Source organism: Pinus tabuliformis, chromosome 2_1 (assembly GCF_031772625.1).
Source record: "Pinus tabuliformis cultivar Carrire ecotype Pingquan chromosome 2_1, CPIR1, whole genome shotgun sequence".
NCBI classification, from domain to species: domain Eukaryota; kingdom Viridiplantae; phylum Streptophyta; class Pinopsida; order Pinales; family Pinaceae; genus Pinus; species Pinus tabuliformis.
This window is the reverse complement of record NC_142299.1, coordinates 963,737,463-963,809,551: the sequence shown is the minus strand read 5'-3', so window position 1 is coordinate 963,809,551 and position 72,089 is coordinate 963,737,463.

Sequence of the window (72,089 nt, the reverse complement as noted above, 5' to 3'; positions counted from 1 at the left end):
TCTTGAGGATACCAACCAAGGTCCCCTCAAAAAAGGGAACTTTGTGCTTCTCCTTTCTTTGAAATGGTTAGTACCCACTTAATGGCAACCTTGAATATTCTTGATTGAATGTTGGAATTTTAGTTGGGTTGTACTCCACTCCAAATAGTTTGAGTGTTCTTGAAGCTTCTTAGATAAACACTTTATTTAAATGGAATCATATGGATGTTCACTCTTCATATTATTTTCTAGACAAATATGGGATTCCTCTTTCTCCCTCATATTGTGAAAGCCTAGATAGTAGTAATGAGAAGTCTAAAAGGAGTAGAAAGAGGAGAAATGAGAAGAAGAAGAAGAAGAAGAAAGGTCTTCAAGAAAAATCAACAATCTCTACAAGTCAAGTTGGAAATGAGTCACCATTTTCTGCAAGTCATGTTGGGGGAAAAATGTTAGTCACTATTAGTCATATTGGCAATGAATCACCAACCTCTACAAATCATGTGGGTAGCATGTCACTAGCCTTTGCAAGTCATGTTGAGGGCATGAGTCCTATCTCTATTGGATAAAAGTGACAACCTCTATGATTTATGTTGGAGACTAGTCACCAACCACTGTAAATCATGTTGGAGACTTCCCACCAACCATTAAGAATCATTTTGGGGGCATTGATACTAATAAGTGACCAAAGCATAAAAGATTTAAACCTAAGTTCATTTGTATGATTTGCAAGGGAGATCACCTTACTTATTTGTTCCCTAAGATTTCAATGGTACAAAGTTTGTGGTTCGAGTGTAAAGTTTCTTCTACACCTAAACCTCTCATGGCTTCCCATAAATTTATTCAACCATTAGTTGATGAAGTGGTTGGGACAATGCAATATTTGGTTTATCCCACTCCCCTTTGTGGCGTGAAGTGTACAGTGACAAAGTATTCTTCATTTCCACTTTAGAGAATTTTGGAAAAATGGAGATTCCTTTTTTTCCAAGTGTACCCCCGCCCAAGTTCTATGATTGTTTCCTTTGAATGGGATGGTCTTGTTGAGCCTCCGGTAACTTGTTCTACACCTTTTCAATAAAGGTTAGAGTTTATTCCACAAATGTCTATCAATGTATAATGGATGAAGGACATTTTTCAAGTATTTTATCCTCCTTAGCGTGGAAAGGTTTGGGTTCCCCCATGCTACTAGCAACTGCGACTAAGTTTTTTTTCCTATGATAGAAGACCTGGTGACTCTTTGGGTATTATTCCTGAATTGAATATCGTATTAGGTTGGAAGGCTATCTTAGTTGATGTTGTGATGGTCAATGGTCCTTTGGACTTCAATACGGTCCTTAGGCATGATTATGTTTACGCTATGACTGTTGTGGTGTATACTCACTTCTAGATGATGTATTTTCCTCACAATGAAAGCATTGTCACTATTTATCAACTTGCATATGGAAATCACCATCCTAATTTGACTTTAGCATAGAATAGACCTTGGTATGTTCCTAGTGTTCATGTAGATTTTACCCTACCAGAGGTGAATTACGTTGCATCATATATTCAATGTTCAATTGCTTCTAAGAAGGGTCCTTTGAACCCATGTTTTCCTTCTGGAGACATGGTCCCAATAGTTGATCGAATTATCTCTTCAATGGGGGAATGAGTTCATTTCCTCCCTTCTAATTCTCATGATTTCTTGGACATTGAATTTCCTTCATGGGAGGATTTCCTTGAAGCCATGACTATGGTTGATCAACCATATTTTCTTCTAGAACTAGAGGCTATGAGTTTTAGCCACCAAAGGAGTCTTTTCCTTGAGCCTCACAAGGGGCTTATGTTAAAGAACTATTATGCATAAGCCACAATACTGCATGGTTACTTGTACCATATTGTACATAAAAGGTATGTTTTTTCAACTTTTGTATTATATAACAAAAGCTTGTATATAAAGTTTATATATTGGATGTATTAACCTATGACCTAGCATTGCTAATTATGTCTAGAAGACTTTGAAGACATATTTATTGGGTATTTTCATGATTGATTCTCTCTAACGGGTATTGGATTTTGAAACTAGCATATACGTTAGATCCAACACCTTGCATTACGCATTATCATTTTCCTACTCCATTTTGGCCTTAGGGTCAATCTAACCAAATTGTGATGTAGAACCTTCACTTTGTTTACAAGTGTCATATTTTGTGTGGTAGGGTCTACCTTATCATGGGTTCTCTAGATAGTACCTTGTTGTCACTTGGTGAGTGTCTTTTGTCATCGTTCAACAAGAAGAATACCTACATTTCTCTTTCTACTATTGAAACATAAGATATTGCAACAACTTCTTGTTGTATTGAGATCTCATGGATGAAGAAGAATTTGCAAGATATGCAGGTGATATATGTAGACCCCATTACAACCATATGTGATAACACAAGTGCAATCAACATCTCCAAAACCCTACCTTACATTCCAAGATAAAACATATTTCAATCAAATACCATTTTCTCCAAGAGCAAGCTCTAAATCAGGTTTCCAAATTGGAGTATGTGCCTACAAAAGAACATGTAGTTGATATCTTTACCAAACCTTTCCCACGTGAACCATTTGAGTATTAAGGGAAGAGATTGAGAGTGATTTCACTCTCCTCTCTCAACTAGATCTTATCCATAGGGATGAAATGCATTTGTCTAGGTCAGTCCAACATTTAAAAAATCCAAAGGGAGCTTCCAGGTTGAAAGTAATGTAGAAATACATGCGTGGATTATTTTCGAGGGGAGCTAATATTCCATTGATGTAAAAAGGGGATAGAAAACTGCAAAATTGCAAAAATTTCAAAGAAATCGACAAAAAGGTGCAAGTGCTTCTTAGAACCATATGGGAGAATAATCATAGGGGAGGTTGAAATAGGTAATCAAAGGTTTTTCCATGCTCTAATTAGAGGTGTTATCATGATCATGCTTATGTTTTCATTGTTTTCCATTTTCAATATGATTGGTGGTAATTTTGTTTGTGTTGTCATCAATGCCAAAGGGTGAGAATGTTAGAACTATGTGTTTTCATTGATGTATTATCATTGATGATAAATATGGATCATGAGTCTAATGTTTGTAGCCATTTTAAGTATAAAATATATGGTCATTTTCTCTTATAAAGTGATCAGTTGGATAGTACTCAGAAAGAGCTTTCCAATGGTGGATGGTACTTTGAAAAATATTTCCAAGATCAAAAGTTATCAACAAGCAAATTTCACAGTTACAAGGGTCAAAGTTCAAGGTTCCCAGTTAATGGTTCCACATACATCCAAATAGTGGACCCCCAACTTGTTACCATAGAGAAACCAGGGGGGGTCCATGTTTTAATCCAAGCTACCCATTTATTTAATGTGTAGCTCGTCCATGATGATCATCAGTGCATTTGGAGGAAGGGACACAAGGTTTTTCCTATGCTAAACCAACAAATAGTGGACCCCCAAATTCAAGAACAGGCAAACAAAGGAAAATTGAACAAGAAAATTGGCATCATGACCTCAAAAAATTAACAAATAATTTCAGCGGAAAACCAAGGCACAAATAATTTCAACAGAAAACTAAGGCCTGGGACCACTCCTTTGTACAAGTGATAGTGTGTCACAATGATGTCAGCACAAGGTGACATGTACCAATCGGTAAAGGACACATGGCATGAATTTTTGGAATTTCAGTTAGCCAATATAGCCAAATATGAATGACACTTGGAACAACCACTGATTAACATGTGGCATATGGTGACGTAAGCTTCACAAATGTCTCACCTTAGAGGAGTTGATGATCATGGAGTATTTTTTGACATGCCAACAAACACATCAGATATCAAGTGTCATGTCAATGAGCACATCGGGTGACAACTCTTCACACTTCACTATATGACATTATGAGGGGCCCTAATCCCTATCACAGTTTAGTGAAGGGGGGCTCTCTCATTTGGATGTGCATGCAAATGCTGCTTCCAGATCCATGGTGATGGTGCATTAAGGGACCCTCCTCTTGATTTCCAAAACTAGAGGAGGGGGGGTCTCCCAAAACCACAAGTGGTTTCTACCATGTGTAAAACTGCATACAACGTGGGACCATCGCTATGATTGGCTATGGGTGTGTGGTAGAAATTTGACCTTCAGCCTTATTTTAAAGTGCTATGGGCATAGTGTAACACATAGAAAAGGCCCCGAACCTCAAACTATTTTAAGCCCCAAACCCTAAATGTGTTGGTCATAACCTTTGTTTCTATGACAAAGGCACTACCAGTTAGACGCTTGGCCATTAGGTGGAGAATTTTGTGGAATTATACATAATTGACATCTCACTAAATTTTGTAAAGGATTTAACCCAAATTAAGTGGTGATATCAGATTTAGTAGAGAATTTGGCGGTTTCAGTTATATTTGGTTGTTTGATAAAATTGGAGAACCTCTCCTAACCCTGTAATGGGATAGAATATATTATAAAATATTAGAAGGCTCGGAGATTGAGATTGAAATAGCATGCAAGGAAGAAAATCATATTTTTCACATACAATACTCAGATAAACATAGGTTAAACAACAAGATAAAAACAAGATAAAGAAAAAGTTAAATAATTAGTTGAGTTGAAGGTAACGAAAATTGAACACTAAAATTATTAGCTCAAGTTTCTTTATAAGAAACATTGGTATGAAAAGAATAGGTTTATCAGAGGAATCAAATATTGAGAAACAAATATTATACAAGCATATTGTATTAGTGTTGAAGGTGTTTTATGGTGATTTTATGAGAAGAGATTGATTTATTTTGATGAAAGTGAGGCCATCATGGTTTGAGTTTGAAAATGGTATGATAGATGAAACAGGAAGAACATGTAATTTGGAGGTTTATATTAGGGAGAGCTTCCTTTCAATAGTAGTTTATTAATTGGGGAGTAGGAGCTTCCTTCATGTTGGAGCTTGAGAAACCAATAAGATGGAGCTTGCAGCAATTTGACGGCTGGATCCTTCATGTAGGTTAGAGCATAAAAAATTGATGCAATACAAGTTGTAGCTTATAAATTTTATCGTAATACAAACACTTTGGTGGTTTTCCCAGTTGGGTTTCCATGTTATATTATTGTGTCCTGACTTACAGATTGGTGTGATTATGCTTATTATTTAAAGTATTATTTACTTTGAGTAAACTCATTTTAAGTTGCCACAATACTGATTCACCCCACCTCTTAGTATTGTCATGGTTTCTACCAACATTTTGTGACTTAGGCAGCATGGACCAAGATGAACTTTGTATAAGTTTGAGATACATAATGTGTCTACAAACTTTCCATATGATTGGAAGAGTACCTAACCAAGTGATTATTGACTCTAGAAAACAGTTTGGCTTTATAAGCCCATACTAAATCCCAACACAATGAGGAAAACACTCATAAAATGGTACTTTCTTTAAGGGAAACACAATTGACATGTTTCTAAGTTAACAAAATAAAATTTTCCCATCGCATATTTTTTTAATATTTATTTTTTTCTTTTTGATATTATAAAAACCCTCAAAAATAATAACGCAATGCTAATAGTATATTAAAGGGAATGACTCTTGTAGGCAAGCAAACTAGTTCCCATGCTTGGAACATTGCTATGCTTAATGCAGGGGAAAGCATGCAAGATATGGACACTTGGGGGATGTTCCATCTAGGGATAAGGGTATTGAGTTAGAAAGGAAATAGATGCATGGATTGAACTTTCAGAAAGGGTGCTAGAAAAAAGGGCTTTTACAAGATCAAGATGGAGTTGGCATAAGGAAAAAAGCACAAGTGGTCGAATGCAATGCAAGAGTACAACTCAACATTTTGGGAGTCTCTGAGATAACATCAAAATAAGAGTGAAGAAGAAGTGTAGCAGGGAATTTAGAGAAATGGTCTCCCAAATTCCTTCTTTCTTTGTAGTTTCATTTCCACCTATAAAAAAGAAAAGAAATGAAATGTAATCAATGGGAAAATAAAGCATAGATTATATACTAGTGCAATGAAGAAAATAAGAAAACAATATAAGCATAAGAGAATAGAAAAATATCCTCTTTATTAGTTATTGGTAGAGATACAGTAGATAAGTTTGAAGACACTTGAAAAGATATATGGTGAGAAATGGTTCTCTCTAACTCTCAATAATGAGTTTCCTTTCTCCAGACCTATTTTCAAATCACCTCTCTCTCTCAAAGAAGCTATAGACAAATCTCAAATGGTGAATTCCCTTAGCAAGGTGATGCTAATTTCTTAAGTAATTTTTGGCACCATAACATTTCTCTCATTTCTTATTATTTTTGCCTCTCCTTCTCCTTGTATTTATAAATTCAAAATTATCTGATGGCTCCTCCTATCCCATTAATGAAATGGGATATTCGTACGAGACAAGTTACCTCCCAATAAAGGATTAAGAGGCTAAAAAATGGGCAATCGATCTTTACCTATTAGATGATTGTAGCCCATTAATGAGATAAGATCTAGAAACTAATCAATTTCAATTGATTGGATCTACACAGCAATCAAAGAAACAACCAAGTGGACCATGCAAAAACTATTTATGTGCTCATGCAAATTATTTTTTGAAATGGACCTTTAGAGAACCTTCAATTTTTGAGCTCCATGATGCTTCCATTAGAAATTAATACGCTTACACACATTATTTTTTGCATTGGGCATAACCTGACTTTTACAATTATGTGTATGATTTTTCCATAATAACAGGAAGCATGTGGCTTCAAAGCCATGATGGGACTAAAGAGGACTATTGAGCCAATGAATAAAACTTTAACATTGGTGCCAAGTGACAACAAGGTAATATCTAGAGAACCCATGATAAGGTAGACTCCACCACACAAATTATGACACTTGTAAACAAAGTGAAGGTTCTACATCACAATTTGGTTAGATTGACCCTAAGGCCAAAATGGAGTAGGAAAATGATAATGCGTAATGCAAGATGTTGGATCTAACCTATATGCTAGTTTCAAAATCCAATACCTGTCAGAGAGAATCAATCATGAAAATACCCAATAAATATGTCTTCAAAGTCTTGTAGACATAATTAGCAATGCTAGTTCATAGGTTAACACATCCAATATATAAACTTTATATACAAGCTTTTGTTATACAATAAAAAAATTGAAAAAACATACCTTTTATGTATAATATGGTACAAGGAACCATGCAGGATTGTGGCTTATGCATAATAGTTCTTTAACATAAGCCCCTTGTGAGGCTCACGCAAAAGACTCCTTTGGTGGCTAAAACTCATAGCCTCTAGTTCTAGAAGAAAATATGATTGATCAACTATAGTCATGGCTTCAAGGAAATCCTCCCATGAAGGAAATTCAATGTCCAAGAAATCATGAGAATTAGAAGGGAAGAAACAAACTCATTCGCCTATTGAAGAGATAATTCGATCAACTAATGGGACCATGTCTCCAGAAGGAAAACATGGGTTCAAAGGACCCTTCTTAGAAGCAATTGAACATTAAAGATATGATGCAACATAATTCACCTCTGGTAGGGTAAAATCTACATGAACACTAGGAACATACCAAGGGCTATTCTATGCTAAAGTCAAATTAGGATGGTGATTGCCAGATGCAAGTTGATAAATAGTGACAATGCTTTCGTTGTGAGGAAAATACATCATCTAGAAGTGAGTATACACCACAACATTCATAGCGTAAACATAATCATGCCTAAGGACCGTATTGAATTCCAAAGGACCACTTAGCATAACAACATCAACTAAGATAACCTTCCAACCTAATACGATACTCAATTCAGGAATAATACCTAAAGAGTCACCAGGTCTTCTATCATGGGAAGAAAAACTTACTCGTAGTTGCTAGTAGCATGGGGGAACCCAAATCTTTCCAAGCTAAGGAGGATAAAATACTTGAAAAATGTCCTTCATCCATTATACATTGATAGACATTTGTGGAATAAACTATAACCTTTATTGAAAAGGTGTAAAACAAGGAACCTGAGGCTCAACAACATCATCCCAATCAAAGGAAACAATCATAGAACTTGGGCGGGGGTACACTTGGAAGAAAAGGAATCTCCATTTTTCCGAAATACTCTAAACTAGAAATGAAGAATACTTTGTCACTGTACACTTCATGCTTCAAAGGGGGGTGGGATAAACCAAATATTGCATTGTCCCAGCCACTTCCGCAACCAATGGTTAAATAAATTTATGAGAAGCCATGAGAGGTTTAGGTGTAGAAGAAACTTTACACTCGAACCACAAACTTTGTACCACTGAAATCTTAGGGAACAAATAAGTAAGGTGATCTCCCTTGCAAATCCTACAAATGAACTTTGGTTTAAATCTTTTATGCTTGGGTCACTTATTAGTATCAATGCCCCTAAAATGACTCTCAATGGTTGGTGGGAAGTCTCCAACACGATTTACAATGGTTGGTGACTAGTCTCCAACATAAATCATAGATGTTGGTCACTTTTATCCAATAGAGACATGACTCATGCCCTCAACATGAATTGCAGAGGCTGGTGACACGCTACCCACATGATTTGTAGAGGTTGGTGATTCATTGCCAATATAACTAATAGTGACTAACATTTTCCCCCAACATGACTTGCAGACAATGATGACTCATTTCCAACTTGGCTTGTAGAGATTGTTGATTTTTCTTGAAGACCTTTCTTCTTATTCTTCTTCTTCTCATTCCTCCTCTTTCTACTCCATTTGGACTTCTCATTACTATATCTAGACATTCACAAGATGAGGGAGAAAGAGGAATCCCATATTTCTCCAAAAAATAATATGAATAGTGAACATCCATATGATTCCATTTAAATAAAGTATTTATCTAAGAAGCTTCAAGAACACTCAAACTATTTGGAGTGGAGTACAACCAAACTAAAAGTCCAACATTCAATCAAGAATATTCAAGGTTTCCATTAAGTGGGTACTAACCATTTCCAAGAAAGGAAAAGCACAAAGATCCCCTTTTTTAGGGGACCTTGGTTGGTATCCTCAAGAACCTTGGACATACCCAACTTATGCACAATTTCTCCCCTTGCGGAATTTTTCAATGTAAATTGAGTATTTATAATTAACTTTCAAGGAAGAGAGTCAACACAATCAAAAAAAATTTCTTATGAGGAGACTCCACACTTTCAAGCGAAATACTAACAACCTTTTGAGACCAGTGAGGTGGTTGGTCAGCCACACAAGATCAGAGATTTAAGAGTCATAAGACAAAAGAAACCAACGGCTAGCTAAATACAAATGACATAGTGCACACCATTAATAAAATCCTAGAGAAAGAACGAAGAAACAACCCTCCAACATTCTTGCTTCGGGTGATTACAACTGGATCCCAAAATATCAAATAATAGATAAAAGGCCTTCTGAAGGTAACCCTCAGATGATTATAGCCAAAGTATTGCCAAAAAAGGTAACAAAAATAGTTACGATGACCTCCTAACAATAGCCTTGACTGGTGTAAGTACACTAGCTTCACGGGGCACCCTCTAGGAGCATTGTGATAGTGACACATTGTATATCTCAGGTGCCATAGTTATTCCCACCTATAGTTAACTTGGTGGTCCCTAGGAAAGGTAATTGAGGCCTCCAATTTTCAATCAGAAACTAAGGCTAACAGTCATGGGTAGGAGCTTCAACAAGTAGGAGAGGGGGTATCTCTCTTTCCCTATCGTTACATGGCCTAATGCTTGAATGTTGTGTAAGAGGAGCTCCCTATAATCTTAGGTGAGACTGTATTTCCACTCTTTAAACATATTTTGGTTTCCATTTAAGTGGCCTTGGATATTTTATTAACCATTTTTTAAATTTGTTTTTGGTTACTAAAGGTAATGGATGTTCAACTTATGATATTATGACACAAAATAAACAAAATAAGAACACCTATCCCGTTAGATGCAACTCCCTTTCTTCAAAGAAAAGGTGGTTTCTACTAGGATTCTACAAAATCCTATTTAATTAAAAAAAAAACATTTGAAAATGCACACTCAAAACTTCAAATCCAACAAAGACACTCAATGATTAAAAGGAAACTAATCTTAACACTGCTAATATATCATCAAAGATGTAAACATGAAACAATAATTCCTAATGCAAGAAAAAGTGAAGGCACAATCAAAATCTATTAGAAAAATGAACAAGCAATTAGTGCAACAATGCACCAATGCAACCCACAAACTTAAAGAAACAAGAAAACCTCAAAAAACAAAAAAACACGCCAAAGATTCAAGCATGAAGGACTCTTATTCAAACTCTCAAAACAAGTGTAAAGAGAAAGAACAAAATGGAAAAATAAAAACAACATGTTTTATTTTTCTCTTTTCTTCTAAAAGTAGAAACTACACTTCAACCAAATGAAATCCAAGAACTTCCAGTAAATTAAATCTAATCACTCAAGCAAATGAACTCCAAGAACTTCAAACAAATGAAATCCAAGGAGTTCAAACAAATGAAAGAAAAATAAATTCAAAATTCAACTACTAGGAATACAACAAGAAATAAGTAATGAGAAGGATTATAACACTGCCAAGAAAACCATGACAAAACAATGTCATAAAGTCTTAAAACAATTTACATTATAGGACCAAAGCCTAAGAACATAACTAAGGACATAAAATACTTAAAGGTAAAGAGTCCCTAAGTTGAAACAAAGGTGCTTTCACATAAAATATTGAAGTTTAAATAATTAAGCCTCAAACATAGAAAAGTTAGCCTCAAACAAATGTCAAGGACCAAGAGCATGGTTTTCCAAACCAAATGAGAAATTAGCAAAGTGAAAAAAAAAATTACTTTCAAAAATATATGAAATTATTTAGGGAATATACTGCATACATATGTGTGTTTTACAAAATTAACTCACAAATATGCGACATGTAAACAAACAAGTCATGGGTGTACATGACTATTGTCAAAACAAACAATGTATAAACAACAAATTGAGGAAAAATAAAAAAGAATCTTAGATCAAAAAGATCAAGTTGGAAGAGTTTATCAAATAGGAGATTAGAAGATTGAAAACCAATAAAACCAACTTCCCGATCACCCATATCAAGAAAAACAACCCTTAAGGAAAACATTCAGAAGTTATTTCTCTGGTGGAGTTGATAATTCTCTTACGGGAAAACTTCCCTAGGGTGAGGGTTGGAAGCCTCAATAGAGTAGAATACAAAACTCAACAAAGAAACTCAAATAAGCATGCAAACAACTTCAATTTCACAAAGTAGGTAAGTAGTACTCAGCTGTAGGTCCTACCTTTGGTGTAAATACTGCATGGTCCAAACTCTAACCTCTTTCTCTAAAGTTCCAAACCTACAAGTTAATCATGAAACTAAGAGTATATATCAAATAATTCAAAGCATATAAGCACGTAAATCATGTTAATCCATAATAATATTCATTGTACATTCACAATCATGAAATAAAAACAAATACGAACAAAATATTATTAATAAACAACAACAAAGAAGTAGTTACCATACAACCTAATCCTAGTTGTCAACTAACAAAACCTTCCTTCAGATCCTTCCTACCTGGGCCATTGAAGATTCATTTTCAATAGTAGAAAAATGATGTGAGATAAGATTGCTTAGCATCATAACAAGGAAACTAGGGTTTCTTGGAGAGAGGGGAATGCTTAAAATCATGGGATAGCCAGACTTATTTCCACCTACACTATACATGAGGTAGATGCCACTTGTAACAACAGTTATTTGGGATCCATTTAAATCTGACTCATACCCATCCTAATATTTCTTGTATTGTTGGTCTTGTTGCATGGAATATGAAAACACCCCATGAGATCCATTAGGAAGCAATAAAGAGGATACTTTAGTGTATTTAGGGATTTAGTTTGAAATACATTACAATTCAAGGGGGGTATTTGTTATTCAGTTCTAGTGATTTTGAATACTAATACTTATGACTATTGATTCACCGTTAAATCAAGATCATTGTGGCCTTTTCATATCATTTAAGATTTGGTATTCTAGTAATAGGATCTAAGTACACTATGGTATCATAATTAGAGTATCTTCAAGATTGCATAGTATTAAGATTAACACAGACATAGAAAACACATTAAGCTAACATGCACTACATTAAAAAACTTATTCAAGATAAGTGTGATAACCCTTTTTGATAAATCCCTCTTGTAAACTAATTAAAAGTGTATTACTTGTAATTAAAATAAAAGGAATTGGTGAGATCAAGGAGAAAGGCTTTGGGCTTTTGGGAGGAGGTTTCTTCCTGGTTCATCTATCATACCATTTTCAAACTCAAAGCATGATGGCCTCACTTTCATCAAAATAAGTCAATCTCTTCTCATAAAATCACCATAAAACACCTTCAACATTAATACAATATGCTTGTATAATATTTTTTTCTCAATATTTGATTCCTCTGATAAACCTATTCTTTTAATACCAATGTTGCTTATAAAGAAATTTGAGCTAATAATTTTAGTGTTCAATTTTCGTTAACTTCAACTCAACTAATTATTTAACTTTTTCTTTATCTTGTTGTTATCTTGTTGTTTAACATATGTTTATCTGAGTATTGTATGTGAAAAATATGATTTTATTCCTTGCATGCTATTTCAATCTCAATATCCGAGTCTTCTATTTGTAATATATTCTATCCCATTACAGGGTTAGGAGAGGTTCTCCAATTTTATCAAACAACCAAATATAACTGAAACCGCCAATTTCTCTGCTAAATTTGATATCACCACTTAATTTGGGTTAAATCCTTTACAAACTTTAATGAGATGTCAATTATGTATAACTCCACGAAATTCTCCACCTAATGGCCAAGCGTCTAACTGGTAGTGCCTTTGTCATAGAAAAAAAGGTTGTGACCAACACATTTAGGGTTTGGGGCTTAAAATAGTTTAAGGTTCAGGGCCTTTTCTATGTGTTACACTATGCCCATAACACTTTACAATAAGACTGAAGGTCAAATTTCTACCACACACCCATAGCCAATCATAATGATGGTCCCATGTTGCATGTAGTTTTACACATGGTAGAAACCACTTGTGGTTTTGGGAGACTGCCCCCCCCTCTAGTTTTGGAAACCAAGAGGAGGGTCCCTCAATGCACCATCACCATTGATCTAGAAGCAGGGTTTGCGTGCACATCCAAATGAGAGAGCCCCCCTTCACTAAATTGTGATAGGGCTTAGGGCCCCTCATGACATCATATAGTGAAGTGTGAAGAGTTGTCACCCAATGTGCTCATTGACATGACACTTGACATCCAATGTGCTTGTTGGCATGTCACAAAAATCCTCCATGATCGTCAACTATTCTAAGGTGAGACATTTGTCATTCTTATGTCACCATATGCCACATGTTAATCAGTGGTTGTTCCAAGTGTCATTCATATTTGGCCAGATTGGCTAACTGAAATTCCAAAAATGCATGCCATGTGTCCTTTGCCGATTGGTACACGTCACCTTGTGCTGACGTCATTTTCCACACTATCACCTGTACAAAGGAGGGGTCCCAGGCCTTAGTTTTCTGTTGAAATTATTTGTGCCTTGGTTTTCCGCTGAAATTATTTGTTAATTTTGTGTGGTCATGATTGAAATTTTCTTGTTCAATGTTTCCTTTGTTTGCCTATTCTTGAATTTGGGGGTCCACTATTTGTTGGTTTAGCATAAGAAAAACCTTGTGTCACTTCCTCCAAACGCACTGATGATCATCATGGATGAGCTACACATTAAATAAATGGGTAGCTTGGATTAAAACATGGACCCCCCCTGGTTTCTCGATGGTTAACAAGTGGGGGGTCCACTATTTGGATGTATGTGGAACCATTAACTTGGAATCTTGAACTTTGACCCTTGTAACTGTGAAATTTGATTGTTGATAACTTTTGACCTTGGAATTATTTTTCAAAGTACCATACACCATTGGAAAGCTCTTTCTGAGTACTATGCAACTGATCACTTTATAAGAGAAAATGACCATATATTTTATACTTAAAATGGCTCCAAACATTATACTCCTGATCCATATTTATCATCAATGATAATGCTCCCTTCACAACTTTGACATCAATGAAAACACATAGTTCTAACATTCTCACCCTTTGGCATTGATGACAACACAAACAAACTTACCACCAATCATAGTCAAAATGGAAAACAATGAAAACATAAGCATGATCATGATAACGCCTCTAATTAGAGCATGGAAAAACCTCTGATTACCTATTTCAACCTCCCCTATGATTATTCCCCCATATGGTTCTAAGAAGCACTTGCACCTTTTTGCCTATTTCTTTGAAATTTTTGCAATTTTGCAATTTTCTATCCCCTTTTGACATCAATGGAATATTAGCTCCCCTTGAAAATAATCCACCCATGTATTTCTACGTTACTGTGGACCTAGAAGCTCCCTTTGGATTTTTTAAATGTTGGACTGACCTAGACAAATGCATTTCATCCCTATGGAGAAGATCTAGTTGAGAGAGGAGATTGAAATCACTCTCAATGTCCTCCCTTAATACTCAAATGGTTAACATGGGAAAGTTTTGGTGAAGATATCAACTACATGTTCTTTTGTAGGTACATACTCCAATTTGGAAACCTGATTTAGAGATTGCTCTTGGAGAAAATGGTATTTGATTGAAATATGTTTTATCTTGGAATGTAAGATAGGGTTTTGGGGATGTTTATTGCACTTGTGTTATCACGTATGGTTCTAATGGGGTCTACATATATCACCTACATATCTTGCAAATTCTTCTTCATCCATGAGATCTATCAATACAACAAGAAGTTGTTGCAATATCTTATGTTTCAATAGTAAAAAGAGAAATGTAGGTATTCTTCTTGTTGAACCATGACAAAGGACACTCACCAAGAAAGAAAGCACCACCACTTGTTCCCTTTCTATCATCCACACCACATGCCCAATCTGCATCATTAAAATTTGTTAGTGAAAAATATTTACATCTTAGATACCATAATCAACCAAAATCCTCCATGATACTTAGCGCCTCCACGGTGAGATGTCTGTCATTCCTATGTCACCTTTTGCCATGTGTAGATCACTAGTTGATCTATGTGTCATCCATATTCCACCCTTGGCCCCCTGAAAATGCCAAAAAAACATGCCACGTGTCCTCTATTGATTGCTCTACATCGCCCTATGCTGACATCATTGTGCCATGTTCTCACCTATATGGACGAGGGTTCTTGGGCCTTGGTTTTCTGTTCAAATTCTTTGTTATTTTATTTTGTGTATGGGATGCCAATTTTTGAATTAAATTCCTAGTCTATCTATTGATTCCCAACTTTTCAGTCCTGCTACCTATCTAGATTATGAGTTCTTTCATGTTATGTTGGGCACGATATCTCAGTCGTTGACCCATTATTAATCATTGTTTGATTCAGTGAGAAGGATTAAAACACGAGCCCCCCTAGTTGCTCGAATGTTAATAGAAAGGGAAGTGGTCCACTATTTGGCATTTAGTGGGGAATAAACAGAATGTCCCTTCCTTGAAATGCATTGATGGCTTCCTTGGATGAGATGTTTAATAAATAAATGGGTAGCTTAGATTAAAACGTGGACCCCCTTGGTTTCTCAATGGTTAATAAAGGGGGGAGTCCGTTATTTGGTTTTATGCAAAAAAATTACCTTAGAGCCCTGAATGGACCCTTGTAATTGTGAACTTTGACTATTGATAAATTTTATCCTAGAGGTCTTTCTTAAATTTCCATACAACATTGAAAATATATTTTCGAGAACCATCCATCTAATCACTTTGTAAGAGAAATTGAGTAGATATTATGTACTTAAAACGGCTCCAAACATTAGACTCTTGATCCATCTTTATCGTCAATGACAATGCTCCCTTAGCACCATTGACATCAATGAAAACACATTGTTCTAGAAAATGCATCATGATTTTGTTCAAGGGAAGTAAAAGTCTATGTTCATCATTTTACAGTGTCTCTTGGCTCATTGTGTTCGGCATACCGAGTTTGTCTAGTCATTCATTGTACCAGATCAACATCTTAGTCATATATTTTTGTCAATGAAAGATACCATTAAATTCTTGTTGATGGGTCTATTCTTATTGACTCCAATAAATTTCTCTGAGAGTAGAGCTAGAGTTGCACCTTGGCCCTATTACATCATTGATCGGTGACCTTGTTCCCAACATTAATTTACACATTGGTCTTTATCTGGGTGGTTTCCCTTGTGTTCGATGTCAACATACATTATCAAACATTGGGATTCATGCAAAATCTTCATTTCCATTTGACCCTATTCGTGGATTCCTTTCCTTTGTTGTCACCTTTCATTATTGGTTGGTTCATAGGGTCTCTTCCATGTGCTACTCCATATGGTGTGTACAAGATATTTACTTTGTGGTGGTTTCTTTAGTAAATTTTGTCAAATATATTCCAAATTATCGGCCTTCTGGTTACGTTCATGCTAGTTGATTCAGGATTACCTAATGCCTTCCTTCCAGTGGATCTTTTACCATAGTCTCTAACTCATTTCTCTGGGAATAAGATCTAGAGTTTCCTTTAGTACCTTTTGGTTTGTATTAATCAATGGTATATTAGCTCGCTATTGGAAGTGGGAATAGATTAAGGTCCCTTGTTTGATATATTATTTTTAGTGTTTTACTTCAAATCATTTATTCACACTTGCTATATCATACTTGGTACCTTAACACCCATTATCATCATTGATGGGTTGTCTCACATTTGTTAACAACATACATCAATGACCAATAATTAATTTATTTCTCACACGGTCGACTTAAGGTCATCTACTCACATAGTGTAGAATTGTACCATTGGCATTCAATTTGAAGACTTTGGGTGGTGTAAGCATTTATTATTACTTGATAGTTCCTTCCCTTTCTACCAATGGAATTCACTCTTATATACTACCTTAAGTTTCAACGACATCTTATATGTTCGCACCCAATTTTTTGCAATACTAATACTTTATACATGACTTTGATAATTTAGTAGGGGATCAATTATACATTATTCCTTATACAAATATCCTCCTATATGTTATTGAGACACAAATCCAATATGTCCTATTTGTGACGATGATATATTGTAGGATTCACTATGTACTCTTATGATCATTACCATGCTTTATATGCATCATAAAGGATCTACATTATACTTTATTAGAGTCTATGATTTCTTTCCTTTGAGTATGGGAATGTTTGCCTCAGATATGAGTTTTCTTTGTAATTCCTTCTGTAGGTATTGATTGGGCTTGAATTTAATGAGATTCTCCTGTGTCCTCATGATGGTTCTCTTATGTATAGTTAATGTATTTCAACCATCATACCATATTCTAACCTCATACATTTTGGGGCATATATTATGGCATATTTTTCCACAATTTATCATTAGGTGCTTGATATAGCTTGGGAAGAACCCTTTCCCCATGAAAACCAAAAATTATGATAGAAAACTCATTTTTCAAAATCCATACGTGACCTACACACAGTAAAAACATGTATGTGCATGGTTCTCCTTAAAGCTTCCTATGTACAACTTTTTTAAAAATTGAAAAAATATATAATTCAGCTATTTTTCGAGTGGGTTTTAAGGGTTCGACCAGAAACTCACCTATAAGGGCCCATAACATAAAAAAAATCAATCAATTTATGATGGTATAAATAAACACCTTGGGTTTCCCTCCTAAGCATCCTTGTACTTGGCAGCCATATTCTTCAAAATTTTCCTAGTTTAGGTATGCTTATCAAATGTTTTAAGAACTCCCATGTCTCTGCGAAACACTGGCTTCCTTGTTGTGATGTTGAGAACTCTTATCTCACATCAATTTGCTACTATTAGAAAGGATACCTTTACTAACCTGAGTAGGAAGGATCCCAAGGAAGGTTCCATCTGTGTTGATAGTCAGGATCAGGTTGTATCATAACTACTTCATTGATGTTTTTTTTCAATAAAGAGCTTATGTAACACCCTCCTCCCACATCTACCCAAGTAATTGGCCAATAGAGGTAAACATGTGACAAGAAGTTACTTTGATCTGATTTGACTCCCTATGCATTAGTTAAGGAAGTGGAACTAGCGGAACACATCACACAGACCTTCCACATAAGCAACAAAACTCCTAAGATCCATCCCAACCACTCAAGTAACCAGCCCCTGAGACCAATTGAAATTTTAGTGCATCAAACCCCTAGATTCTCCCTTGATATGGGCAAGGGTGCATCTGGGAGGATCCGGACTCTCCCAGAGCAAGGGAAAGGGAGCTTCCATGGAATTTTTTCCCCAGTGTTGTGCTTATGTCTCTATGATTTGTGTCACATTTTTAGGCCCAAATCCCAGGGAACTTCCCATAACTCAATGACACCTTTAGGCTTGAAATTTCATAGCGAAACAAAGATACATTTACAAAAACATCAACAAGGAATAGAATGGACCCCTACTAGCCATGACAGGCATTTCGTCAAACATATCACAAATATGAAATCTACATGTCTTAAAGAAGAACTGAGCATAGGGGTCTCATACTTATTTGAGAATCACTAAGAAGCATTGGTGCCTGAACACATTAGTTGCAATTTAATCTATTAGGCCATAGATACATTGTTCATTCATTTACAAATCAAAACATGATGAGAGCCATACATCAACACTATCATAAAACATGCTCATAACCAGCATATAACCAACATCATAACAATGATAAAACAACCATCAAGATCAGATAATAACAAGTACACTTACCCATCAATTACAAGAGGAAAATAACTCTTATTAACTTATGCAAAATTCAACCAGGTCTAGGACTTCCACGTACCACTCGACCATAGACATGGCTAAGACAAATCTCTCTTCATCCAATCACCCCTATGCCATATTCTAAGTATGAATGTGGGATGTCATAAAACAAATCAATCAAAACCATCTAGGGCTTTTAGAGGCAAAAACACCTCAACCCTCATCTAGTGATTCCACCTCATGATCAGACATCACTAACCATCACCTGATTGGTCTCTACCAAAGTTGTCTCGGGCTCCAAAGAATTTGTTCCAACCAAGGCTCAGGGACTAGTAACTCAACCCATGGCTATTGTAGGGATCTAGAGCATTTTCCCAACGAAGGCTCTAGGACTAGTAACTCAACCCACAACTGTTGTCGAGCTCCAGAGCATTTGTCCAACCATGACTCTAGGACTAGTAACTCAACCTACCAAGGCCTCTAAAGTTTTTTTCTAACCAAGGCTCCAGGACTAATAAATTAACCCAAGCTATTGTAGGGCTCCAGAGTGTGTTTCCATCCAGGGATCCAGGACTAATAACTAAACCCAAGCCGTTATAGGGCTTCTAGAGCATCTATCCAACCAAGGCTCTAGGTACTAATAACTCAACCCACATCCAAAGGAATATGAGAACCAACAAAAACAAAATTAAAATGCACAACACCATGGCTATCTAGGAAATGGAAAGGCTAGGCAAAACCACTACCAATCCAGGCAATCCTCCATGCCAATGATAGATCATAACTAAGAATCCACATGCATGTTTCATGCATGCAAAAACTAGCAATGAAATCATACATGAAACTTGGTAATTGCAAGAAAAACCCATTGTATTTGATGTTCCCGATGTCTTCTTGTGCTTTCCTTCTTTTCATTTTCCTTCTTTCTCCAAATTCCAAGTATGCCAAACTCCTCCAAGAGTGCTCGAATAAAAATCTAAGTGTCCAAGAGTATGATAGAGAGAGAATAGAAGATAACTCCACCAAAACCTGTTAGGAAAAGCTTCCAATTGATCCTTAGAAGCCTTTTTATCAATGAGACCTCTATTTTCTTCATTTTCCATTTTTTTCCTTCATTTTCCTCCTCACATGCAACCTTTGATAATTCACCTTCCTTTTCTCCTAATTTCCATTATTTTCACAAATAAATGCTCCAAAAATTCCAATTTTCCCTTCCAAAGCCTTTTCCATTGCCTTTGCCAATTTCCTTTAGCCATAATAACTGAAATGAACACCCACTAGGATGTTTCGCCCACCATTAAACTTAGAATATGTTTCCCATGTCCGTGGTCTTATATTTTTATATTTACATGGACTTTTAACCAGGGTTGTTATAGAAACCTCCCCCTTGGGGGAATACCATCCTCGATGTTCAATGACACCTATAACCAGCAAGACCGCTAAAAACAAAACATACTGCCCATGGAACTTTATAACATAGCTCATTGCAGTATTTACAATGACCATATTCTAAAACATGAAAAACATACCATTTACTGGAGCTTTATAACACAACTCACTACAATATTTACAATAATAACCACATATACACACATACACATTTTCTTCACCCAACAAATAATCATACTGTCTATGGAGCTTTATAAATCTAGCTCGATACAACTTTTACAATAATACACACATATACACATTTTCTCAACCAAAAAATAAAATGATATGATGCCTGCATCCACAAGGGAACCCATAGGCTCACACCTCCACCCTCAAAGTAATACCAAGATTCACCTCCTTCCTAAGAAGTCTAGAATCCACTGCAAGGTCAAATTTGTATCCAATGTCCAGCGCTATAATCCTATGCCACTTGTCCTCTCAGTGAATAGTTACCAACTCAATTTTCAAGGGCACACTCCTAATGTGCATTCTAATGACCAAAAAAAAAATATCCCTTACCTTCCCTTCTCTACTACACAGTCCCTCGGGCAGTCCAGTCACCCCCTTCGATCCAGTCACACACCTTCCAAGTTCCATTGACACCCCCATCTAAGGAATTCCATCCCTCGGCAAGGTTTCCTTGCATCGGAAGGTCTGAAAAACAAGGCATATCCCTACCTTAAAAACAACATACCGGCCATAACATGCTCATGGAAATAATTAGACACTATTGGGTACCAGTTTCCTACAATGACCCTGTTCCTGAATGCTTTACCAACATAATGTTGCATGTTCCAATTAGTTTTGTTGTTGTTGCTAATGCTTGCCGTCAGTTTCGACCATCCAATCCAACATTTCATGCTTTCCTGTACCAATCACATGATTTCCATTAGATTCAGAATAAATTGAAATAAATCCAAATCATACCTTATTGGCGGTCTGTCAACAAGGTACACTTGCAATTTTGTTCACTTCCTCTCATAACAAGTCAAACTAGTATCTTTGACCAAATCATCATGTATAAACATATCACATCGAGTTAGCTCAAAACATGACCATCATAGATCAAAATCATAAATCACATGTAACCATCATAAACCAAATTCATAGATCACATATAACCATCATAGACTAGAATCATAAATCACATACGTAATAAAACTGAAATAAAATACTGATACTTATCCTTTAATCAATCCTTAGCTTCTATCTTTGTCCTTATTCCATACACACACTAGATCAGTTTCCACACTCGAAAAACACCCAAAACCCTCTCCTCAACCATGTGCACATACACATAGTGTGCATCACAGACATACAACCATGTACAACATATAACACTGTGCAATACATGCACCTACACTTGATATACCGGACACACATGTACACCCAGTGTACAACACAATGCAATACATACTCCTACATTTGATGTACACCAAAGCACAATGCATACATGTACACCTGATGTACAACACAATACATATACATACACAATGTACAACACAACGAATACACATGTCATGATACCACAACTACATAATGTAGATACATAGTATTGCATGCCCGGAACACAGCATGTATGTCATGTACACAATACCAAATGTGCACCAATAACATATGTACAACATGTACACATTACAACCTATACAAAGTACCACCTACACAACGTGTGCACATCATCACATGTACACAACACCATCTGCACAACATGCACACAATGCCACATGTACATCATACCACCTGTAAAATGTGTACACATCACCACATGCACATGTACACGACACCACATGTACACAACACCATATGCATGACATGTACATAGCACCACCTACACACCACACCACATGTACAACATTTACACGATACCACATGCTCATAGGGCTACTTGTGCAATCATGCACACAAAACCATATGTACATAACATCACATGTACAACATGCACAAAACACCATATGTACTTAGCGCTACATATAAAACATGTATATAGCGCTACATATACAACATGTTCATAGCACCCTATGTACACAACATTGCATATCCAACATTTGCTAGGTGTGGAGCCTGATTATATTCTTTATCCAAATGTATCAGAGCATTGGACCCTAGTTCGTAATGTGGCGGCAACGTCGCCTGTAATATTTGTGTTTCAATGGGGGTCCAAGGGGGATGCAACAACAATCTTTAGGAGCCCCCTTGGCTAGGGATCAGGGGCAATGCCCCTAAAGCTAAAAACTAGATGTAAAATTTCCTTGTAAAATTTTGTAATTTCGTAGTCAATCTGGGTCGTTCATTAGGTGAATATATGACAATAGAAGTTATGTTTAATTTAGGGTTTCTTTCCCTAGAAGGAAACCCCTTGCTATATATGAGGGAATTGTATTGCATCTATGCATATCTGTATTCTGAGTGAGAAAGAGAGTGGAGATTGATCGAGAGAGAAGAGGGAATTATAGTCGATCTGTTGTAGGTTGTTAGGTCCCTATAATACTAGTGATTACTCCATTACTATTGTAGTTGTATCCCTTATTAATATTGTTGTGTCCCTATTTTCCCCATATTGTTATTACTATGCCCCATAGAATCCCTCTATTGTTATTTTTGTGGCTTTATATTATTATTGTTAGGTTGGCTGACTTATATTGTGACTCCTTAGACTCCTATATAGAGAAAGGAGGTTTTTTCATTTGAATTATCCAAGAATTGTTCATTTGTGTAATGTAAAGGAGGTTTACCCCTCGAAGCGGCTGAATTCTAAGGCGTTCAACTATATTTTCTATCTTTTTGTGAGCTGGTTTCATAAAATTTGGTATCAGAGCTTTGGATTCTAGGGTTTCGCTACTCAAAATAGGTCATGATGGCATTTTATCTATAACATTTTTTCTGCGATGTTTCAGAAGCTAAAACAAAAACTCATTTGAGAATAAATCGCACTAAATCTTGGGTCCGAATTTCAGAGCTTTTAGCTCTATATTTGCAGAGATATGATCTGAGGAAGTTAGTCTTTTTGTAGAGTCCTAAATTACATTCCAAACAAGTGACCTGGGGAAAATCATCCTAACTTTCTCTCTGAGCATTGGATTACAATTTTGTAAGAAGGCACAGAAAGAGGACGGACTATAGTTTCTTGTATATATTTTTTAGAACCAAAGGTCGAAACAATGACTCGTGGTACATCGTACAATTTCACTCTACTAAATTAGTCTATAATCAGGTCATTGTGGGAGATTTGGCATAAATCTTCCCTAAAGAATCAAATTTGGATCAGACTGGTGGCATTGGAAAGAGGGCACAGAGGGCTATCGTAGATCACAATTTTATAACTAGATGATATGAAATTACAGAGATACATCAGATTCAATATCAAGCTCCTACAAAGTGAAAAACGGTGTGTACATTTTTTTGATTTTTGCATAAGCTTGGTTTGAAAAATTAGTTTGAAGGAATTCAAAGGGCGTAGTAAAGCATTATTATCGGTAATTGATGCCCTGAGGAAAGAAAATGCAAACACCCAGTAAGCAACCTGAAAGCTCTAGTATGACTCATGAAGAAGAGGAAGAAATGCAACATCATATATCAAAAATTACGAGACCAAGTGCAACAAGTGTCACTTGCACAAAAAGGAACAGAATCTAAGATGGATGGTTTAAAGAAAGATGTAGAAGCTAATATGGATGGTTTAAAGAAAGGCATAGAAGCTAAGATGTATTTTTCAAAGAAAGGTGTAGAAGCTAAGATGAATGATGTGGAAGCTAAGATGGACGATTTGAAGATAGATTTGAAGACAGGCATGGAAGATTTGAAGAGAGATTTAACAAATTTTATACAAGAAATGCTTACTAATGGTGAAAGGGTAGTAAAGGAAACTCATGATGAGAACAAAAGAAATGTTAACCATGATTTCATAGACTCTGCTTTTCTCTCATAAAAAAATTATCACTTGGGCAATTTTTACGGAAGAATTGACAACACATTATGAGGATACAAAAAGAAACACTTTTTTTAGCCAATTGATAAGTCTCAAACAAAAGGGTTCAATAATGGAGCACATTCAAGAGTTCCAAAAATTGAACATAAGGGTAAAAAATATTCCAGAGGAGCATAGGATTGATGTGTTCATAGGTACTTTAAAGGATAATATCCAACATGATGTTCACCTTTGGGAACCTAATTCATTAGAGAAGGCATTCAGGCTAGCAAGAAAAATGGAAAGCAAAATTATGGCAACCAAGAAGCATACCACTCACAACTATAAAGATGGAAGTGTCATTGCCCCTAGTCTTCCATGACCTATAAGGTTGACACCACAACAATTGGAAGAAAAGAGAGCAAAAGGGCTTTGTTACAGTTGTGATAGCAAATACACTAAAGGTCATAAGTGTGCTGAGAAGAATTTATTCTACATAGATTGTGAAGAGGAAGAAGAAAAGGAGTAAGAATGGGTAAAATAAGAGGATATACTCCAGGAACAGAGCCTAGATAAAGAAGAAATGAATCTGAGCATATCTTGTAATGCATTGGATGGAATTATCACTCCTCAAACCATCAAGATAGAAGGACAAATCAAGAAGAAAAAGGTAATAGTATTGATTGATTTACGAAGTACCCACAATTTTATTCATTGTAAGATAGCAAAAGAATTGAATTGCTTCCTATATCTAGCACCAGAGTATCAAGTGATGATTGCAAATGGAGGAACGATAAATTGCTCTAGAAAGTTCCATAATATCAAGCTATCCATGGGAGAATATGTATTGACTAGCCCAATTCTTTCCATTCCAATGGGAGGTGTTGATGTTGTACTAGGAGTCCAATGGCTACAATCCTTGGGTACAATTTCTTTTAATTTTCAAGAACTTTTCATGAAATTTTCTATGGAAGGAAAGGAAGTTGAATTAAGGGGTATTTCAGGGAAACTCGGAAAGATAATCAGCTCTAACGGTATGACAAAGCTTCTAGAAAAGCAACAAAGAGGTGTAATTTCACAATTATGTTTGTTAGATGTTTCTACATCGGAATCATCTATTTCTCCAGATCTTCAAAATGCTTGGACAATCATTCCAAGGTATTTGAGACTCCCAAAGGTCTCCCACCTATTCATGATCATGATCATGCTATTCATCTGATTCCAGGAAGTGTTCCTCCAAACATCAGGCCATACAGATATCCCTATGCCCAAAAGAGTGAAATTGAACATATGGTTACAGAAATGCTAGAGGCTGGTACAATTCAACCTAGTCAAAGTTATTTCTCTGCTCCAGTAGTATTGGTGCAAAAAAGGGATGGATCATGGTGCATGTGTCCAGATTATAGGGAGCTCAACAAGCACACTATTAAAGATAAGTTTCACATTCCTGTCATTGATGAATTACTGGATGAATTGCATGGATCAATTTACTTCACCAAGGTGGATCTTCGTTCAAGATATCATCAAATCAGAATGAAGACTAAAGACATTCGAAAAAATAGTATTTAGAACTCATGAGGGTCATTATGAATTTTTGGTCATGCCTTTTGGCCTTATCAATGCACCTTCTACATTTCAAGGTTTGGTGAATTCCATTTTCAAACCCTTCCTTATAAAATTTGTGTTAGTATTTTTTGATGATATACTAATCTACAGCAAGTCTTGGAAGGATCATGTTGAACATGTTGACAGGGTGCTACAAATATTGGAGGAGAAACAATTATATGTAAAAAGATCCAAATGTTTCTTTGGAGTACAAGAGGTGGAATATCTGGGTCATATTGTATCTCATGAAGGAGTTAAGGTAGACCCTACCAAAATTAAATCCATTAAGGAATGGAAAATCCCCACATCCATAAAGAATCTGTGAGGATTTCTCAGGTTGACAGGGTATTATCGCAAGTTTGTTAAGAATTATGGGAGAATAGCAACACCTCTAACAGCATTATTGAAGAAAGATGCATTTTCATGGACTCCAGAAGCAACAAAGGCCTTCAAACATCTTAAAGAGGCAATGTGCCAAGCACCAGTCTTAGCTACACCGGACTTCACAAAAACCTTTATTGTGGAATGTGATGCTTCAAGAAATGGAATTGGTGTTATTTTAATGCAAGATGAAAGACCCATTGCTTTTGAAAGTTGTCCAATCAAGGGAGTTTTTACACAAAGCGCTTTATGAGAATGAAATGTTGGCAATACTACATGCTCTTAAGAAATGGCAACCCTACCTAATGGGAAGACACTTCAAGGTAAAAACAGATCATGTTAGCCTTAAATACTTTTTAGAAAAAAGATTATCCTCTAAAGAGCAACAAAAGTGGGTCATAAAAATGTTGGGTTATGACTTTGAAATCATCTACAAAAAAGGGAAGCAAAATGTGGTGGCAGATGCACTCTCAAGAAACGATGAGGATGTGGAAGCATTATTGTGTGCCATTTCTATTATCCAACTAGATTGGATAAACGAAGCAAGGGAGGAATGGAAGAATGATGAAGTGTGGGAACTTATTCGAAAGTTAGAACAAGATTCCAATACATCTGATACATTTAGCTGGAAAAATGATTCATTATGGTAAAAAGACCGCTTATTCCTCTGTAAGAATTCCCGACTCAAACAAAAGATTCTTATGGAATTGCACACTTCTCCCTTAGGAAGGCACTCAAGATTTTTAGAAACTTACCACAGGGTTAAGAAGGAATTTTTTTGGGATGGACTTAAATCAGTTATTCAAAAGTTTGTGGCAGAATGTTTGGTTTGCCAACAAAATAAAGTGGAAACAATTAAGACCCCGGGTCTATTACAACCTTTATCCATTCCAAGCCAACGTTGGGAGGAGGTTTCAATGGATTTAATCACAGGTTTACCCAAGTCTAAGGGAAAGAGTGTCATCATGGTGGTAGTTGATAGATTTACCAAGTATGCACACTTTTGTGCATTGTCACATCCATTTAAATCCAGTACAGTTTCTACTGCATTTATGGAAACAATTCAAAAGCTACATGGAAATCCAAAGATTATTGTAAGTGATAGAGATCCCATTTTCACTAGAAATTTTTGGATAGAATTATTTTCTTGTCTTCGTACTCAGTTAACTCATAGCTCATCTTATCATCCTCAATCTGATGGAAAAACTGAGATAGTAAACAAATGTTTGGAAGGATATCTTCGTTGCTTTGTATCTGATAAACAGACACAATGGGTCAAATGGTTGCCTCTGGCTGAATGGTGGTATAACACTTCCTTCCATATAACAACAAAAATGACCCCATTTATGGCACTTTGTGGATATAAGCCACCATCCATCACATCATATTTAAGAGAAAATTCTAAGGTTCAAGTAGTGGAACATCACATCAAACATCAACAACAAGTCCTCCAACTCTTAAAGGATAACCTCGTGTTGGCACATAATAGAATGAAACAACAGGAAAATCAACATCGCAATGAAAGAAGTTTTGGTGTAGGTGATTGGGTATTCCTACGGCTACAACCATATAGAAAAATGTCCCTCAAGCAAGCTAAGAAGGATAATAAATTATCACCAAAGTATTATGGTCCGTACAAGGTGTTGCAAAATATTGGTACAATGGCATACAAATTGGAGCTCCCTGCAGCTTCTCGAGTGCACCAAGTTTTCCATGTTTCATGTTTAAAGAAGGTTATAGGTGACAAGCTGCCAGTTCAAACAATATTGCCAGAACTTGACGAGGAAGGAAAAATTATATTGGAACCAGAAACAGTCACAAAAAAAAGAACTCAATAGCTACGAAATCGATCACTTTCAGAGTATCTCATCAAGTGGAAGAACTTATCCGCTGAAGATTCCACATGGGAGGATGAGAATTTTATACAGAAACATCCAGAACTACTCAAGCATTGAGGACAACACTTTTTTGAAGGAGAGGGGCATGTTAGGTCCCTATAATACTAGTGATTACCCCATTACTATTGTAGTTGTATCCCTTATTAATATTTTTGTGCCCCTATTGTCCCCATATTTTTATTACTGTGCCCCATAGAATCCCTCTATTGTTATTTTTGTGGCTTTATATTATTATTGTTAGGTCGGCTAGGTTATATTGTGACTCCTTAGACTCCTATATATAGAAAGGAGGTTTTTTCATTTGAATCGTCCAAGAATTGTTCATTTGTGTAATGTAAAGGAGGTTGCCCCCTTGAAGAGGCTGAATTATAAGGCATTCAACTATCTTTTCTATCTTTTTGTGAGCTGGTTTCATAACATAGGTTGTATCTCTTCAGTTTTCTGGAAAATTTAAAAGGAAGGACTCACTATTTCCCATGGATGTAGCCAAAATTGGGTGAACCACGTATATCTGTGTCTCTCTTGTTTTATGTGTTTTCTTTGTTTATATTTATGCAATATATTTTATGTGTTCCATTGCTTTGTAATATATAATTTTCTAACAACTGGTATCAGAGCCGAAGGTCTATTTGGCTGATAAACTCGTGGGAGAGAAGGGTTCTTGGTTCAAGTGGGCGCAATGATGGAAGATGGTAGGTTCAAGGTCAAAAAATTTAACGACCAAAATTAGCAGCTGTGGAAGATGCAGATGGAAGATTATTTGTACCAGAAATATCTCTACCAACCATTGAGTGGAAAGACAAAGAAGCTGATGAGTATGACAGACACAAAATGGGATATTCTCGATAGAAAGGAAATTTGAACAATATGGCTCTGCCTAGCAGCGTCAGTAGCATTTAATATTTCAAAGGAAATGACAACATATGGTTTAATGTTGGTATTGGCCAAAATATATGAAAAACCCTCGACCTCAGATAAGGTATTTCTTATGAAGCACTTATTTAATATGAAAATGTCATAAGGTGGATCTGTTGCTGATCATTTAAATGAATTTAATACAGCTACCAATCAGTTATGCTTTGTAGAGGTAACTTTTGATGATGAAGTTAGGACTCTGTTATTTATGTGCTCAATGCTAGAAAGTTGGAATGGTTTAGTTATGGCCATTAGTAACTCCATTTCTAGATCTAGTACCTTAAAGTTTGATGATGTTGTCAGTGCAATCCTTAGTAAGGAAATGAGATGGAAAAGCTCCGGTGAGACATTAGGTAATGCTTTGACTGCAGAGACTAGGGGAAAAAAATGGAAAGAGGAAAGAGCCCAGGATATTGCAGTAAGACAAGGAAAGGAAGATCCAAGTCCAAATCAGGGATAGTGTGCTAGAAATGCGGGAAGAAAGGACACCTGAAGAAAGAATGCAAGTCTCGGAAGGGAAAATAAGGAGATGTGCAACAATAAAACAATCATGAAGTGAATGTGGTAGGTGATGTGTTTTAAGATGCTTTTATTCTTTCATTATAAAATATTATTGATGCCTGTGTGGTAGATTCAAGGGCCTCATCCCATGCCACACCTTAGAAAACATTTTCATGATGATGTTCAAGAAGACTTTGGACAAGTTCGATTGGGTGATGATAAACCTTGTAAAATCATTGGAATGGGTATAGTTTTCATAAAACAATATAATGGAAATCAATGGCTATTAAAGGAGGTAAGTAATGTTCCATATCTAAAGAAAAATCTAATTTCAATATGGCAGTTGGGAGGTGAAGGTTGTGTAAATACTTTTACAGATAAAACTTGGAAGGTCACTAAAGGAACCCTGGTAATAGCAAAAGGAGAAAAGGTTGGTACATTGTATTTATGCAATGGTATTTCTAATGTTGTTAATGATTTAACCTCTACAGGAGAAGATATGGCATTGTGGCATCATAGGCTTGGGCACATGAGTGAGAAGGGGATGCAGATTCGTCACTCAAGAAATTTTTTGCCAGGTCTGAAGCATGTTGATTTCAAATTCTGTGAGAATTATGTTTATGGAAAACAGAAGAGAGTCAGATTCCTCAAAGTTGGGAAAGAAAATAAGAGTGAAAAATTAGAGCTTGTGCATACTGATGTATGGGGACCTACTCAGGTATCATCTCTTTTTGGCTCTCGTTATTATGTTACTTTTATTGATGATGAAACCAGAAAAACCTGGATTTACTGTATTCGAAATAAATCTGATGTATTTGACACTTTCAAGAAATGGAAATATTTGGTTGAAAATGAGACAAGAAAAAGGTTGAAGTGTCTTAGATAAGAAAATAGAGGTGAATATTGCATCAAAGAGTTTGATAGGTACTATTCAGAGAATGGAATTTGGAGAGAGAAGACAGTTCTAGGAACACCACAAGGAAATGGTGTGTCAGAAAGGATGAATAGGACAATCATGGAGCGTGCAAGGTGCATGAGATTACATGCATGGTTTTGCTTATAATTTTGGGCAGATGTTGTAAATATTGTTGTTTATCTAATAAAAAAAAGGGCCTTAAAGTTCCTTCGATGGTGGTATTCCAGAGGAGGCATGGATAGGTAAAAAGGTAAACTACTCATTTTTAAAGACTTTTGGTTGTGAAGCCTTTGTCCACATTAATAAAGAAAATAGAACAAAGCTTGAGGCAAAATCAAAGAAATGTATCCTTATTGGATATGGTGTTAATGGTTTTGGTTATTGCTTTTATGATTATGAAAAACAAAAAATCATTGGAAGCAGAGATGTCATATTCAATGAAAAGGTTTTGTATAAGGATCGGCTACAGGAAAAGAAACAGGAAAAATAAAATAGAGAATACACAGTGCTTGATGAGATAATAGAAAAAGTGATGGTGCCTGAAAATCATAATGATCAACAACCAGAACAGCAACAATAACCACAACAACAACAAGAACCTCAAACACCTGAAAGTGGTGTTAGAAGATCTACCAGGATAAGTAGACCCCTTGAACGATACTCTCCTTCATTATATTATGTATTGTTGACTGATTCCAGTGAACCAGAATGTTATGAAGAAGCAATGCAGGTAGAAACCAAGAAGAAGTGGGAGAAAGCCATGAAAGAAGAGATGGACTCCTTTGCACATAACCAGACTTGGGACTTAGTCAGGTTGCCTGCAAGTAAAACAACATTGCAGAATAAATGGGTTTACATGTTGAAGGAAGAATATGCAGGTAGAAAAAGGTATAAATCTAGACTTTTGGTGAAGGGGTTTGCACAGAAAAAGGGTATAGACTTTGATGAGATATTTTCTCTTGTTGTTAAAATGACTTCAATCAGAACTATTTTAAGTCTAGTAGTAGCCGAAGATTTTCATTTTGAGTAGTTAGATGTAAAGACAACCTTTCTCCATGGGGATTTGGAGGAAGAGATATATATGTAGTAGCCACAAGGATATGAGGCAAAAGGGAAGGAGAAACTAGTGTGCAGGTTGAAGAAGAGCTTGTATGGCTTAAAACAGGCTCCAAGGCAGTGGGATCTAAAATTTGATAGGCTTATGTCTGAACAAGGTTATACTAGATGTCACTCTGATCATTGGGCTTATCTCAAAAGGAAAAATGATGGCAACTATATTATATTGTTATTTTATGTAGATGACATGCTTGTTGTAGGTTCTACCATGTAGGAAATAAATGTGCTAAAAAAGAAATTGGCGAACTCATTTTCAATCAAGGATTTGGGTGTTGCAAAACAAATCCTTGGTATGATAATAAATAGAGACAAGAAGAATAAAAAATTAACATTGTCTTAGAGTGAGTACATAGAAAAGGTGTTGAAGATATTTAATATGCAAAATGCAAAACCAGTTAGTATACCTTTGGCTAGCCATTTCAAACTAAGTAAGGAGGTGTGTCCCAAGACTCTAGAAGAAATTGCTTATATGTCTAAAGTTCCATATGCATCAACAATTGGAAGCTTAACATATGTAATGGTCTACACAAGGCCTGATATTGCACATGCATTGGGAGTTGTAAGAAGGTACATGAACAATATAGGAAAATAACATTGGATGGTAGTGAAGTGGATTCTCAGGTATTTTAGAGGTACCACAAATCAAGCATTATGCTTTGGTAGTTCAAAGATTGCTCTACAAGCATATGTTGATGTAGATATGGTGGGTGATAGAGATAACAGGAGGAGCAAAACAGGGTATGTGTTTATTGTAGGTGGAACAACTATCAGTTGGGTTTCAAAATTGCAAAGTGTTGTTGCACTCTCAACAACGGAAGCGAAGTATGTTACTGCTATAGAGGCTAGTAAAGAAATGATTTGTTACAAAGGTTTCTGGATGAATTGGGTAAGAAGCACGGGTTGGGTAGGTTATACAATGACAGCCAAAGTGCCATACATCTTGCAAATAACTTTGCATTTTATTCCAAGACAAAACATATACATCTCAAGTATCATTTCATATGGTTAGTGTTGGAAGATGGACAATTGAAGTTGGAAAAGATACACACAAGCGAGAATCCTGCAGATAGAAACTGAGATTTTTCTCGGTTTCAATTGGTATTCAAGTATGATAATGAAGATGAGAAATAGCCAAGTCCAAAGTGGAGTCATTGTCTAGCAAATGAAGTAGCGGTGGAGTTGCTATAATCAGTCTCCAAGTGGGAGATTGTTGGGGGTGGAACCTGATTATCTTCTTTATCTAGAGTTATCAAAGCATTGGACCCTAGTTCATAATGTGGAAGAAATGCTGCTCATAATATTTGCATTGCAAGGGGGGTCTAGGGGGGTGCAGCAATGATATTTAGGAGCCCCCCCAGCGGCGGATCGGGGGCAACACCCACGAAACTAAAAAATAGATGTAAAATTGCCTTGTAAAATGTTGTAATTTCATAGTCAATCTAGGTTGTTCATTAGGTAGAGATCTGACGGTCGAAGTTATGTTTAAGTTAGGGTTGTTTTCCCTAGAAGGAAACCCTTCGCTATATATGAGGGAATTGTATTTCTTCTATGTAGATTTATATTCTAAGTGAGAAAGAGAGAGGAGATTGAGCGAGAGAGAAGAGGGAATTACAACGGATCTGCTATAGGTTGTATCTCTTCAGTTTACTGGATAATATAAAAGGAAGGACTGGCTTCTCGTGGATGTAGCCCAAATTGGGTGAACCACATATATCTGTGTCTCTCTTGTTTTATGCATTTCTTGTGTTTACATTTCTACAATATATTTTATGTGTTCCATTGCTCTGTAATATATAATTTTCTAACAACATGTGCACAACACCAAATGCAGACAACACCACATATCCATCATGCCCTTAGTATAATATGTACACAACACCACATATCTAACATGTACATAGCACCACCTATATCCAACACTGTATATGCAATGTACACAAAACACCATACATAAGATAGACACACAACATCATATGTACAAAATACTACATATATTACATGTACACATTACCATCAGTACAATCACTAAATATACAACATGAATAACATATACACAATAGTAGTATTGCACATCCAAAACCACATTGTCTCTACTAAGCAACCTTGCATTTAGTGTCTCTCCTTCATCCATGCTTATCCTAGCATGCCACGAATCTTACTGCTTTCATTCAGTGGATGTATCCCTCAGACTTACATGTCATAACATAAACATAGGCATAATACAAGAATACTACATCAATTCATATCCACATGATATTGACCTCGTATATTTATCATGACTACTCTCCCCACTTGATTCCTGATAAGACCAGGAACCTCCTTATGCCACTCACCTGCATAAGTAATCATTCCCCACAAGAATGATCCTTGACAACCATGTTAGACAGTGACATAGATGCATAGATGCATAGATACATATACATAAACATTAACATAAAACAATCGTGATCTTGTTAGAAAACGACATACATACACACATACATAGATATATAAAAATCAGCATAATCATGATCATAACATAATTACTAGATAACATAAGGTCAAGGTTAAGAGAACTCTCTTTATCTGTCCAGACCTACACAACATTGAGAACAATCATTCCCAACATAGCCAAGTAATATGACACCTCAGATCCATTTACTTAACCTTTCATGTTACCTTTCTCATGACTGCACTACCACTATCCATTTACACCAATGGACCAAACCAATCCAATCGATTGTTATATTCTTACCTTCAGCTTCCCTTACTCATGCACTAAGCTTCATTCATGTCTTACATTACGTGCTAGGTTTCATTTAGCTCTCCTTGAGCTCCATTGAATTTACTCTTTCCCAACCAATTCCCAAGACCCTCAAGACATAAAAGGCAAGAACCCAAACAAGAGGAAAACCAGGAAACCAATAATAATATGACACCATGAACAAAGTGGTATGGCAATACCCTAGACATAAACAAAGCTACAAATAAAGTGCAAAAAAAGCACAAATAATTGAAATCACAAGACACTCAACATACAACATGAATCAATCCCCACATTTCCCACTGCTTCCAAAGGAAAGCTCAATCTGAGCCTCCTTCAGATTCTCATGGCAGTCTCTTTTCCATGTAATCCCCTGCATCATATTTCCATAAATATATAACTATGAGTGCATAAATAAACATAACAATACACTAGTTACCTTACCTTGTTATGCCCAACACATTGCTTGCAAATGAACACGTCCATGCCATCTCCTAAGGGACTCTAATCCTTTGATGAATCTAGCCATAAATAGAACTAGTTGTTATACCTATCAAATACATATTCATGAATATAGCACATATCCTCATAATCTCAGAAAAAATCAAGGTTAGAAAGACTTCCTATATGCAAATCACTCATTCATTTGGAATTGCAGTTTCCAAACATAGTGAAAGGAATTTTCACCCAATTCCTTTCTTTTACCTTTTCCTTGTTGTAATTGGGTCTTACTATGCATTGTGACAGCACCCAATAGTTAGTTATATAAACACATCAACTATTACCTTATCAAGCTAAAACCAGCCATGTTTCCCTGCAACTGCTCACACATGTCAGTCTTGCATTCCAAAGATCAAGACATAATGTATATTAATTTGAAATCAACCTAAACCAAGTCTAGCAAGCATGTCATACTCAACCATAAACTCACATTCATCAGTCATAATACACAATTCTACAACTATCACCTACTTACACTCAAGTACATATCAGTTGCCTCAACGCATATGTAAGTACAACCATCTTGAAACAAGATCATTTCGAAAAGAAATATTATAGACACATACTCATATCATTCAAGTAATCAAAAATTCAGATAAAAAATAGATGGTGTAATATACACCAAACACTCAAACACCAAATAAACGACATAGTCAAACATTCAAAAACCAAATAGATGACATAATAAAACTCATACCTTAATGTATCTCAGGGGAGGCTATCTTGTCTACATTATCAATCTAGATTAGCATGATATAACTTCACAAAATATCAAATCAAACATAAATAAGGTCATGATATCCATATAAGTAACTAGCTAACATGTTCACATCATAAGCTCATAAAAAATTGCCATTCATGAATATAAATCACATATGCACAAGTACAACACACTATAAAAAATAAGTCGACTCATACTGAATACCATAACCATAATCATTTGCATAGACCAATATGAGTTAGCATTATACATGTAACATCAAGATCTTCAATGCAATGAACATAACCATCATGCATATGACCATAATGCATACAACAATAGGTTATTATCATTCATTACTATATGACATATGTGCATATGACTACACTAATCAACTAGCATTTATCATACATGTAACCATAACAACAATAAAATGACAAGTATATAAGTAACCCTAATCCTTATAACAACCATTAACCACATACCTGGATTCCCACCATACAAACATGTATGATGATCTTCTCTTACCCTGAAGTTTAGTGTTGTAATCTCGATCTGGTGGTCTACATCTCCTGCTCTATCTTAGCCAACACATCAACATTATAACAACCAACAACATCATGGTGACCTAAAATGCATAAAATGACCTCACAATTCATGTTTGACCTACTATACATGCATAACTATAACCATTCCAATGCATGTATAATAAGATATGGACACTAAAATGCATATACAAATGAAATGCATTTATGATTAAAGCATCCCAACAACAACAACATCAACCATCACATGGAGACATCACTGCAACCATGATCAACACCATGCAAATGAAACAATTACATGGACTATAAGAATAAGTAACACATATGCAACTGATATGAATTCATGACCAACACATCGCCCATGCAGTCTGAGGGGTGAACCATGATATGATACCACTCTGTAACACCCTCCTCCCACATCTACCGAAGTAACCGGCCCACCCAGGTAAACGTGTTATGAAAAGTTACTATGATAAGATTTGACTCCCTATGTGTCAGTTAAGGAAGTGGAACTAGTGGAACACATCACATAGACCTTCCACATTAGAAAAAGAACTCCCAATATCCATCCCAACCACTCAGGTAGCTAGCCCTTGAGACCAACTAAATTTTTAATGCGTTAAACCCCTGGATGCTCCCTCGATATGGAAAAGGGTGCATCTAGGAGGCTCTGGACACTCCCACAATAAGGGAAAGGGAGCTTCAAGGGAAATTTTTCCCTAGTGTTGTGCCTGCGTCTCTGGGATTTGTGCCACATTTTCAGGCCTAGAGCTTAGGTCACTGCTCATTACTCAATGACATCTTTGAGAATGAAATTTCACAATGGAACAAAGATACATTTGCAAAAACATCAACAAGGACTAGACTGGACCCCTACTCCATGACAGACATTTCATCAAACATATCACAAATATGAAGTCTACAAATCTTAACAGTAGAACTGTGCATAGGGGTCTCATACTTATCTGAGAATGGCTATGAAGCATTGATGCCTCAACACATTAGCTGTAATTTCATCTATTAGGCCATAGAAACATTATTAATTCATTTACAAATCAAAACATGATGAGAGTCATACATCATCACTATCATACAACATGTTGATCATAAACAACATATTCATTCATTTACAAATCAAAACATGATGAGAGCTATATATCATCACTATCATAAAACATGCTCATAACCAACATATAACTAGTAGCATAATAGTGAAAAAACAACCATCAAGATCACATAATAACAAGTACACTTACCTATAAATTACAAGAGGAAAATAGCTCTTATTAACATATGCAGAATGAAAATAGGTCTAGGACTTCCACGTACCACTCAACCATAGACATGGTTGAGACAAAACTCCCTTCATCTAGCCACCCATGTGACATATTCCAATCATGAATATGGGATCTCATAAAACAAATCAATCAAAACCATCTAGGGCTTCTAGAGGCCAAACCACCTCAACCCTTAAACAATGATTCCACCTCATTGTCAGGAATCGCTAACAATCACCAGATTAGTCTCTACCCAAGATGTCTAGGGCTCTAGAGCATTTGTTCTAACCAAGCGTCCAGGACTAGTAACTCAACCCATGACTTTCGAGCTCTAGATCATTTGTCCAACCAAGGCTCCAGGACTAGTAACTCAATCCATAGTTGCTACCAGGATCTAGAGAATTTGCCTAACCATGACTCCAGGAATAATAAGTCAACCCACCAAGGGCTACAAAGTGTTTATCCAAGAAAGGCTCTAGCACTAATAACTCAACCCAAGTTGTTACAGGGCTCCAGAGTTTTTTTCCAACCAAGGCTCTAGGACTAGTAACTCAATCCAAGTCGTTACAGGCTTCCAATACGTTTGTCCAACCGAGGCTCTAGGAACTAATAGCTCAACCCACAACCAGAGGAATATGAGAACCAACCAGAAAATAAAAGTAAAACCCACAACACCATGGCTATCAAGGAAATGGAAAGATTAGGAAAAACCACTGTCAATCTAAGAAATCCTCCATGCCAATGACTTATCATAACCAAGAATCCATATGCATGTGCCATGCATATCAAAAATAGCAAGGAAATCATACATGCAACTCGGTACCTGCAAGTAAAACCCACTATAGGTGTTGATCCAGATGTCATCTTGCACTTTCCATATTTTCCTTTTCCTTCTTTCTCCAAATTACAAGTATGTCACACTCCTCCAAGAGTGCTCCAAGAAAACTCTAAGTGTCCAAGAGTATGAGAGAGAGAGAGAGAGAGAGAGAGAGAATAGAAGAGAGCTCCACCAAAACCTATTAAGAAAAGCTTCCAACTGATCCTCAAAAGCCTTTTTATCAGTGAGACCTCTATTTTATTCATTTTCCATTATTTTCCTTCATTTTCCTCCTCACATGCAACCTGTGACCTTTCACCTTCCTTTTCTCCTAATTTCCATTATTTTCATAAGTAAATGTGCCAAAAATGCCATTTTTCCTTTCCAAATCCTTTTCCATTGCCTTTGCAAATTTCATTTAGCCATAATAACTAAAATGAACACCCACTAGGATGCTTTTCCCACCATTCAACTTGGAATACATGTCCCATGACTGTGGTCTTATATTTTTATATTTACATGGATTTTTAACCAGAGCTGTTACAGACTCATATTCCATTGCCATTTCCATTGTTTACCTTTCATGATTGTGAATGTCTAATGGATATGATAATGGAATAACTTGATTTACATGTTTATATGCTTTGAATTCTTTGATCTTCTATTGGTTTCTTGATTATCTTGTAGGTCTGCAACTTTGGAACAAGAGGTTAGGGTTTGGACGTTGTGGGATCTACACCAATCATAGGACCTACAGGTGAGTACTACTTGTGTACTTTGTGAATTGGAATTAGTTTTCATGCTTAGTTAGGTTTCTTTGTTGATTTTTTTACTCTACTATATTGGGGCTTCTAACCTTAGCCACAGGGAAATTTTCCTGCAACATTCATTCATTGTTATGTTCAAATATGATGCAAAAAGGATTTTGTATATGTTTCTAGATCACAAGTCTCTAAAAATTGAGACAAAAGAGAGGGATTTCACTATAATTGTGAATATGAATGTTGATGATCTAGAGAATCATTGAAATTATGACCAGTTACTTCTCATATTGTACAAACCCATCTAGGAAGACATTTTTCTAATGCAAGTTCAATTTCAATGAACCAATTGGAGGAAGGTGAGCAAGAAGTAATGGATTTTCATTGTCATTATTATCTTTATAAGAATAAAATATATTGGAATCATTAACTAAAAAATTAGTAGTAGAAGATGGCAAGATGCTAATGGTGACTTATAGGTTGTAGGTGGCACAAACATTGAATTAAGCTTGCAAGATGAGAGACTTTCATCAAACTTCACATCTTTGCTAAAAATAATTTCATTTTAATGAGGATAGAAAAGTATCTAATCTTTTACATATTTATAATATTCAACAAAAAAGTACTTCTCACTTTTTGGTTGTGGCACTTTCTTTTCCTTATCAAGAATGTGAGTCCATGCTCCACTACCATACACATAGAAGTGGCTTACATCTAGTTAAATTGTACTCCATGCATTTTTTGGTGTTATTTTTTTTAAATCCTCTATGTGAGTGGAATTGACTATGTAGTTGTCGCAATCGATGGATTTCATAAAAAAATGAAGAGTTAATCCCTTAAATTGGATCATACAATTTTCTATTTCTTCTCATGTGGGATTATTTCTCTCACCAACACAATTTTTCTATGGTGTATATGGTACAATGTGTTGCATCTAAATGTCCTATGCAATGTAGTAAGTTGTAAACTTATTGATCCCAATGGAATTTCTCACACCTAGCAACTAAAAAAAGATAAGCATTATGACCTAGCCTATATAATATTCACCTCCTTTGTTTATTCTTAACGTATGAAATTGATTCTTCAGATTGTTTTTTGACAAGGTAATTGTTGGCCAAAAACATATCAAAAAAAGACTTAAATTTTAAGAAATAAACCCACGTGGATCTAGAGAAGCCATCAATGAAATTTAAGAAGTGTTTGAACACAAAGATGTTGGACATAATCCTTCAATATTTTTGTCTTGTAAATATAATTGTAAATAAATAAAATAGGAGAAGGTGAAGATGAAAAGACCCTTGAAAATGAGATGTAAGCATCACTCCATTCTATATATATATATATATATATATAGATATATATATATATATAATTGCACATTACTAGAATTCATCAATTTTTGTAGTAACTAATTCTAGCCTCACATGTTATCAAATCCAAGTTTAGGAACCTTTACCTTGCTCATTGTAACTCCTCTATAATCCACTTATTGTTTGGCCTGTCCCTCTATTGATTATTTTCCTTTACAGAAACACTTTTCTCCCTTTTTAATTCTATGATTTCTATGTGGAGTACAATAATGATCTTGCCTCATGCTCATATGTGCTTCCACATAGTACATCCCTCTAGCTACATCCTCAAACACTAACACTCTTATATCATGCTTGTATGCACTTCCACACAACTCATCCCCCTCATTGTTTCCTCAAACCATGATGTTCTTGTCTTATGGTCATATGCATTTCTGTAAGCTCAAGACAATTTTTTTCCAATCATGACAACATTTGTGTGATTGTGAGCATGTAAATAGAGGGATTATGAAGGCTCTACAAAGAAAATATCACCATAGGACTCAATAATTACTAGCTCCTTTATAGACTAAGTTCAAGATTTATCCTTTGTAGACAATTTTAGATGATGAAATAAATCCACTGGTTTCTCTACTACATCTTTGTGGAAAATCATAGTCATGCTTATCTCAAGTTCGGCCCACCGAATTTCAAACAAATAAAATGGAGCAGTTTTCACAACTCTTGTTGGATTGTTGATGTTATGGTGAAATTACAAAACACAACACTTTTCATCACTACCATGATATCATAACTTGTTTTCTTGTGAATATATAAGTGTGTTCAGTCATAAGGGTTTGGAAGTTTGTATTAGAGACATTATTAATTTTACTTTCTTGTCCATTTTCATAAATTAAAGAATACATATTTGGAAATAAATTATTGTTGGTTTCCTCATTGTCATTGCTTGAAACACAATTAAGGTTTTTGTTAGTTAATTAAAAGAGAAGTGCTTTCATTCATTTTCCACACATGGCTACCAAAATTCATAACTAGGTATTTTGAGGGAATTTAATATTAGAAGTGTTGGAGGGAAGTTAATATATATAGTAGAACCTTGTAAAAATGACATCAATTTAAGACAAAACTCATGTTGAATGTAGATATATTACTTTCAATAGAGATTATTATTATTGCAAATATTTTTAGTTCTCAGACCTTAGCTCAAGGATTTAGTCAAAATGTTTTCTGTCATCTCGATTTTCAGTGTATTACTAATTGGTAACGAACAATATAGAGAAGGTATAGAGATATTAGACACACCCTCAATTTTAAAGAATTATGGAAAGGAATTTGTGAAGGAGAGGAGGAAAACAAATATACCAAGCCACATCAGATAAGGAGCTAGCCATTTAGGGAAAAAAACGACAACAAATTCTATGCCTTGACTGTTGCTTCTATAGGTGAAGAGGTGTGTCATCACTTTTTTTCCATTGAAAATTATTATGGTGCATTGAAGAAGTTAAAAGATATGTATTAATCACACTTTGAATTAGAGTTTATCACTAATGAACAAACTTGTCAACCTTTAGTTGAAAGATGACAATCCCCTGGCCCTAATCTCTAAAATTAGAGCCATCATGGATGATGTAGATACCAATGGAGTTAAGATGGAAATTCCTCTCATAGCCTTTTTCAAGGCATTGTACCCAACATACTCTCATTATCTAGAATCCCTGCAAGTTACTGAGAAAATCTCCAGTGGAGGAGATTGTAGAACAAGAGAAATCTTTTCAGAAGAGGAAGAAAATAAATTAGTCCCCTAAAGAAGAAGTGTGCCTTTCTCAGAAATGGAAAAAATATTCAGATGATTCTCCTAAAGGAAGAAACATTAAAAGAGGATGTGGAAGAAATAGTTTTAGAGGCATAGGAGGTAAACACCATCAAGGAGAAATGCCTGATCTTCACTCCATGTGTTGTGGTAGAGATGGACATGATGTGTCAACATGAAAAATCCCTTAGGAGAGAATCAAAGAAAATTTAAGATATAAAATTTACAAAGGTAAAACACTAGATATAGTCAATGGCAAATTACCTAAATTGGTTCATTATATTGTTTCCCATTCCAATATTAGAGTAATAAAATATCTATTTCACACTTCAATTGCTTCTTGGATAAGTGCATGGATGCTTCATACAAGTGCAACATGCAACATGGACTTTTAGAGAGAATTATTTGAATAATTTAGTGAAAACGTAGATGGAACAATGTATTTTAAAAATAAATCAATGCTAAGCCCTTAAGATTTGGCACCATCAACATTAAACTGTTGGATTTCTAGATTTTCTTATGCACAATGCATTTTACCATCTAAATATGTAAAGAATTATGTTTTCCCTTATTCAAATTTGATAGCAAGGCCACTCCATTCATATCTTTTATGTAAAAGTAGAAATAAGGAAATGATTTGACAACATGGTTGTCATGACGGGAGTGGAGGACGAAATATTGTTGAAGCTAAAAGGGACATTTACTCATACATAGAATTATGCATACATTTCACATATATCTTATGACAACCTTTGTTTATTAAAAAGGAATGGTGATTCTAGTTTGCCTAATATTCCTAGGAAATTGAAACAATGTGATTCTTGTATTCTTGGAAAGCATAGAAACAAACTTTTCATGATTCCACTTCTAGAGCATGTAGAAAAATTGGATTGGTGCATTCTAAATCGTGTGGCCCTATGATTATTTCTTATGTTAATGGAAACAAATATATGATGACTTTTATGATGATTGCATGAGAATGTGTATGCTATACTTGTTGAAAAGTAAATCTCAAACATTTGAAAGTTAAAAAATTTCATGTATGGATTGAAAATGAAGCACACTCACATATTGGATCTCTTCGTATTAATATTGGAAGAGAATATAATTCTAATTAATTTGAAAACTATTTTCATGAACATGGAATACAAACTCAAAAAATAGATCCATACAATCCTCAACAAAACGGTGTAGATAAAATAATGAATAGGACTATCTTGAATATGGTTTTCTCAATGATGTTTTCCAAAAATGTAGATTTGATGATTTTCAGATTATACATTTCTATGTGTGGTGTACGTGAAAAATATATGTCCATCTCATTCTCTTAGAAATAAGACTCATAAAATTCGGTATGTATGCATTCCTTTAGTAAGGCATCATAGGGTCTTTAGTTCCACATACTATGTCATGATTCCCAAGGAACAAAGAATAAATCTTTTTGGAAAGAGTTGGAAGTGCGTATTCTTGTGGTATTTAGATACCACAAAGGCATATCATCTTTATGATGAGGTAAGAAATAAGCTTATCCTTTTTAGAGATGTAATAATTCTTGAATATTCTAAGATTGACAACAACATTGAGGAACCTTTTGATCATATAGATAGATTCAATCATGAAAACAAATAAAATGAATTTGATAATTAGATTCCACATTTTGACTGGGGGATCCCTATCGTTGATCAATCCATGACATCTCCTTCTGAATCATTATGTCCCTCTAATAAAGTTACAACCACTTCTTCATATCAGGAATACCATTTGAGTGATGTGATTAAAAGGAATGAAATGGATATATATTGATGCAACCCAATCTTATCAATGGAGAAACCTGTAACATATCAAAAAAATTTCCCAAAATGGCTCACCAAAACATTTGAAAGTGTTCATCCCGATGAGGTCGAAAATACAAGAACCAGATATTTCATTAGACAAGATGGAGGTGATATAGATAATTTATGATTTAGTTGATGAATATGATATGTATGTTTCATATGATTGTTATATAAATTTATATATTGACTTTGAACCAACATCCTTTAATAATCCTCTTCTCATCAGGAATGGAAAGAAGAAATGGAGTATGATGCTCTCATAACAAATGGAACATGGAAGTTGGTGGGCCCTCAATTTGGAACCAAACCAAATTGCTGCAAGTGGGTCTATAAGAGGAAGTACAAATAGAATGGATCACTTGACAAACATAAATCAAGGCTTATTGTAAAATTATTTTCATAGAGTGAAGGTGTTGATTATAAAGAGACTTTTTCCCCCACAACAAAATAGACTACCATTTGGACTTTATTTTCCATGATAACTCATAATGGATGGAAAGTTAATCAAATGGATGTGAATAACTATTTCTTGTATGTAGGCTTGAAAGAGAATGTATTCATGGATGAAATTTTTTATAAATGGAAGAGAATAGAAAGTATGTAAACTTATCAAATTCCTCTATGGCCGATAGAGATTACCATGAGCATGGTATGAAAATTTAATTGGCCATCTTCTGAAATTAAATTTCAAACACTTATTCTTGATGATGCAACTTTTTTTGTCAAGAAAGATAGAAAAATTGTTTTATAACTTGTGGTATATGTATATGATCTATTGATAATAGGAAACAATGAAAACTATATTGCATCTATAAAAAAAAAATTGAAGGAGAAATTTTTTATGACATATTTGGAACACCTTAATTTCACTACTACTTAGGTATTGGGGTGGCTCAAAAACTAAAGTATTCCTAAAAGAGGTACATTGTGGAATTTTTGAATAGGTTTGGCATGATTGAATATAACCCTCTATATATTTTAATGGAATAGAACATGAAGCTCACATCAAAGAAGGGAATGAATTTGAGGATGAAACCAAGCACACATAGCTTGCAGGAAGAATAATGTACCTCACTAATACAAGACTAGATATCTCATTTATTGTTGGAATTCTTTCTAGATTTATGAAAAATCCTTGTGAAGGACATTGGTCTATTGCAAAAATAGTTCATAAGAACTTGAAAGGAACTCAATACTTTTAAATCATATTATTCGTGGGTGGATAACTTTAATTTGATTAGATATTGAGACTAAGACTTCAGGCTATCTCATGGATCTTGGATTAAAAAAGTATATCTTGGAGGTCAAGCAAATAGTCAGCGCCAACAAATTCCATGTTACAGAAAAAATATGTGGAAGTTTCATCAGAAATAAGTGAGGTTGTGTGGTTCAGGAAAATATTTGAATATTTGCAAGAGAAACAAGTGAATTTTACTCTTATCATTAAAAATATTTTTACAATCAAGTTGTCCAAGATTCCCAAGTTCCATGATCATGTTAGATAGTTGGCATTGTTTGATTGGTGAGTGGCCTAGTGAAGGCATCTCCAAGTGTGTTTTCAATAATAAAAACATTCATGCTGGCAAGATGTGCTGGATAGTTGGCATTGCCTAAGTTTTGGTTGGAGTGTTGGTATTGATGTCAACCAGACTACCTTGGATGCTTGTCATAGTAGATGTTGGCAGTGATGACATAGGAGGAATCTCATGGTAGCTATAGGCTTCATGTAGAGAATCATCATAGTAGCAAGCTTAGAATCCATAAACTAATGATTATAGTGATGGACGAGGAGGAAGTCCATGGTAGATACAGGTTTCATGCAGAGGATCACCTTGGTGGTTGTGATTCTAGCTGTCTAGAGAGTCAAGGAGCATAGTAATGTTAGAGAGATTGGAGTCATATTATAGGTAGCAGATGGGATCAAATACTACATCTGACCCTCCCCATTGGATAATTCTATGAACAAGCTTTCCAATGATTTGTGGAAGTACAACAATCGACTCCTGGATCAAAATATATGGGCTGGTGGAGTTCAAGGATTTAAGCCTTAAGAAGGAATATCGAAGGTCTGATTTATCAAAGATCGCATATTGGAGGTACAGAGATATCGCAATCGCAACATCAGAACATCGTCCATATCAGCGATCACAACATCAGAGCATCAGGAAGATCGATGATCACATATCAGAGGTATAGAGATATCCATTCATCACAACGTTGCAACCAGGAATATCGATGATCGAAGAATTAGAACTTCTGAATGTGAGAAGCTTTTACAATTTTCGATATGTATGAAGCATCGATAGTGTTAAAAGATGTTGGGAATGCTGATAAAGGATTAACAAAGGATTTCATTGCAAAACCAAATGTGGGTAGACCCTTTTCTTTGTCCTCTAGCAGGACACATGGTAGGATGTGATTAGATCCGATAAGGACACATCACAACATGTGATTGGATCCAATAAGGACACATGGTAGGATCTGATTGGCTCTGATAAGGGACAAGTGGTAGCTAACGTTAGCATGACATTGAAGTACGACAGGACACGTGGCAAGCATACTCAACCATATTGGGTGGTTTAATGGGTCATAACCACGTGACACGTGTCACCTCTAAGGAGTCACCACATGGTAGTGATGATGTCATATCGGAAGTCAGTGATGAGATGATTGAAGGTGTTGAAACTCTATAATAGCAGGTATTGAAAAGTTCCCATATAAGGGGGCTCCGATATTGGGTTGGAACCACGGTCGCAAAGATTCAAAGAACCAAAGTAGCAGAGCTAGGGCTGAGAACCGAGAGTTATAGGCTATATCGGAAGTGGGAATATCGCAACTTCAAAGTTAAATCCCCGATTCAAAATTTCTGATGAGAGGGGCTTCGATATTTGGCTAGCGCATGATCAAGAAGAACTTAAGGAACTAAACACATTAAGCACTTAAAAAACGAATAATGGCCCCCAACAAAAGTCTAAATGCTCTAGCACCTCAATGCTAAGCGGTAGGTCATGACCCTCAGTCCTATGGTAAGAAATGCAGGAAGGGATAAGTAAAAGTGGCTCATCATATCAGAGGTCAGAAAGCAAAGATTGAATACTGCACCACTTTGAAGTTGCGATATGGAATCACTCCAATAAGGAAGTACATGGATTTAAATAGCATATGGGTTGGCATCTGTGAATTTGAATGTAGGAGCACAGGAGTTAGTCTCAGGATTAATGGGGACTCTCAAATATCGTTGGGTCAAGCCGGCAAGGACCACGATCTTCGGGAAAGAGTGTTGGGTATGTCTTTAGGTGAGACAAGTTATTCCTATGCTCTAATGCATGTCTCGGTGAGTTAAGTGGATGAATGTGTCAGATACCATAGAATGAATGAAAATCGACAGAGTTGGTTCATGGCATGGAAAATTTTAGGGGATAATATTCACAAGTGGGTTAATTTTCCATGGTTTTTCCAAAAAAAAGATTCACCCAAATTTTATAGTATAAAATTATTTTGCCTTAAAATTGATAGAATTGTATAAAGAATATATATAAAATTGTTAGAAATTTTCATGTTTTTACAAATATATCAACAAAAAATTTATATTTTGCAATTTGGGCACTAGTAAGATTCACCAAGGTTTCCAAACTTTAAGACAAAATTTCATCCTTAAAATTTTCCCTGGTTCTTGGAGTCCGATGGATCAGCAGAAAACTATAAGATAAGCCAAAAAGGACAATGGTCCACATAGAATCCATGTCGAAGTACAACCAAGCCATGCAAAACCATGAATAAGCATGGAGATCCATAGTGACATGAGTGTTGTTCACAAAGAGGACTGTGCCTGGTTAGAGTGTGTAGGTGGACTGAAAATTAATTGTCAGTATGGAGAGAATATCAAAGTGTCCATTCACATGGTTAATGTAGTGGCAGTGATCAAGTCAGATGCAAGAGCAGAATTAAGGGCCATGCCAAGGTACACTCGCACAGTGTGAATATAGGATAGCGTATCAGCATCAATCGGGGGGCAGTAGAGGAACAAATCCCAGGAGCTCAGATGAGAAAATTGGGGTGAAGCAGTATAGTTTTCAGTCAGCTAATCGAAAAATCGCTAGGTGTGTGCACTACTTTGTAAGGCTGAGTGAGAGCCTGTTCTACAGAGAGAGGCCGAGAGTGCCTATGAAGAGGTAAGATACCCTGAGAGCTGTGATGTGTGAGAAAGGCCGAAGTTTCTTGTGCACTATATGTTAGGAAAGAGTTACATGTACGTTGTGTGAGCAAGGCTGAAGTTTCCTATGCACTATGTGAGGATGGCCAAAATTTCCTATTCTTGTTGAGAAAGGTCACAATTTCTTATGTTTTATGAGAAAGGTCGAAGGTGCATGTGTAGTGAAAGGAGGTCAAGAGATGTGTGTGTTCTGTGGAGAGAAAAATGCCAAGCGCTGAGTGATTTTTATTGAACAGATCAGTGGGTTGCTGCAGAGTGAGCAGATAAAAAAGTTGTTATCAAACAGAGTGGCTACCAAATTACAAAGAATATTAAGTTCCTATTTGAGTGCGGGTTGGTGCCTACATACAAGAAGTTGGTGCTTTCATCTCTAGTGGGTGCTTGAGAAATCTTGGGGGTTGGTTCCTCATGCAAGTTGGCTTGTAAAAATCCAAGGAGTTGCAAGTTGGTGCTTGAAAAAAGTCCATGAGGTCGGTGCCTCACATGGCACTTCTAGTAAGCTATACAAGTGTCTATAAAAAGAGGGAGTTGGTGTTTCCTTCTAGTTGGTGCTAGCAAACAATCAAAGAGAGTTGGTGCTTCTTGTGAGTGGGTTCTCACAAAATGTATTGATGTAATATAGTAGGTGCTCTTATTTGCATCAATAAAAACAACAATATTTGGTGGTTTTTTCCTGAAAGGGTTTCCACATAAAACCTCGTGTCTCATGTGTATGATGCTCATGGTGTATATTCTTGTATGTAGATTTCATGTTGCTACCATGTTACATATTGTTGATGATTATATGGCTAGGTACCAAGCTTGAATAAGTAAAGTAAATAGGCATAAAAAGTTTAAAATTTTCCTTAATACCGATTCACCCACCCTCTCAGTATTATCATTGTTTCCAACAATTGGTATCAGAGTGAAGTTCCTTCAGAAATAGCTTAATCATGAGAAGTTATATCAAAGGGAAGCAATGTATAATAAAGTTTGGCTAACAACAAACGAAGTTACATTCTTAAATGGATCAGACTGTGGGCTCGATTATGAAATATGAGAGGTTTTAATGTTGGAATATTTAATGGCCTTGAATGTTGACATGTGGCACTCTGTAATACATAGCAAAAAGAATTAGATGAATGTAAAATCCAAGGAGGTCATCATGGGAGGGATATCTAAGTCGTATGTTGATGAAGTGAGGCATTGTGAGTTAGCAAAGGAAGTGTTGGACAAACTAGAATGTTTGTATGGTGGAGATAGCCATGTGACTCAAGAAAAGGCTGAGGAGCCCTGCTACTCCAGCAATGAACCAGAACATGGAGATGTTGTTGCTCATCAAACTCGTGTTGATGATGAAGATGTCTCAGAGGATATACCATGTTGCTCAAAATGTATGTTATTTATTTATGACAAATGTAAGGAAATAGGTCATTCATTATCTATATGTTCATGTGATTCACTTGAAGATAGACAGGGACATGCATCTAGTAGGTTTAATGAAGATAGACCCATTTTAGTAGCAATAGTAAATAAGGGATCCTCTAAAGAATAAGAGAGTACATCCCATGGAGAGAAAAACGGTATCAATGAAACTGATGAAGAAGGGACAACCCTTAGACTTGTGGAAGACTCATGGACACATAGATGGGCTTAGATCTATGCGGTAACTTAGCTAACACTTCTAATAGCAAGGAAAAAGATCTAGATGAAAGGATATTTTTTAGAAGAAGTTGATCTCTGCCATAAAGGAGATCAAGGATCTATCTGAGGAAAATCTAAAGCAAGAGGATCAACTAAAAATTTATGAGCTTGAGAATGGAAGGTTGAGCAAAACATTAGTTTATCTAAATTCTCAATAGGAAGAGGCTAGAAGACTGAATGGAAAGTTAACCAATCAGTTGGGTGAGAAGGAAGCTTATTGTGGGAGAGTACAAAGTGAGGTAGTCTCATTGAGACATGAATTATAAATGTAAAAAATAGGGTTGCCTCAATATCAGAAGCTTGAGGGTAACACAAAGGTCTTCGATGATATTCTTGTTAAGAAAGGATCCCCTCTCATCAAGACTGGTGTGAGTTTCAAGGAAAAACCAAGCTCTGAGATTTTGAATGTTGAAGGGTCAACTTCCCATGCAATGGGAGTTCATGATTCCAACAATAACAAAGAAAGAAAGGTTGTTGGACAATAACATTAGCATGGAAAGAAACAGCAATGAGATAAGAAAAGGCAACAATAGAAGGCCAAGAAGCAGCATCTGGTAGTGCAATAGAAGGCTAAGAAGCAAAAACCAATATTGTAGTAGAAGAGTTTGAGGTAGTTTCAAGAAAGAGTGCATGATAAAAATGAAAGTTGTCATAGAAGGAACATGAAGAGCTAATAGAGGTCCTTTCCTACTCAAGGACAAAGCCTACAAAGAAAAGGTAACCTCTATCATGAAAAGCCTTTTCATGGATATTGTTTTTATTTGAATAATTTTGGACATAAATCCATAGATTGTAGATGGGATACAAGGAAACAAGATGTGTTGGCTAGCAACAACCCAATAATGCACAAAAGGCTAGGAGAAGGCATGTTGTCCATGATAGGATTTTTGTTAAGAATGTTGTCAAGAAAGGTGACTCCTCTGCCCCGGTCTTAAGCCATGTTGAATGCTACAACTATTGCAATCTCGAGCATAAGAGAGCCGACTACAAAAATGAGAAGAAATGGAATGCTTCTCAGCATATGCATGCGAATGCAGCAACTTGGAATTTGAAGACAGGGAGAAAGAATGTAGTTGAGAAATACAAACTTGTCTTCAGTGCTCCGTGTCAAAAGGGAAGATGAAAAGAAGAGGAATAAATAAGGAGGATGATCCTCTTACGCATGTGATGGACCTCTCTATAAGGTAGAAATGCATAAAAATGATTTGCGTGAATAAAGAGGAGGTAAAAGAGAAGGTTCCTCTACCCATGTACAAGTGAGAAGAAGCCCAAACAGGGACAAAGAAGAAGATGGAGAGAAATTCTTCTTACATGACTTGACCATTGAAGGTATGTGGGAAGAAGGGGGATGATCTACTCAAGGAGAGTAGATCCTCTATTTCTCTTTATTGAAGGAAGAGAATGGCCTCAACGGAGGCTGAATAAGTCAAATGCAAAAAGCCAAAAAGAATAAATAGAAAGATGCATCTGATTGATGAAGGTATGGTTGTGTTTTCTTGCTAATTACAAGAATGAATTTATTTATTTTGAATGTATCAACATTGAAAAGGAGGAGTGCATCCAACATGAGGAGTACCAAACAATATCTTATGCTGTGGGAAGCAGATGGGCTACAGTGGAAGTGTGGAATGACAGGAAGCTCATAGTCAAGTCAGTTCCATAGGATCAATCCCCATGCAGAGGCATGAAAGTTGTTGCAAGAGATCAAAGATTATTGGCCTAGGGGGAGCTTCTTTGATAAGAAGTAGTAGGTCACAATGGGCAGCCTCAGAGAGGAAGATTGTTGAGAAAATCAAAGTTTTGCATCTTTGGTGAAATACTCTTATTTTATTTAAGTTGTAAGTTTGAATATGCATATCAGACTTGTGTTCATGAAAAAAAATTGGTGCATAATTTTCATGTCCCTTAAGCCTCAATTGGTATCACTATGTCAATTGGTTATGTTGAGCTCATGTTGAGTAAATCTTTTGTACAAATGGACACTTCTTTCTGAAATAAAGTATTAGAGTTTTCCTGGTATAATGTTCCATTTAAATCATTTCCTTTGGTGAAATTGGTATTAGTTGAGAGGAAGTACCTATTGAATGAGTATGATCTTAAGGGGAGAAGTGGAGATTCTCAAATAATGTGATTGAGAGGAAGTACCTATTAAATGAGTATAATCTTAAGGGGAGAAGTGGAGATGCTCAAATAATGTGATCACAGTCTCAAAATCAGCAACAACAACAAAGAAGTGTGAGCAGAAATGCATCATCAATAATTGGTATTTGCAACAGAAATAATACCATGAGCAGTTTAATTGGTATCAATCTTTAAATTTATATAAAATATTCATTAGCGGAGAGAGTGCTCAACCAGTAGCCATAAGGTGTCCAAAACTGGAGGCATTCAAATAAAAGGCAATATATGTTCAGGGGGAGAACATCAAATATGCCCAGTTTATGGAGCAACAGTAGCAACAACCTTGGTAGAGATGTCTGTGAAGAAAAATGCACATCTCAACAGCTAGACTTTGGTCTACATAGCCAAGTGATTTCATGGGGAGAGAAAGATGGCTTATAGCCCCTTACCATTGATGTCAAAAGGGGAGAGAATTTTTGGAGAAGTTCTAATGGCCTGTGCAGAAGAAAGAAGGTCACCAATGTCCCATGCAATGAGATGTGTGGAAGCAGCATGAGGTTTGGCCATCACATGGAGATAAGGATGGAGTGTTGCCATCAATGTCAAAGGGGGAGATTGTTGGAAAATTGGAATTTTCTAGATGACCAGTGGCCTAGTGAATGCATCTACAAGTGTGTTGGCATTGATGACAATAGTCATTCTCAGGAGATCTATTAGGAAGTTGGCATTGCATAACTGTTGGTAGGAGTGTTGGCATTGATGTCAACTAGACTAGCTCAGATGCTTGTCACAGGAGATCTTGGTAGTGATGGCCCAAGAGGAATCTCATGGTAGATGAAGGATTCATGTAGAGAATCATCATAGTAACAGGATTTTCGAAGAAGACATAAACCAATGATTATAGTGATGGAATAGGAGGAAGTCCATGCCAACTATAGGCTTTATGTAGAGGATCACCTTGGTGGTTGTGATTCTAGCTGTTCAGAGAGTCAAGGAGGATAATAATGTCAGAGATCTTGGAGCCATATTAGAGGTAGTAGATAGGCTTAAGGACTGCATTAGACCCTCCCCATTAGATAATGCTCTGAACAAGATTTCCAACTATATGTGGAAGTCCAACAATGGACTCCTAGATCAAAAGATATGGTTTGCTGAAGTTTAAAGATTGAAGCCTTAGGAAGGAATATCGGCAGTCCGGTTTATCAGAGATCACATATCGAAGGTCCATAAATATCAACGATTGCAACATAAGAGCATCAACTATATAACCAATCATAGCATCAAAGCATCAACCATATTAGAAATCACAACATTAGAGCATTAGGCATATCGCTGATCACATATCGGAGGTCCATAGATATTGGCACATCGCAACAACATAGTCAGGCATATCTGTGATCGGAGAATAAAAACTTATGAACATGAGAACGCTTTAAAAGTTTCGATACGAGTGAAGCGTTGATAACATTAAAATTTGACGGGAACATTGATAAAGGATTAACAAATGATTTCATCACAAAGCCAAAGGTGGGTGAGCCATTTTCTCTCTCCTCTAGCAAGGAACATGGAAAGATGTGATTGGATCTGATAAGGACACATGGCAGGATTAGATTGGCTCTGAGAAAGGACAAGTCGCATCTGATGCCAGCATGATGTGGTAGTATAGAAGGTCACATGGCAGGCATATTCAATCATATTGGGTGGTCTAATGGGCCATAACCTAGTGACATGTGTCACCTCTAAGGAGTCGCCATGAGGCAGTGATGACATCATATCAGAAGTCAGTGATCATAGGCTTGAAGGCGTTAGAACTCCATAACTAATCAAGTATTGAAAGGTTCTGATATTAGGATTGCACCACGGTCACAAATACTCAAAGAACCAAAGGCGCAGAGTTGGGGCGAAGCACCGAGAGCTATGGGCTATATCAGAAGTGGGAATATCGCAAATCAAAAGTTAAATCCCTGATTCGAAACTTTCGATGAGAGGGGATACAATATTTAGCTATCTCATGGTTAAGAAGAACTTAAAGTAACCACTTAACAAAGGAATAATGGCCCTTGGCAAGAGTCTAAACACTCTAGCACCTCAAGCCTAAGTGATAGATCATGACCCTTGGTCCTATGGTGAGAAATGTGGGAAGGGCTAAGCAGAAGGGGCTCGTCGTATAAGAGGTTAGCAATTGGAAGATTAGAATATTGCACCACTTTGAAGTTGCAATATGTAATCACCACGATAAGGAAGTATAGGGCTTTAAAGACGGTATGGGTCCATAATTGCAAAGTTGAATGCAAGAGAAAAGGAGGTGGTCATAAGATTAATGACCACTGCCAAATATCATTAGGTTAAGGCGATAAGGACCACGATCTTTAAGAAAGAGTGTTATGTCTGCCTTCAGATGAGACAAGATATTCATGTGCTCGGATGCATGTCTCAGTGAGTTAACTGGATGAATGGTTTAGCTACCATAGAACAAATGTAGATAGACATAGTTGGCTCATGGAGTCATATGGATCAAAATAAAACTTTGAGATAAGGCAACAAGGACAATGGTCCACATAGAAGCCATGGCGAAGTAAAACAAGTTGTGTGAACCCATGAATAAGCATGGAGAGCCACGGTGACAAGAGTGTTTTTCACAGAGAGGACTATGCCTTATTGGCGTGTGCAAGTGGATTAAAAATTCATCCTTAGTATGGAGAAACTGTCAAAGTTCCCATTCTCATGGTTAATGAAATGGCAGTGACCAAGTCAAATGCAAAAATAGAATGAAGGGCCATGTTGAGGTACACTCATGCAGTGTGAAGACAAGACAAATTGGCAACATCAATTGGGGGGCAACAAAGGAACAAAACCCGGGAGCTCAGATGAGCAAAGTGGGGTGAAGCAACACAGTGGCTAGTGAGCTAATTGGAAAAGCTTTGAGTGTGTGCACTACGGTGTAAGGCTGAGTGAGAACATGTTGTGTAGAGAGAGGCTGAGAGTTCCTATGCAGAGGTAAGAGACTCTAAGAGTTGTGTTGTGTGTTAGGCATAAGTTTGTTGTGCACTGTGTGAGTGATGCAGGAGAATTCGGCACTCTTTATTAAAGAAGGAATCCAAAGTGGAGAAGAAGGAGGATGTGGACCATTGGAACTAAACTAGAGAAATCTGTTAAAATAAACCTAATTTGATGGAATTAATAAAGCCTCTAGAATAATTAATTAAATGTAATATGCCATATGTATTCATATAAAGAGATTAGTTGAGAGATTTGAGGAGAGGATTGATCGGATCCTTTCAGTGATCCGATCCAATATTCCTATAACGATGAACCTGCTTGTTCTATCTATCTATATATATATATATATATATATATATATATATATATATATATATATATATATATATATCATGAGACAAATAGAGTGAGAGACAGAAAGTAACAAATAGAACTGTGTAAGCATAGAGTATCCACAATGTAGTTGAGAGGAATGCTTCCTCCTAAGGTTGAAACACCTTAGATCTATAATCATATCGTAGTAATAGAAAAGTGTGTTTAGTGTTGCTATTGTATGACTGTGTGTTGTATTTCTTGAATAGTCTGAGTATGTGTGTTGTATTATTGATCAACGATCGATCACTATGAGGATCGATGGCGATTTAAAGATAAATGAATTAATTGTTATGTCATGTGTGAAATGGTATATGGCAGAGAAACTAGGGTTCTAATGTAAATCCATCAATAAGCAGAATATCAATGACATAGGCAGAAAGGAACAGGAGCCGTCAGATCTCATAGATCGATGGACAGTAATGGCGTAAGATAATCAACGAAGAGCGGAATTATAAACCTTAAGTGGTATTTCTGGCGATGAAGAAGTGGTAAGTGGTATTAGAGTGTAGTCACCTGATTCCACTCATCAAATGGCACATAGCAGCGAGGAGGAGAGAGGAAACCGCTTTTCGGGCGGTTAATCCTCATGCTACTTGTCCACCCGAAATCATCGTGGACCATTGGATCTATTAAGTGTAGATCAACGGTGAAGGACTGTTAAGTGACTTTTGGATCGGGAAAGGAGATCGACCATTGGATTGGAGTCGGGATCAACGGTCGTTATCTAATCGTTGATCACTAATATACAGAGGTCAAGGGATAGTGGAATAGCGATATGCCGATATCAGATTAAGCGATGCACCGATAGCCATTGGATCGACGAATGAAATGGACAGTGGAGATCAGCCAATTGGAGATCGGAGAATGAAGAGTGTCGCGCGAAGGAAATGGCTTGGAGTGTGGACCTGTCGATAGTTAGAGTTGTGAGTGTAATGTTTTTGAAGTCCGGATTAAAGCGCACGGTTGGGTTTTTCCTGTGTAATCTTGTATTCCCATATGTTATATGGTCCCGGGTTTTGAAGCCTAAGTGCAAATGAATGCTTCTGATAGGCCTGTGGGCCCATAACCCATAGGCCTTAGGATCAAATTTTATAAAGAAATGGGAAATTGGTTTACCCCCAAAATGTACTTTCATCATTTGTTATCGCAACAGGGAAAGGATTTCCTACGAGAAGAAGGAGTGCAAGAAGAAGGAGAAGAGGTACAGTTGATGACACTGGAGAGTTTATGGTCTTACTGTCATGTAGCGAATGATAGTAGGAGGTGAGATGACTTGTAGCAACCTAGAGCGAGGAGTGCTCAATTGGTTCCAAAGGAGAGAGCCAGAAGGATGCCAGAAGACTAAGCTCAAAGGAGAAATCTTGGTGACGTATCATGTAGCAGAGGAAGACTATTACTGCAGAGGTTGGTTGCAGCTCATAGAAGATCATGAAGGTAGTTCCACTACGAAGTGGGTAGAAATGCTAAGGATAAGGAGAAGCATATGACCAGGAGGTCATAAATTTTTGTGCCTCGAGAGTCTAATGCAAGAGCATCCTACACTATTCATTAAATAAGGAATCCAAAGTGGCGAAGAAGGAGGACGTGGACCATTGGAACTAAACTGAAGAAATCTATTAAAATAGACCTAATTTGATGGAATGAATAAAGCCTCTAGAAGACTTAACTAAATGTAATCTGCCATATGTGTGCATATAAAGAGATTAGTTGAGAGATTTGAGGAGAGGATTGATCAGATCCTTTCAATGATCCGATCCAATATTCCTGTAATGATGAACCTGCATGTTCTATCTATCTATCTATCTATCTATCTATCTATATATATATATATATATATATATATATATATATATATATATATATATATATATATATATATATATATATATATATATATAGATATATATATAGATATATCATGAGACAGATAGAGTGAGAGATAGAGAGTAACAAATAGAACTATGTAAGCATAGAGTATTCACAATGTAGTTGAGAGGAAAGCTTGTTCGTAAGGCTGAAATGCCTTAGATCTATAATCATATCGTGTTAATAGAAAAGTGTGTTCGGTGTTGATATTGTATGCTTGTGTGTTGTATTTCTTAAATAGTCTCAGTATGCGTGTTGTAGTATTGATCGACCATCGATCACTACAAGGATCGATGGTGATCTAAAGATAAACGAATGAATTGTTATGTCGTGTGTGAAATGGTATATGGTAGAGAAACTTGGGTTTTAGTATAAATCCATCAATAAGCAGAAGATCAATGGTGTAGGCAGAAAGTAATGGGAGCCGTTAGATCTCATAGATCGACAAACAGTAACGGCAAAAGATAATCAGAAAAGAGCGGAATTATAAACCTTAAGTGGTATTTCGGGTAGCGAAGAAGTGGTAAGTGGTATTAGAGGGTAGTCACCTAATTCCACTCATCAAATGACACATAGCAGCGAGGAGGAGAGTGGAAACCGCTTTTTGGGTGATTAATCCTCGTGCTACCTATCCACTTGAAATCATCATGGATCGTTGGATCTACTAAGTGTAAATCAATGGCGGAGGACCATCAAGTGACTTTTGGATAAGGAAAGGAGATCGATCGTTGGATCAGAGTCAGGATCGACGGTTGCGATCTAGTCATTGATCGCTAATAGACAGAGGTCAAGGGACGGTGGAATAGCAATATGCCGATATGTGATTAAGCGATGCGTCGATAGCCATTGGATTGGTGAATGAAATAAATGGTGGAGATCCGCCAATCAAAGATCAGAGAATGAAGAGCACAACGGGAAGGAAATGGCTTGGAGTGCTGACCCGCCAATAATTATAGTTGCAGGTGTAATGTTTTTGAAGTCCGATTTAAAGCGCTTGGTTGAGTTTTTCCCATGTAATCTTGTATTTGATATGTTATATGGTCCTGGGTTTTGAAGCCTAAGCATGAATGAATGCTTTGGATAGGTCTGTGAGCCCATTACCCTTAGGCCTCAGGGTTGAATTTTATAAAGAAAGGGGAAATTGGTTTACCCCCAAAACCTCCTTTCATCAGTGAGCAACGCCAAAGTTTCCTGTGTGTTGTGTGAGGAAGGTTGAAGTTTGTTGTGCTAGTTAAGCAAGGTCATAGTTGCATGTGTTGTACGAAAAAGGTCGAAGGTTCCTGTGTAGTGAAAGAAAGCCAAGAGATGTGTGTGCGTTGTGGAGAGAGAAAGGCCGAGAGATGAGTGACTTCTGATAAATGGAAAAGACAGAGCTACATAGACTAAGATGAGTGATTGTTGTTGAAAATATCAGTGAGTTGCTATAGAGTGAGTAGAGAATAGAGTAAGAAATAAGATGAATACTGTGGATTATCCGAATTCAACCTCTCAAAAACCACTCCACAGAAACCTGCAATCCAAAATAAAGTTCTTATTAAGTAGAGTGGTTGGAAAATTACAGAGGACATTCAGTTGCTATTTGAGTGTGGGTTGGTGTCTACATACAAGAAGTTTGTGTTTCCATCTCGAATGGACCTTGAGAAAGCTTGGGGGTTGGTGCCTCCTGCAAGTTGGCTTGTAGAAATCTAAGGAGCTGCAAGTTGGTGCTTGCAAAAAATCCATGAGGTTGGTGCCTCACATGGTGCTTCTGGTAAGATGGATAAGTGTCTATAAAAAGAGGGAGTTGGTGCTTCATGCTAGTTGGTAATAGAAAACAATTAAATAGAGTTGGTGCTTCCTCTGAGTGGGCGATAACAAAATAGATTGATGTAATAAATTAGGTTCTCTTATTTACATCAATAACAACAACAAGAATTGTTGGATTTTCCCTGAAAGGGTTTCCACGTAAAACCTTGTGTCTCATTTGTATGATGTTCATGGTGTATATCCTCATATGTTGATTTCATGTTGCTTCCATGCTACATATTGCTACTGATTATATGGATGAGTGTCAATATTGAATAAGTAAAGTAAATAATCATAAAAAGTTTAAATTTAGCCTTAATATTGATTCACCCCGCCTCTCAATATTATCATTATTTCCAATAGATCGAAATAAAAAAATCAACAAAAAGTATCATTTGATTAAATATCATATACAGGCTGAGGCTATTCATTTAATACAATGTCCCACCATTGAGAACAATGAAAACATCTTCACCAAACCACTTGAAAGTGAAAAGTTGAAAAATTCAAAATGATACCTCGACTTACAAACACACCTTTGGCTTAATGGGGGGGGGAGGGGTTGTTGGAAATAATCCCTTGGAATTTTGGTCCTATAAATATAATTGCAAACATATAAAATAGGAGAAGGAAAATATGAAGAAACCCTTGGAAAATGAATGAATGGTCACTCCATTGTATAAAGATAATCACACATTAATGGAATTCATCATTTTTGGTAGGTACCCATCCTGGCTTGAAAAAATAAAGGAGAAAGATGTGGACCACAAAAATCAATGTGAATAAGATGCAGGGGCTAAGGCATGCCAAGAGGTGCATTTTTCAAAGTTTTCTTCAAAAATATTTGGCAAGAACATAACTAGTGCAAATATCATATCTACTATAAATGAGAGAAAGAACAATCACTAAACTTTTATTACATAGTTATTTCAATGAGTGATAGTTTAAATAACTAAATATCCCATGCAAAATTTTTCTCAATTCAATTCTATGAGAAATACAAGTTGATGGAAAAAATGATGACCCAACAATTTACAAATCTATACAAGAGATAATAAGATTGAAAATTCAAGTTACTAGGACACACTTATGATCTTTTATATCTTGATTACAACTTTGATGATGGAAACTCTATTTTTTTACCTTCACCTAAATGAGTGATTTGATATATTGATAGAATATTGTAGGGGAGACTTGGACCACATAATACATAATTAAAATAATCATCATCTAGTTGAACTCTTCTAGACCCTACAACACTATGAGATCTATCATCACCAAGAAATATTTTTTTAGTGTTACATTAATAAGAGTATTAAAAGGATTTATTCTTATCTATAAGATCATATGACCTAGAGCCAATAATCCACCCATTAAAATAAGAAGTAGATGTTGCAATCATTAGAAAACTAGAAGCAAAAAGTGCATGTTCATGAGAAGAATACTTAGGAGAAGAATAATTGATTTTAATTTTATGCTTCTTCATCATTTCTTGTAATGTCTCCATCTTCTTAAAAACATTAGACTTTAGATGATCGTCTGACTCACAAAAATTGCAATGTCTCTCTGTCTTCTTACCTTTTGATTTTTTTGTTTTATCACCATTACAAATTGGACCTAGATGAGATGGTTTGGGACCCTTAATTTTCATTTTTTATGAAGAAGTTATAACTTTTAATTCTTATATTTATCCTTCTATTGGGAAATAATGATTTTTTAGGTGCACCTTAAATTTCCATCACTCCAAAATGCATGTAATGTACCTAGTAACCTCTATAACAATTGAGGATAAAGGGTGTTATTTAAAACCACAAATTTCCATCAATTTCTTTCCTTCACACCATTTTTTCACATGTCCATATGATATAATTTAGTTAATCTCATCATTCCGTAGTTTTGATACTAGTTCCCTTATTATCCTTGCATCAATTTCTTAATGCATTTGAACATGAAATTACAGGCCCATATCTGTAATTGAAACAACATTTAGTTTGTAGCACAAGCAAAATTAATTCATATAACCACATATAAATTCATAACACTAATATATATGGTGAAAATCCACCTGTTGGCTACATATGAAGGATGTTCTACCCAACCATAGACTCCCTTTTATCTATAATATTTCTACAATAGGGCACCCCTATGCTAAGGATATGAGTCCATAAATATCAAATCAGTTATGGTTGGCTCTATTCCTCTCACACAACAAAATCCCCCAAACATCATAATCTATAATCTCTTACAACAATTCTAATCCACCAAATATCTTTCCCGATCAGTCTACACAACCCAAGGAATGGGCCCCCTTATATTGTTATAGCTTTTCCAACACTCTTCTAGTTATGATGCTCTTATATGGCCTTGGGTGCCCCTTTCCCATTTAGATTTGACCACTTATTAAAAAAAAAAAAATCAAATTTGATAAGTGACTCTACCCTTGCAAACGTGCATACACACGCGGGTACCATAATACAAAACCCACATACATAATTTAAAATATGAAAAAAAATTAAAATATTTCCTATTTCTTGGGTGGAATTTACAGGTTTCACTGAAGTCCCACCTACAGGAGCCCATGGACTAACTGAATCAACTAACTTTTGGTAATATTTGTACACCTCATGGGTGGGCCTAAAATATAGAAGGAGATAGGATATCGACATTATAGTCCCTTTTTGCCCAGATCAACTCTGATTTTTCATGTGCCTCCTGCACTCCCAGTCATAGGAAACCCTTGTTTCCTTGCAAAGATATTCATCTTCCATTATATGACATCATTTTGCACATGTTGAGAGGTGATCTTTGATGCCTGGGCTGGATGGATCCATAGGAAGGTTTCGTTGGTGTCATGGTTGGACCATGTTGTATTCTTCCACTACTATTTGCTGATATCAATAAAGAAGCTATGTCTTCTTATTGAAATGTTGTGATCTCATGTTTTTATAATTCATGTCTAATATATCATGCTTTATATGTTGATGATTGAAGATCTAACATGTTTATTATGCACACTCTTTGAACTAATTTCCATGTATATGCTTCTCTAAATTTTGTTGCAGGTTTGGCCACTTTGGAAGAAGTAGAGGTTTTGGACCCTACAGGATCAACATCAAACATACGACCTCTAGGTACTTTTCACACACCTAACTTTAGTAGTTTCATAGTTTTCTTTCTTTAATGTCTGCTTCTTGTTAATAGTCGGCCTTCGATCTGTTTAGGTTGTCAACCCTTACTTTAGGGAATTTTTTCCCACAAACAAAATTAGTGACTCCACTGGGGAATATAGTCTCGTATTTCCTAGAAGGGTTTTTTTTCTTTGATTTGAGATTTTCTATCTTGTTTCTTGATTTTTCTAGTATTATTGATTCATTTGTAGCCTGGGTAGTTAGTATGATCTTTTGGATCAGGCATGTACTTTTTATTTTTCCCTATCTTTCTACATATACATGATTTTATTTGTGTATAGTAGCGTACACACATAGTTTCTTCCAAAGAAACACGTGTACATGCATGTTTCTTCAGACAAAATCACGTGTACATGTGGATTTTCTTATCCATGGTCACGTATATTTAGGAAAATTTTAATTTTTCAAATTTTTACCTTTAGTTTGGGGAGTAGCCTAGCTTTCCTACTTTTTTAGAGTCATTTGCAGTCTAGAATGATCTTGTTTCTTGTTAGTGTCGTTTTATTTTTCTTTGTTACAAAAAGATTGTGTCAACCTAGGGTTTATGATTTTCTTGAAGTTTTGTATTCTTGAGTTTGGATTTCAAACCTTTTGGTAAAGTGCTTGACTATTCTATGCATCTAGAATAGAGAGTGGTTTTTCAACTTACCTTATGATCCAATCTTTTCATTGCTTCATTACCATTCTTTTAGTTGCCTCTTTTTGGTTCTTCTTTCTTGTTTGATAAAGGTCTTTGCAATTTTGGTTCAGTGAAAGATTTTGGCCCTCTGAAATCTTTTGTTTCTTGAATCTTTTGGGTGTTTTTCAAATCAAGTTGTTCAAGTCCTTTTAACCTCTTAGTCACTTTGGTATTATCATTTTGGTGATCGTTTATGGCCTGTGAACTTTGGTGATTTTTTGCTTGATTTTTCTCTTGAAGTGATTGATTGCTTTGCCTTCCTAAAACTTTTATTCAAAGTATTTAAAAAGAAAAAGTGAAAAAACATTCGTTTTTTGCCTTTTTCTTTGTTTGGTTTGACCTTTTTGTTTATTAAAAAGTGTATGAATATTTTCTTGAAGTTGGAATTTTCTTCACTTGAGAGATATTTTTTCTTGGATAGTTCTTTCTCTTTGTCTTCGTTAAATTTTGACTTTATCATATTGAAAGAGAACATTTGTTTGTTTAGAGCGTTCTGTGGAATGTTGCATTTAGGAATTCTAGTATGCATTAAGTAGTTTGAATTTTAGGCATTTTTTTTTCTCTTTTGATAGATGATGAATGTGTGAGCTTGCTTAAAAGAGGAAAGAAATTTGTATTTCATAGATTTCTCATAGAACACTGTAGAGATCACTTTTCATCAAAGAAAAAGAAGTTACATTTACATGTAGACTAGTTTTCTATTGATTTCGTTTTGCGTCAAAACATCATAAGTTTCACTTTTTCTACCTTGACCTAAATAACAAACAATAAAATCAAGCGCTTAATCTAAAATGAACTAGATTTTTCTTTTTGTCATAGATACATCAATTAGTCTAGTGCATTTAGGGCCTTGGAATAGGCGTGTCGAGAGTAAACTCTCCAATGCCACTGATTTGGATTTAAATAGGAACACAACAAATTACAGAGATAACCATAAACTCAGAGATGCAGTGGAAATAATGCTTCATTTCATTAATGTAAAATACTGAAATATGCTTACAAACATAAATGGAAATAAACCAGCTAGGGCGATGGTAGCTTATCTCTTAGAAGAGATTTGGCGGCTACATGCCTCTCAATTGTGTTACAATGAGGTTCAAAGGCCTATTTATTGTTGAGAAACAATGGAAAACCCTTAACATCCCAAAATCTAACCCTAGAAGATGAAATGCCAAATTGTGGGCCCCATTTTGGGTATGTTGGTACATCAACTTCCTGGGGTCGTAACTTTGGCACCTGATCTCTGTTTGACGCATACAATAGATCATTAGAAATATCTATCCAAGCACTACAACTTTGGGAAGGGAAACATCAATCCATATTTCCATGATGCTCCTAGATTTCACAAAAAACTTCGTTTAGGGCCTCAAAACGGCTCCGGAAGTGGTATTACAGGGTAGTCACTTGATTCAACTCATCAAACGACACGTAGCAGCGAGGAGGAAAGAGGAAACCACTTTTTGGGCAGTTAATACTCGTGCTACTTGTCCACCCAAAATCATCATGAATTGTTGGATCTACTAAGTGTAAATCAATGGAAGAGGACTGTCAAGTGACTTTTGGATCAGGAAAGGAGATCGACCGTTGGATCAAAGTCAAGATCGACAGTCGCGATATAATCGTCGATCGCTAATAGACAGAGGTCAAGGGACAATGGAATAGTGATATGCAGATATACGATTAAGTGATTGCCAATAGCCATTTGATCAACGAATGAAATATATGGCAGAGATCAACCAATCAAAGATTAGAGAATGAAGAGCACAGCGGGAAGGAAATGGCTTAGAGTGTTGACCCGCCGATAATTATAGTTGCGGGTGTAATGTTTTTGAAGTCCGATTTAAAGTGCTCGGTTGAGTTTTTCCTGTGTAATCTTGTATTTTGATATGTTATATGGTCCCGGGTTTTGAAGCCTAAGTGCAAATGAATGCTTCTGATAGGTCTTTGGGCCCATAACCCATAGGCCTCAGGATCGAATTTTATAAAGAAAGGGGAAATTGGTTTACCCCCAAAACCTCCTTTCATTAGTGAGCAAAGCCAAAGTTTCATGTGTGTTGTGTGAGGAAAGTTGAAGTTTGCTATGCTGGTTGAGCAAGGTCATAGTTGCATGTGTTGTACGAAAAAGGTCGAAGGTGCCTGTGCAGTGAAAGAAAGCCAAGAGATGTGTGTGCATTATGGAGAGAGAAAGGGCGAGAGATGAGTGAATTCTGATGAATGGCAGAGACAGAGCTACATAGACTAATATGTTATGAAACAAGCTCAAGAAAAGATAGAAAAGATAGATCAACGCCTTAGAATTCAGCCTCTTCGAGGGGGCAACCTCCTTTACATTACATAAATGAACAATTCTTTGATGATACAAATGACAAAACCTCCTTTCTATATATAGGAGTCTAAGGAGTCACAATATAATCCAGCCGACCTAACAAAAATAATATAAAGCCACAAAAATAACAATAGAGGGATTCTATGGGGCACAGAAATAACAACATGGGGGTAATAGGGGCACAACAATATAAATAAGGGGTATAACTACAATAGTAATGGGGTAATCACTAATATTAGAGGGACCCAACATGCCCCTCTCCTTCAAAAAAGTGTTGTCCTCAACGCTTGAGTAGTTCTGGATGCTTCTGCATAAAATTCTCATCCTCCCATGTGGAATCTTTAGCGGATAAGTTCTTCCACTTGATAAGATACTCTGAAATTGCTCGATTTCGTAGTTGTCGAGTTCTTGTTTTTGTGACTGCTTCTGGTTCCAATATAATTTTTCCTTCCTCATCAAGTTCTGGAAATATTATTTGCACTGGGAGCTTGTCGCCTATAACCTTCTTTAAACATGAAACATGGAAAACTCGGTGCAATCGAGAAGTTGCAGGAAGCTCCAATTTGTATGCCATAGTACCAATCTTTTGCAACACCTTGTACGGACCATAATACTTTGGTGATAATTTATTATCCTTCTTAGCTTGCTTTAGGGACATTTGCTTATATGGTTGTAGCCGTAGGAATACCCAATCACCTACATCAAAACTTCTTTCATTGCGATGTTGATCTGCCTGTTGTTTCATTCTATTTTGTGCCAACACGAGGTTATCCTTTAAGAGTTGGAGGACTTGTTGTTGATGTTCGATGTGATGTTCCACTGCCTGAACCTTAGAATTTTCTCTTAAATATGATGTGATGGATGGTGGTTGATACCCATAAAGTGCCATAAATGGGGTCATTTTTGTTGCTGTATGGAAGGAAGTGTTATACCACCATTCAGCCAGAGGCAACCATTTGACCCATTGTGTCTGTTTATCATATACAAAGCAACGAAGATATCCTTCCAAACATTTGTTTACTATCTCAGTTTGCCCATCAGATTGAGGATGATAAGATGAGCTATGAGCTAACTAAGTACCAAGACAAGAAAATAATTCTGTCCAAAAATTTCCAGTGAAAATGGGATCTCTGTCACTTACAATAATCTTTGGGTTTCCATGTAGCTTTTGAATTGTTTCCATAAATGCAGTAGAAACTGTACTGGCTTTAAATGGATGTGATAATGCACAAAAATGTGCATACTTGGTAAGTCTGTCAACTACCACCATGATGACACTCTTTCCCTCAGACTTGGGTAAAACTGTGATAAAATCCATTGAAACCTCCTCCCAATGTTGGCTTGGAATGGATAAAGGTTGTAATAGACCCAGTGTCTTAATTGTTTCAACTTTATTTTGTTGGAAAACCAAACATTCCGCCACAAACTTTTGAATATATGATTTAAGGCCATCCCAAAAAAATTCCTTCTTAACCCTGTGGTAAGTTTTTAAAAATCCTGAGTGCCCTCCTAAGGGAGAAGTGTGCAATTCCATAAGAATCTTTTGTTTTAGCTGGGAATTCTTACAGAGGTATAAGCGATATTTGTACCATAATGAATCATTTTGATAGCTAAATGTATCAGACGTACTGGAATCTTGTTGTATCTTTCGAATAAGTGCCCACACTTCTTCATCATTCTTCCATTCCTCCCTTGCTTCGTTTATCCAATTTGGTTGGATAATAGAAATGGTGCACAACAATGCTTCCACATCCTCATCCTTTCTTGAGAGTGCATCTTCCACCACATTTTGCTTCCCTTTTTTGTAGATGATTTCAAAGTCATAACCCAACATCTTTGTGACCCACTTTTGTTGCTCTTCAGAGGATAATCTTTGTTCTAAAAAGTATTTAAAGCTATCATGATCCATTTTTACCTTGAAGTGTCTTCCCATTAGGTAGGGTCGCCATTTCTTAAGTGCATGGAGTATTGCCAACATTTCCTTCTCATAAATAGCTTTGCTTAAAAACTTTCCCTTGATTGGACGACTTTCAAAAGCAATGGGTCTTTCATCTTGCATTAGAACAGCACCAATTCCATTTCCTGAAGCATCACATTCCACAATAAAGGTTTTTGTGAAGTCTGGTGTAGCTAAGACCGGTGCTTGGCACATTGCCTCTTTAAGATGTTCAAAGGCCTTTGTTGCTTCCGGAGTCCATGAAAATGCATCTTTCTTCAATAATGTTGTTAGAGGTGCTGCTATTCTCCCATAATTCTTAACAAACTTGCGATAATACCCTGTCAACCCAAGAAATCCTCGCAGATGCTTTATGGATGTGGGGATTTTCCATTCCTTAATGGCTTTAATTTTGCTATAGTCTACCTTAACTCCTTCATGAGATACAATATGACCCAAATATTCCACCTCCTGGACTCCAAAGAAACATTTGGATCTTTTTGCATATAATTGTTTCTCCTCCAATATTTGTAGCACCATGTCAACATGTTCAACATGATCCTTCCAAGACTTGCTGTAGATTAGTATATCATCAAAAAATACTAACACAAATTTTCTAAGGAATGGTTTGAAAATTGAATTCATCAAACCTTGAAATGTTGAAGGTGCATTGGTAAGGCCAAAAGGCATGACCAAAAATTCATAATGACCCTCATGAGTTCTAAATGCCGTTTTCGGAATGTCTTCAATCTTCATTCTGATTTGATGATATCCCGAACGAAGATCCAACTTGGTGAAGTAAATTGATCCATGCAATTGATCCAGCAATTCATCAATGACAGGAATCAGGAACTTATCTTTAATAGTGAGCTTGTTGAGCTCCCTATAATCCAGACACATGCGCCATGATCCATCCTTCTTGTGCACCAATACTACTGGAGTAGAGAAAGAACTTTGACTTGGTTGAATTATACCAGCCTCTAGCATTTCTGCAACCATACGTTCAATTTCACTTTTTTGGACATAGGGATATCTGTACGGCCTGATGTTTGGAGGAACACTTCCTGGAATCAGATGAATAGCATGATCATGATCACGCATAGGTGGGAGACCTTTGGGAGTCTCAAATACCTTGGAATGATTGTCCAGGACTTTTTGGAGATTTGGAGAAATATATGATTCTGATGTGGAAACATCTAGCGAACATAATTGTGCAATTACACCTCTTTTCTCCTTTTTTAGAAGCTTTGTCATACCATTAGAGCTGATTATCTTTCCTAGTTTCCCTACAATACCCCTTAATTCAACTTCCTTTCCTTCCATAGAAAATTTGATGAAAAGTTCTTGAAAATTAAAAGCTATTGTACCCAAGGATTGTAGCCATTGGACTCCTAGTACAACATCAGCACCTCCCATTGGAATGGAAAGCATTGGGCTAGTCAATACATATTCTCCCATGGATAGCTTGATATTATGGCACCTTCCAAAGCAATTTATTGTTCCTCCATTTGCAATCATCACTTGAAACTCTGGTGTTGGATATAGGAAGCAATTCAATTCTTTTGCTACCCTACAATGAATAAAATTGTGGGTGCTTCCTGAATCAATCAACACTATTACCTTTTTCTTCTTGATTTGTCCTTCTATCTTGATGGTTTGAGGAGTGGTAATTCCCACTAATGCATTACAAGATATGGTCAGATTTATTTTTTCTTCATCTAGGCTTTGTTCCTGGAGTATATCTTCTTCTTTTGACCTTTCTTGCTCCTTTTCTTCTTCCTCTTCACAACCTATGTAGAATAATTTCTTCTCAGCACACTTATAACCTTTAGTGTATTTGCTATCACAACTGTAACAAATCCATTTTTCTCTTTTTTCTTCCAATTGTTGTGGTGTCAACCTTATAGGTTGTGGAAGACTAGGGGCAACAACACTTCGGTCTTTATAGTTGTGAGTGGTATGCTTCCTGGTTTCCATAATTTTTCTTTCCATTTTTCTTGCTAACCTGAATGCCTTCTCTAATGAATCAGGTTCCCAAAGGCGAACATCATGTTGGATATTATCCTTTAAAGACCCTATGAACACATCAATCCTATGCTCCTCTGGAATATCTTTTACCCTTATGTTCAATTTTTGGAACTCCTCAATGTGCTCCATTACTGAACCCTTTTGTTTGAGACTTATCAATGGCTAAAAAAAGTGTTGCTTTTTGTATCTTCATAACATGCTATCAATTCTTCCGTAAAAATTGCCCAAGTGATAAATTTTTTACGAGAGCAAAGCCATTGATACCATACAAACTGATTTGGTTCCAAATATACAGTTGCCATACGTACCTTTTGTGTGTTTTGCACATTACTGAGATCGAAGAACTGCTCCATCTGTAATATCCATGTGGCAGGATCCTTGCCATCAAACTTCCTCATATTGATTTTTGGAATATGGTGGGTCTTTGATCCAACATTAGCATCTATGGAATCATGATTAACATTACTTTTGTTCACATCATGAGTTTCCTTTACAACCTTTTCACCATTAGTAAGTATTTCTTGTAGAAAATTTGTCAAATCTGTCTTCAAATCTGCCATGTCTGTCTTCAAATCTGTCCTCAAATCTGTCTTCAAATCATCCATCTTAGCTTCCATACCATTTATCTTAGATTCCATGCCACTTATCTTAGCTTTTGTTAGCTTTTGTGAGCGTGACATTTGTTGCACTTGTTCTTGTAATTTTGATATATCATGTAGCATTTCTTCCTCTTCTTCATGAGTCATGCTCGAGCTTTCAGGTTCCTTACTAGCTGTTTTCATTTTCTTTCCTCGGGGCATCCGTTACCGATAATAATGCTTTACTATGCCCTTTGAATTCCGTTAAACCAAGCTTACACAAAAATTTTAAAAAAAGCTACACACCTTTTTTCACTTTATAGAAGCCTGATATTGAATTTCATGTACCTCTGTAATTTCAGATCATCCAGTTCTAAAATTGTGATCTGTAGTATCCTTCTGTGTCCTCTTTCCAATGCTACAAGTCTGACCTGAATTGGATTCTCCAAGGAAGAGTTATGTGAAATCTCCCACAGTACATTGCTTTTAGACTAGTTCCGTAGAGCGAACTTGTACGACATGCCACGAGTCACTGTTTCAACCTTTGAATCTGAACCACAAATAAAAGAAGCTATAGTCCGTCCTCTTTCTATACCTTCTTACAAAATTTCAATCTGATCCTCAGAGAGAAAGTTATGACGATTTTCCCCAGGTCACCTGTTTTGAATGTAATTCAGGAGTCTCCAAAAGGACCAACTTCCTCAGATCATATCTTTGTAAATATTGCGCGAAAAGCTCTGAAATTCGGACCCAAGGTTCAGCGTGATTTCTTCTCAAATGGGTTTCTTTTGAAACTTCTAAAACGTCACAGAAAAAAAGTTATAGCAAAAATGCGACGATGACCTGTTTGGAGCAGCGAAACCCTAGAATCCAAAGCTCTGATACCAAATGTTATGAAACTAGCTCAAGAAAAGATAGAAAAGATAGATCAATGCATTAGAATTCAGCCTCTTCGAGGGGGAAACCTCCTTTACATTACATAAATGAACAATTCTTTAATGATACAAATGACAAAACCTCCTTTCTATATATAGGAGTCTAAGGAGTCACAATATAATCCAGCCGACCTAACAAAAATAATATAAAGCCACAAAAATAACAATAGAGGGATTCTATGGGGCACAGAAATAACAACATGGGGGTAATAGGGGCACAACAATATAGATAAGGGGTATAACTACAATAGTAATGGGGTAATCACTAGTATTATAGGGACCCAACATAATATGAGTGATTGTTGTTGAGCATATCAGTAAGTTGCTATAGAGTGAGTAGAGAATAAAGTTGTTATTAAGCAGAGTGCTTGGAAAATTACAGAGGACATTCAGTTCCTATTTGAGTGTGGGTTGGTGTCTACATACAAGAAGTTTGTGCTTCCATCTCAAATGGGCCTTGAGAAAGCTTGGGGGTTGGTGCCTCCTACAAGTTGACTTGCAGAAATCCAAGGAGCTGCAAGTTGGTGCTTGCAAAAAATCCATGAGGTCGGTGCCTCAGATGGTGCTTCTAGTAAGCTGGACAAGTGTCTATAAAAAGATGGAGTTGGTGCTTCATGCTAGTTGGTGCTAGAAAACAATTAAATAGAGTTGGTTCTTCCTGTGAGTGGGCGATAACAAAATAGATTGATGTAATAAAGTAGGTTCTCTTATTTACATCAATAACAACAACGAGCATTGCTGGATTTTCCTCGAAAGGGTTTCCACGTAAAACGTTCTGTCTCATTTGTATGATGTTCATGGTGTATATCCTTGTATGTTGATTTCGTGTTACTTCCATGTTACATATTGCTACTGATTATATGGATGAGTGTCAATATTGAATAAGTAAAGTAAATAATCATAAAAAGTTTATATTTAGCCTTAGTATTGATTCACCCCCCCTTTTAGTATTATCATTATTTCCAACAGATCGAAATAAACAAATCAACACAAAGTATCATTTAATTAAATATCATATACAGGCTAAGACTATTCATTTAATATATTGTCCCACTATTGAGAACAATGAAAACATCTTCACCAAACCACTTGAAAGTGAAAAGTTGAAAAATTCAAAATGATACCTCGGCTTACAAACGCACCTTTGGCTTAATGAGGGGTGGGGTGGGGTGTTGTTGGAAATAATCCTTTGGAATTTTTGTCCTATAAATATAATTACAAACATATAAAATAGGAGAAGGAAAATATGAAGAAACCCTTGGAAAATGAATGAATGGTCACTCCATTGTATAAAGATAATCACACATTAATGGAATTCATCATTTTTGGTAGGTACCCATCCTAGCTTGAAAAAATAAAGGAGAAAGATGTGGACCACAACAATCAATGTGAATAAGATGCAGGGGCTAAGGCATGCCAAGAGGTGCATTTTTCAAAGTTTTCTTCAAAATATTTGGCAAGAACATAACTAGTGCAAATATCATCTCTACCATAAATGAGAGAAAGAACAATCAATAAACTTTTATTACGTAGTTATTTCAATGAATGATAGTTTAAATAACTAAATATCCCATGAAAGAATTTTCTCAATTCAGTTCTATGAGAAATACAATTTGATGGAAAAAATGATGACCCAACAATTTGCAAATCTATAGAAGAGATAATAGGAT